We start from the raw sequence: 72,089 nt of genomic DNA on the forward strand, positions 1-72,089 counted from the left end.
GTCTTCAACATCAAGAGTTAGAATTTTTTGATGATAACAATATTTCCATTATAGTAACAGGTGATATATAAAAAAAATTAAGTCAATTCCTACTTAGGTCAACAAAAAAAATATTTTAGTTACTTTTTATTAAATAATGAAAATTAATATAAATATGTATATACATATGGCAGAATTACAATATTAAGTGGCAAAATAGAGCTTGGCGACATGGAGACGGATGTGGCGACTTTGGCGATCAAATAGAAATTACTGGACAAATTTAATTAATTAATTAATATTTGAAAAACAACTGTATTAACATCAAATGTTGTCCAAAACAAGATTAAAAAAATGTATTTGAGCTTGAGTGGATGAATAGTAAAAAGTATTTTATTAACGATTAGAAAATTTGAACAAGATATATATATATAGAGAGAGTGAGTTAATGGTTGGAATTGAAAAATGATTTAGGGAATGCTTGCCAATTCAGGTTTTCTCCTAAATATCTAACCAAAGTGAAAGTACCGAGAACCATTCCTAAATAAAACTCGTGTAACATTCAAAATTGGACTTTTAACTAACTTTAATGAATTTAATTCTTGGACTTTTCATAGTCTCTTGAAAAACGCAGCTGATGTGCCGTGTGCATTATGAAAATTGATGCATTTCCGTATTTTAAAAAAATAAAGATCATCACGTCACACAACATAAATTAAGGCGTAATTAAATTCTGCTATGGATATTGACTTTCACCAACACTTTTTGAATATTTGAGAATTCATTCTATTACACTATTTAATATGATGATAGCTTTTATTGAATTTTCTCATGTTTTCATGTTATTCCGATATTACGCAACTTTGAAATAAAAAATACAGTTTCAAACATTGTTTAGATTCAATAATTCTTGAATTTCAAGCCATGAATCCTATGGATCATTCATATGAATCTAGAATAATTGGTTTTATCGTCATCGCTGTTATTAAGAAAAATAAATGAATAAACAGCTTATGGTAGAAACGAGATTTTCCTTCAAAATTATTAATATAAGATTGATTCAAGTGAGTTTCATAAGAATACTTTATTTTCTCGTTTACCATGTTATACAAACATCAAATATTATAATTCTCAAAAAATTCTACTTCAATTCTTTGTTGAAAATCCATCTTTTATATCTTTCCAATATCTAAAAGTAAATTTTGGGGATTATTTTTTATACATAAATACGGTTGTATCTATGCGAGTTTTAAAAGAAATTTGTAGATTTTTTAAATTTTGGACTAAATCTAATAAAAAAATAATGTGTATTTCGTAATCTATCCCAGCAAAAGAGAACACGAAAACTATAAAACTTAACAAGATAGTTAAAATAAATGGTACATAGTTTTAGTATCTAAATTATAAATCCATATCAAAATTTGAAACTAATCCATCAAAAATATAGTCGCCTTAGGATGTGTACTTTCGGATGCACGTAAAAACCTATAATGAAAAAAAAAAAAAAAAAAAAAAAAACGAAACAACCTTGAAAATGAAATTTGGCGAATCATCTTAATAAAATTGTAGTTTAAATTCGTCGGGAAAGGCTGGTCAAATTGAATTCCCGATTTTCTTCATTAACACTATGAAGCACTGTGGGCTCATTTTCCGGATTGGCCACACTACGTGGATTCGGAATGGGAACGATACTCCACGTGTTGTCATTCCTCAGCTTTTCCCCTGCCTTCTATCCCTTTGAAATAAAAGCTTAGCATACATAATATTCTCAACATTATACAAGGTTTGCAATTTTCATATGATAGTAAGGGAATAACATTTTTATTAAAAGTACGCAAGAAAGTTTCTGGAAAACCACTCATGCTGGTTTGAATTTTGCAAAAAAAAATGAGTGATGTTTTTCCTGACGACAAGATGGGTTCAAATGCAGTGATCACAGATCGAAGACAACATTTAAACTTTTTTTCAAATCTAATTAAAAACATTTTTTGCAGGTTCAAATTGTACTGAACTTCAAATTGTAAATTGAACTAGTTAAAGCGTTAAAACAATATCGGATCTAATCTGATTTGTCGTATTGGTGTATATTTTACGAAATATTTTCATGCATAACTAAAAAAAAAAAAAAAAAAAAAAAAAAAAAAAAAAAAAATGTCGGATCTAGAAACAAGTATTTGATTTGAAATTCTCGACGGAATCCTCATTTTTTTTTTATTTACATTAAATATTATTGGCAAGTACTCTTGTACTTAAAACTGATTTATGGAGGTTAAGCATTAATATTAACAATTTCAATTAACAATTGTTTGTTTTGTATTCTATGAAATCGAAGAATTATAAATGATGAAGATCGTATTGCGAATGTGCATCAGTTTAAATCAACCACAGATTTAAGTGTGAATACTGTTTATTATTTCAATATCAAATGCATTTCGGTACTCTTGATTTGTTGAATTCCTTAGATATGGATCGTAAAATCCAAATAAGTATTTGATTGATTTATTTAGAAAAACAAATTTTCTAAAAAAAATGGATTACCTTAAAAAAGAATATAAATTCGCTTTTGATTTGGTCACATTTGTTATGCAGACCTATGCACCTGAATGGAAAACTTACAATTTATTACCCAAATCAAGAATGGAAAATACATGTCTTACTGTAAACATATCAAACGCCGTGAAGCGCATGCTGGATGGTCCGACAGCGTACACAGCAAGTTACGCTTTCGATTGCTGGTTCAAGAAACAACAGATCAACTTGAAGAATATCAAAGATTTGATGCAGAAAGTGACGATTGACTTTTGCATGGAAGGATATAATCCAATCAAGTTTCTGGAAATATGTTGCTTGATTTCGGAGTTATCTGCCCTGGCTTATATTTATGGTGTATCAGGTGCTCCTCAATATGCAATATTTTGCATTACTCATATTTTATCTTATTTCAAAAAGAAAGGAGAGTTTTCTGATTTTTCTTGGTTAGAACTGGATAAATATGCTAAAGATGTCGGACCAGATGATTGAGCTTCCATTAAAATATGTGGTATGTGATTTCTGTCTAATATCCTCTGACAAACTGAAAACTAGTTGCCATATTTTATCTAAATATCAAAGGCGGATTGTAGAGAAATGTCTATCAACAAGTATATATTATGTTTGTGGTTGATATACAGATAAATTTATTCAATATGAAAAACATTATGAAATGTGTACAGTATTATAGTTCGTGTAAGAAATATTGTTACAAATGAAATCGCAATTTCTTTTTTGTTCATGTATCATTCATAACTGATTGCAAAATTTGAATTTAGAAATACAGTAATTCTTCATATTAAATATTTATTACATATGTTTTTCAGAAAAAAAATATTTTAAGTGCTAATAACTTCATATTTTGATATCATATTTTCAGTTTGAAAATTAAAACTTCTGCTGAAAGTATTTTGAAAATATTGATAAAATGATTAAAATGCAGGTTTGTAAAAAAGTTATGTTATGCTTTCTAAACTAAAAATGTTTTAATAATATAAATTACATTCATGCTAAATAAATTTGTAAGTATGGTTATTCTTTAGAACAATTAAAGAATTGTTTCTGATATTTTATTATGGATTGTTAAAAAAATCTGCAAACTATTAAAATTTCAGAAAAATAAATTTTATAAAAATATCTTGAGTTGATCAATTTCTAGAATAATTTTGAAAATTATGCTATTGAAATGAAAAAAATATTTTATTCTTTAATTGTCGTATATTTTTATGTGGCATGTTTTGACATATTACTGTTTATTATAAATTCAATTTTTAAAATAATCTGTTCTGTTAGTAGAATTATTTTTCAGTATTCCTTACATTTTCTTCAGTAATACATTTTTGTACAAAACGTTTGAACTAAATTAAGAAGTAAATTTGTTTTATTGATTGAAAATAAATGTTTTACTAGTTGGTTACTGTTTTCTGAAATTTTTCTAATTTTTTGTAAACCGAAATAAAGCCAGTGAATCCATCTGCAATATTTGTTTAAAAACACTATAGGTATTTAAAGAAAATGTACCTTGATAATATTCATGCTGAATATATTAATAAGTTTCTGAACATAATTTCCTGATTTCGACGTATTTAAAAATTTTGTTATTAATAGTTTTGAGAATCAGTTCTTATCCACTATAGTTCTGTAATTTATGTGAACAAATGCAAATTAAATCTGCACCTTACACATGTAGCTTTCAGTTTGGTGTGATTTAAAAAAAATTTACAAAGTAGAATTCATCTTGTCCTGCTATCCAAAATCAACAAAGAGCACAATATTTAAAATGTTGTATGATATTGTGCAATAACATATAATATTGGATAATAATGTATAACAATTTAAAACGATATTGTGCAACATGTTTTTACTTCTTTTTCTTGCGTACAGCCGACCACCCCGCCACCACTGAACGTAGCAGTATCGACAGGATTTGCAAACATGTTTTTACTAGATTGCCAGAATGAGTAAAAACCAAAAGTACTAACCATAGCAGGTGAATATATACTCTCCTAATATGATGCACAATATGGCCCCTCTTTAGTTTTTCTACTACTTATGTAGCAAAAAAAATAGGGTATATTTCAAATTTCTCAGTTCGAGTCAAATTCAATACAGATTTACAATTTAGGTGTCCATATTCTTACCATCACTAACATTTAACTACAAAGACAGTCAGAGCTTGCCGAAAGTTTGCAGTTTCGGAGTAATTTAGCTTCTTCCGTTTCTGACAGACATATACAATTCAAAAATTGAAATATTTAGACTCAGTGAGATTTTTATCGGGTATATTCATTAAGATTTCAAGTTAAAATTTTTCTGTGACATGTACAATATGTTTTCTTTTTATACTTCGCTTACAGAAATTTAAAATTTATTCTCTGAAAATTTCACGGTTTATGGTAATTAATGTTTTTGAACATTTCTGTGTTTAGCCTGAAATTTAATTAGAAACTTGTAAAATTAGCAATCTACTAATTTAAATTTTACGTAGTGAAAAATGTGAGCATAAAAATCTCTACACTTGATTCGCATGGATGTCTGGAGCTTGTTTTCATATAAAGTAAAAGGAATTCGTTATTTCCTGCATTGCGGTTAATAATCGAAAAATCAAATGTGATATTTAACGAAAAATTTTATATCGAACAACATTAGTACTTAGTGTTGTGCCTCTTTGTTAACTCTTATTACAACTTTTATCCATATTTTAAAACAAATGAAAACCTCTTTCAGAGTACAAAATGATTTAATGTTTTCACAGATTTAATTAAATAAAATTTAAGATGCGATTTTTTTTTTTCTTAACGCGTCTACTGCCAGACACTTACTTATTACCAGATATTTTACTTAACACGTTATTCCTGATATTCTAATCATATATATAATTAAATTGACCCTTCATTGCGATGTCTTTATTTGAATAGGGTGTCATTTAATTAAATACTGTGTGTGTGGGCAATGGCCAGTCATATGATAGTGAACTTCTTAAACAGCAAATGCTATTAAATTTATAAAATTTTCTGGTTCAATTTTTTAGAAGGCTAGCAAGAATTGAATGTGGTATTATAAATATATATTCTAGTCTATAATGCCACATCAGATTAGATTGTTAGATACTTAATCATTTCCTGTTATTTAAAAGAGCCTAATGTTCAGTTACAGCATAGCATCTAATGAAAAACTATCCAAAGAGTTAAATGAAGATATATGGTCAAATTCGGTTATCGAGGCTAAATAATCAGAAAGGGTTACCACTTTAAATATCTTTAAAAATTATGATTGTAAGAAAAAGAAAAGAAAAAGAATTAAAGATCAAAATTATGGAGGTTCCTGTATCGTAAAATGTGCAAAGACAAATCACATATAGAGAATGGTATTTTACGTCTTCCCTTTGTCACTAAAGAATTAGGATGTGGTTATGGTATCACTTGTTCGTTTCATTAAATTTTGCTTTTAAAAAGACAATCTTATTTGCTCTTTCTCTATGAAAGTGCTTAAAATTGGTCTATATATCTGTGCCCCTCCCCTGTTTATCTTCCAATCATAACGTTTCTGAAAAGAAGGCATGTGGGATCTTATTTAACCCTTTAAATAGCCATTTTTCATCTAGTCATATAATGTTAAAATATTTTTAGGCTTGAAATTAGAATAAGAAAATGGATCCATTTAGCTTATTAGATAAATTTTATTTGATTAATTAATTAATTTGGTTAATTAATAATTAAGTAACAAATCAAGACACATCATTTTGTCTGAGATAAAGAACTGAAGTATCTAAATTTCTGACTTACTAAAAAAATTTATCAGAACTTATGCCAACCTGCCGGCGTCCTGGCACAGGGGTAGCGCGTCTTCCCCGTGATCTGGGCATCCCGGGTTCGAGTCCCGGTTTGGGCATGGTTGTTCTTCCGTTGTTCTATCTGTGAGATGTGTGAATGTGCCCTCCTGTAAAAAGGGGTTGTGCAATCGAATGAGTGATGCGTGAGTAGCCAAGTCGTTCTCTTGGCCCTAGTTGGCGCTACTATAAAAAAAACAAGAGACGCCCCCCCCCTCCGGCTTAAATCGCTGTCTTCGTAACTGCGGGCTTGTCCATGGCAAGTGCCATAAGAAACAACAACTTATGCCAACCTACATAATTTCATTCAAAGATTGATAAATTTGGTGAGAAGCATACTTCCCACGGCCCTAGAAAGGGTTAAAAGGCGAAATTAATGTAGCAATTCATATTAAACCAGTAACTTTCGTGGTTAAAAATTACTGGAAATAATTGAAACTTTCTAAAACGTTCCGGTTAGTTTTAATCGATATTTTTACTATCATGCTCTAAATAAATAATGTTTCACATTAAATAATCATATACGTTACATAATAATCATGCTCTCTTTTAAATAATTATATATGTTACACAGAAATTAATAATCATCCCTCCCTTATTTAATCACATAATAAATAATCATTCTCTGTCTTAAATAATCATATTCTCGCTTAAATAATCATATATGTTACATCACAATCATCAGTAGAATATGTGATCAATGTTTGATTATAAACTTTAATCTATTTCAGTAAGAATGCTTTGTTCGTTCAAAGTTCACACGTTCTTTATTAATCGCAGATGAACCTTTGCCATGGTACGTTGTTTTTATTTAATGCAACTAGATATGTTAAAGAATTTCGTTGTAAAATCAGCCAAGGAAATTTTGTAGAGACTGACCAGCTTAATAACACATTTCTACTATATGTTAGTAAAGAAGAATCTAAGATATCATCTGACCTCCCAAGCCAATAATCAGTCTGTAATGAGTTAGGTCATATGATGATTAAGCATAACGACACATTAAAAAATAAATCTTAAGAAGCGTTCACACGAGGCCAACTTTTTCCTGTAATAGACGCCCCGCCTACTTTAATTAGATCACGTGATTCCAATGGGGCAATGACAAATAGTTGTCCCGATGAGACAATCATTTGCCATTGTCCCATTGCATTCACGTGATATTCTGAGGTAGGCTTGGCTTCCCATTGCGTGCAATAATTGGCCACGTGTAAACGCTGCTTTATACTACTGTATTATTTATGTGTAGAAATCTTCAGAAGTTTCTCTATCAAAAACTTATATAAAGTTGCAACCAAGGTAGAATGAACAATTTCGGTTAAAAGGCCGTGGAATTACTGTAGCAATTATATTACATTCCTATTTTATATTCCGAAAAATTTCAAATGGAATCCCACTTATCAAATAATGATTATCCTACATTAGATTCTGATTCTACAACCGCACTGCAATATTCCGATCTGCCAAATCACCAAAGAAATAGAATTGCGACTGGATATTCTGCCGATGATGAATATTCCGAACTAAATGGAGATAAATCAACAAGTGTTTTCAAGACCAGATATGACCAGGATCGCAAAATAACAGCTGACTATCGCAACAGTTTCCGACAGACACAAAAACGTAATTTTTGGAATCCCCCAAGATCAGACAGTGAACAGAAAAAAGGATTAGCTTATCCTTGTGCATGCAATCCATATGAAACGATGCATGAGCTGAAACTTCTGAAGCTTGCAAAAACAACGTGTCAACAGAATCCCCAATTATCTGAGGCATCTACTTGTAGATTGAAAAGTAAATGCGCAAAATGGATAGAAAACAAATTCACGGATAAATACGGTCGTCACTTTTCTGAGGATTTAGTGTTTGCAGTGGATGTCGTAATGCTCATACGAAATTTAAATGGACTTTCGTTTCAATATATAATTTATCCTACCACCAATTCAGCACCAGAATCTCCTTGTAACAAAACAATAGATAGAGCCCTCACATTAATACGGAATAGATACGCAGATATACTTAATAGTCAGATTCTTGATGCAATGAATGGAGAAGGCAGTTATAAAAAATTTCAAACTTTTTTATTAAAAATGACAAGAGACTGGGAAGAACATTTCGAAGAAAGGGAATTTTTGTTTCATTGTGCTATGATAGGCCAATGGGCTGTTTGCGCTGAGAAGATGGGCGTTAAACAGGCTACTTACTTTGCTCCTCTTGTAATATGCCGTATGATACATCGTCTTAGAATTTGGACAACAATTTCTCCAAGATTTTGGAAAAATTTGGTGAATGCAGCAGAAATTGTTCGATGAATATATTCTTGAGAGTTCTTGATCATGTAAATAATTGACACATTGGTGTTTTCAAAACATGGTATGACATTTTATAAAAAATTTATTTCATTACTTGTAATCTTAATTTTTTTTTATGAACTCATAAACAAATGTTTGATTAAAATGTGTGTGTTTGAAAGTTCTTTTTACTCAAAATGAGATATTATTTTAAATGATGTATATTTTTATCCTTTTGAATTAGAAAAGTAATTCGATGCATGATTATTCATCTAATACAAACACGTGTTTATTGTATCAAAAAATAAATATATACGATTGTTTTAATTTGAATTCTTCCTTTTAATTAATTTGCATTTTCTTAATATTTTGCACGAATTTTTAATAACCACAAATAAATAAAATGTCAAAATGATGCAACGTCTTGAAAGGAGCAATGAGTCATCCGAGGGAAACGGGTTAATAATCTTTCATCGGGAGTTAAAATCGCTAAGATTCGGGAAAGGACTTTTTTTTTACTAAAATGTTGACTAGAATCAAACAATCGCAAATTGATATTAGAACAAAAAAAAATTTTCATTACAGGAAAAATCGTAAATATACTTGATAAATAATCTGCAGCGATACAAATATACTTTTATGTGCTCATTTATGTTTTATTCAGGTAATTCATATATCCAAAATATATTCATTAATGTTCATTGAATATCATAAAAATATGAAATTGTCTATTTGAAATTCCCCCCCCCCCAAAAAAAAAATCACGGAAGAGATATTTCATATAAGTAAAACTTCGCCTGGATTATTCATCCAAGATTGGATATTTTTAGAACACAGTAATCCATTTTTAAAGTTATTTAGATGCACTATTTGCCCATAAATGAATATTTTTTAAATCAATATTTTTATCCAACGCTAAAATAATAAAAAGTAAAAACCATAATTTGCGTAAATCGAGGGATGCATAGTTGAAGAATTAACCCTTATCACTTCTTTGTCAGTTTGAATGCCATTGTGCCGGATGCTTCGTTTTCGCATTCCTGTTAGATAATGAATAACATAAAAATCGCATAATAGCAAAATTTTTCAAAGTAATTTTTAGGAATTATAAAAAAAACCCTGCAAACTAGTTGAGATTTCTAAGCATTAAAATTAATCCTTAAACTCGCAACTGTATAATAATGCATTTCAATTAATTTTTGGGGTGATAATGTTTAAAATGAGCACAAAGGTTCAAACATTTTTTGAATGAAACCAATAAGTTCTTTTTATGCAACATTATAATTGTGAGAACTAACTTCTCTAACTACTGCTTTATTACTGTTTTAATGCAACATTTGCAAACAGTTTTTAACCCTTTCATGGGCCATTTGTTTTTCTTTTGAATGTCTCCCCCTTTTTTATGTTTTATTAACATTTAAACATTTCTTTAAACATAGCATTTAGGAAATATATTTTATTTTACCGAATTTTGTTATCATTAAACTTGCGGAGGTGGGAAATATACTTCCCAAGGAACCATTTATAGTCACAAAAAAATTTAATTTAATGGAGATTATTTGCCATGAAAAGATGAGAAACATGTTGCAATGCACAAAGGTACATCACATTCTGTATATATGTCGCGGGTCCTTTTTTTGCCCTTTATATTTCTCATAAGTGTAATTTGTACGATCATCTAGGTGCTAAGTAATCTCCCCAAGGCCCATGCAAAGGTTAAAACAAGTTGAGCTATTATTTGTATGTTACCTTATTACAATATAGTCAAATTAAAAGTAAATATTAACAATAATGTAATTTAATGTTAATAGTAATAATTAAATCATTATCTTACAATAATCATATATCCAGTAAAATTAGACTGGCTTTTAATCCAATTAATTGAGCTTGCTTGTGTTTTATGGCACAAAAGCCATTTTTGGCTACCTTATCCAATGAAACTACGCCATAAAGGAGCCAAGAGTTACTGTTTCAGTAAATATTTCATTTCTATCACTAATGGTGATATGTCATGTATATGACAAATTTATCTTTCATAATTTGTAAGGTATAACTCATTTTGAGTAAACTTTTAATACCTTTTATGCAGTTATCCTCTCTCCCTCCAGACTCATATTTCCTATTTTAATCAGAAATACACCCAAAGTCTTTTAAAAGTAAATGTAATTCATCAGGACTGCCAAGTTCATGACAATTTAAGTAATATTTTACTAATGAGAGGTATTTCAAATTAGTTGCATTGAAACTTTTCTGGTGCTAATTAAGATATTCCATAATTTTCGGTTAGCAAGAATTAAAGGACTGAATTTAGAATGTTTTAGAATTTCAATTGGAGGCCATGGGGAAAATATAGAAATGTCATATTAATTCTGAATTACTCAGAATTAAATCCATAATCTGCCATTCTGGAGGATTTGCTTTTAGAAACGTTTTGATTAAAATGTTTGAACTCCTGTGTGTTATGAGGAAAGGTCAACGATATTTCCTTTCATTTCAGTCTGATGCAACGCACTGAGGCAAAATATTGATGTAACCCTTATTTGAAGCTGTTCAAAAGTGCAGATATTCGAATGAGGATCATTGACTTTGGTATAATTTTATATTATTGAGAAGGTTAAAATTTCTTTCTCTTATACGAAACATAAAGCGAAAATATTGTAATTGCCAACATGTTAGAACTCCCGATTTAAACAATTCTCTACGTTTTAGACATTCCTGAACTTAAGAAACGCATTTGCGTATTTATAACTCCCTGTGTACTCGAAAATTCAAATATACTTTGAACTAGACAGTTTAAATTTGGTATTTGGTTTAATTCGTAGATTTGTCACATTTTGAAAGAAATTTATTCAAAGGAAGTCTGTCTGTCTAGTTGCCCGAATGCAGTACATTAGCTACAAAACGGATAGAATTAAACGACTGAAATTTGGTAAACCGATTTACTATCTAAACTACAGATATGTATCGAATTTTTACCAAATTTGCCAAGAAGTTTAAGGTCTCTTAGTTTGCTCTATTGCACCGCATAAGTTTAAAAACGTAAAAATTTAAGCAAATGAAATTTATTTCTCAGTTTTAGTATTTAAAGTATAGATGTTTATTAAATATTGAAGTATATATGTCAAAGTGTTAATTGTCTGTTAGTTTGTATTTTAATAAACATATAAAAGCGACAACTAAATAGATGCAATGACATAAATCAATGAAATTTGGTACGTGATCTGTGAACTTAATTGTCAAATTGTGTTTCAAATATTTTCTGTATAAAATTTTGTGTTTAATCACTAAAAAATCCATTGGGCGTGGTTTCCTCAAAACTTTCTCGCAAACGCCGTAATAAATTTGTCATGCCAGAGAATACCCTTTAAGGCATAGGCGTAAAAATGTCACAAAATATTAACTTTTATTTGAATTTAGTATTTATTTAATCTATCATGTCATCCTTGGACAGTTATTTTACTATTAATTCCTGACATGGGCTAATAGTATCTAAAAGTGAAATTTATGTTTATTAAGCATTTTTTCAACCTGTTGAAATAAAATTTGACACAAAACTGCACTTGTAGTTACAAAATCCCGTACCAAATTTAATATATTTCTGGAATTGCATTTTTCAATTAGAGAGTTTACATGATTCTGAATGTACAAACTAACAGACAGTCAATCTATTATTGGTTTAGTTAGTTTAGTTAGATATATTAACGGCCCGTTTGAAGCAACACTCAATCTAGTATTGGATTTGGTTGAAAATTTCACAGGAGTATGCACTATAGATATTATATCTGTGTCATGAATTTATTTATCTAGCTATCTTCGTTTTGTAATTATCATATTAGCTTATATTTGAACAGCCTTACAGACGGATTTATTTTGAACACATTTCTCAAAATTCAATAGAAACCTGCGAATTCTCTGTAAAGACCATATACAAAATTTTAGCCTTCTTGATCAAAGTGTTTTTGAGTTATTTTTGTCACAGACAGACAGACGGACATTTTCCAAAAATAAGCTTTTCGAACTCAGGGTGTCTGAAACGGGGATACTCATGTTCAAAATTTTTTAAGATTACTGTACGTTTTATATACTACGTATACGAGGAAGTAAAATGGTATACAAACTAAATCTTCGTATAGTAGCTGGTATTCTGATATTTGTGTAGTAACCTCATTTCAGCTATTAAATACTCCCAAAAACAGTCATTGATGACAAGCAGTTAGACTCTTCAGCCTGGATTGTTTGCCAATGGCATGTGGTTAATAAAACACTATTGCATTTATTGAAGACTACGTAAAATGTTTTCGGAAGACCACTTTCACTATTAAACAAATGAAATAGTGGAATGCATTTTATTTACCTCATTACGTAAAATACCAAATCATTTTCCACAAGTTCCTTTATTTCATACAACAAAAATGCCCTCTAATTCATTACAGGTTCTTTGGGCTGCATCCTGACCTAGGGGTAGCGCGCCTTCCCTCTGAATCGTGGAGTCCCGGGTTCGAATCTTGGGTTCTAGCATGGTTGTTATTTGCCTGCGTTCTATCTGTGCGGAGTATAAAAGTGCCCTCCTGTGAAAAGGGGTTATGCAAATGAGTGTCATCTTCGTATGGGCTAGAAGTCAGACTTCTGCCCGTGGGTGCTCAGGGGCCTTTACTCTCAGAAGCTACTGCACAAACTTCGTCAGCAGGTTTCTCTATGACCTCGTGCCATAAGCAACAAAAACAGATTCTTCCAACTTATTAAATCAAATTACCTAGGGTTAAATCAAATTACCTGACCTAGGGTTAGCGCGTTCGAATCCTGGGTTCTGGCATGATTGTTATTTACCTGTGTTCTATCTGTGAGAAGAGCCCTCCTGTGAAAAGGGGTTGTGCTAGCGAGTGTGTGAGTGTCATCTTCGTATGAGCTGGAAAACAGACTTCTGCCCGTGGGTGCTCAGAGACCTTTACTCTCAGAAGCTACTGTACAAACTCGGCTTAAATAGCTGACTTCGTCAGCAGGTTTGTCTGTGTCCTTGTGCCATAAGTAACGACAACAGCAGATTCTTCGAATTTATAAAATAAATTTAACTCATTCATTACAATTTTGTATGAACACTACATGGATTCTCTGAGCACAAAAATCGTACGAATTCTAAATTAAAAAGAAGCAGTTACCCATTCATAAAAAATGTACCAAGCAGTAGGTAAGCCATAATGACAGAATCGTCATAAAAGGTAATGCAGAAAAAATTGTCATCTTAGTAGAGAAAATAAATTAACGGTCAACAAATGACAGCTAATAATAATAAAGGAAACCTTATTGCATCGGACGAAGAGAAATAAGAATAAATTTTGCTTGTAACAAGTACAAGCTAAAATTAAAGAAACTTTCTTGAATTTGAGTCTGAAAATAATTTGGAGTATATTCTTTTCTTTATATTCTTTTCAAGTAGCCATTTAACTTATTTATTTCTACTGCTACCTGGAGTAAGAAATCTTGTCTCGAGATATTTTCGTCTATCGTTTGCTTGTAAAAAATCCAGGCATTTATGCCAGCTAAATCTGTGTTTAACTAACTGAATACAATACGTTGAATACGCATTACATTATAATTTCTGATCCGATAACTTTATAAAGCAATAAAATGCTCTCCCTCTGAAATGACCGGTTGTGGTAAATAATTATATATGACAAGTATGACTCAAAATAAACAAAATACAAATTAAAAAACAATAGAATATTAAATATAATTATATTTTAGAAAAAGTCATGAAGTCAAACATACTAAAGCGATAAGATGATATGCGCATTTTCGATGCAAAAGTTCATAGTCGGTCATTGATCGGTTATGGTAAGGGACAATGGTACAATCGGCAATGGGACAATGACAAATAGTTGTCCCGATGAGACAGTCATTTGCAATTGTCCCGTTGTTACCTTCCAATCCGTGCAATGATTGGTCTCGTATGGACGCTTCTTAAAACACATAAAATAAGCACCAAGTTACAGAGAAGAACATAATTTTACATAATTCCAGTGTTATCTTAAGATTTGATAGCATTAAATATCTCACTTCTTTTCATATTGAAACTGGGCTTGTTTCTTACCAATAAGAAATTTGCAATAATTCCACTTTCTGAAAATAAAATATTCAATTTCTTATTAGGTATCCTTATAGTATGTGATTGTATTGTACGAGTTATGAATGAAATATTTCGAACTTCACTATCATGATGTTTAACCGAGTACTTAGGCATATGGCACTCAGAAATTTAATCGGGCATCAAACCTGAATTCAAGACCGACAGTTATTCATTGGAATTTGCTAACGAACTTGAAAAATCTGTAACCAAACCGGAGATCATGGGTTTATTATTGAATAATACCTTTGCATCATTCAATCAAATACCACTTATTTCTCTCCTGAATATGCAGTTGTTCTTGAAAGGTGTTTTGTCATTGACAAATTTCTTTCATCGGAACGAATTTTTCATCATCATAAATAAACAGAGAGATAACTGTTGCTGATGATTAAATGTTCATTAATCTATCCAATATGATGCTTATTTAGTACATAAGTGGGAAGTGAATTCCTAAATCAAAAATTTTTTCTATTTCAACATTTAGATTTACACATACTTTCATACACAAATTTTCGTTCTATTTGTATTTACCCCATTTAATAAAACTCAAAAACATTTCAAACCCACATATTCCCTGTCATATAATTCTTAAAATCCGAAGAACTTTTCGAACATAAAATGGCAAAAAATTTAGTATTACATTTATTTCTAATATACTCTAAGAAAAGAAACAAAATCTATTTCCAACAAAAAGCATTGCTAGCAAAATCATTTTCCGGAAAAGAAAGATAAATAAAAGGCATTATCGTAAATTTCCTGAACCTGTAGAATGTTCCCGCAAAAGGTGTGCGTGGCCATTTACGCCAAAGAAATTCTTAACTCCCTCAGGGAGCTTAAAATGCCCCTCGGAAAGCAGTTACCGTTTTTCTTACTTGCGATAAAACTGAGACTTTGATTTTCTCCTCTGTTGTAGCCAGACCCTAGGGAGCTCTCAGCATCCCTTAAATTTATTCAATCGTTGATCCCGGAGTTTTTTAAAGTAGGGGATGAGCCTAGTCAACATTTCAAGTGGATGGCGGATTGGGTATAAAATTCCGACCATAGCTGAATTTAAATCTAGCTCGACCATCGTTATAAATCTGCTTTACTGCAAAGTGTGTGATTAAGTATAAACATTTCCAAAATCTTTCTTTCTCTTGTTTCTTCCTATTTAATGATTGAGATGATTCTAGACATATTAATCTCCATTAATGGCCTTAACACTAAGCATGACTTTTGAAACTGTTAATTGCAATTTTAAATAAGGTATTAAATAAATGAGGTCCCTTTTAGAAAAAAAAATGTGTTGTTGTTGTTACTTATGCATTTGTCATAGACAAGCAAGCTCACGAAGTCAGGGATTTAAACCAAGTGTAGTGCAGTAGCTTCTGAGAGTAAAGGTCTCTGAGCACCCTAGTTCAGAAGTCTGACTTCTAGCTTATATGAAGATGACACTTACACAATCGCTTGCACAACCTCTTTTTACAGGGCTGGGGTGGGGGTCTTTCACACACCTCACAGACAGAACACAGGGGGAAGAAAAGCCATGCCTGAACCGGATCTCAAACCCGGGGCCCCCAGATCAAGGGGAGGACGCGCTTACTCTATCCCAAGACCTCAGGAAAAATATAAAGACTGCTTTATAAATGGCATGAAGAGATAGGAGTAGCGGTAGATAACGATGGCGTGAAAATATATCTTGTCTGGCTGTGCCTTTTCCAAAACATGATGTTTGGACATGAATAAATTTAATGCGTACCAAATGGCTGAAATGGCGGATCCTTTGTCAAATCTGTGATCATCTGATCATTGAGTGGAGCTTCTTTCTCCGTGTAACTTCATGTAGATCTATAAAACTCATTAAGTTTGGTAAACAAGGATTTCTAATAGTATTGTAGTATATACTGTTTGCTTCAATATTCTCAGACGACCACTTTTCGACGATTCTATCTCATTAAGGGGAGAGACGCAAAATGATGAGCGCATTTCCGGAATTCTTCGACTTTTATTTTCGCTTTATTAGATCCTTTTTTTTAATCAATTTTTTTCACGTTATGTGAAAAATCGTGTCGTTTCTGACTGTATTATTTTAATTCAATCTGCTTGTAATCAGAGTTTATTTTATTGTTAAATGTAAACATCCCCTCCTTTTATTTTGACGAATTAAACTCATCCGAACGCATGCGCAAAAGCGTAGAGGGTTTTTGAATCCGTTGTCATACAATAAATTCCTTCTCTATCAGTTCCCTTCTTCAAAATATCATTAATACGTCTTCCAAATCTTCATTATTAGTAACAAAATGTTACTTTTGAATACCTTATATGTTATTCACTTTCTCCTCAAAATACTGATTTCTATATAAATAAGGGAATTGCACCTTTTTTTTTTTCAGTTTACTTGTACTATGTCTACTATTACTGCACTCAAGTGCTTTTTTAGGAATTTTGGGGATCCTTGCAGATTCAATGTACCCTATCTTTCAGGCATTTATTAAGTACATTTTTTTCTGACGTTTAATTAAATCGATTACCAATTGAATCTGCAACTAAATAATTTTTTTTTGGTTCTTCAGTAGCCTTATTTTTTCGTTTACAACAAGATACGTTACAGCTATTCAATTTTTTTTTCATTTTCTTTTTGCTTGCACTGTGTCTTCTTTTAATACAATTGTAGCGAGAAATATAATTCTACTTTTTATTAAACTTATCATAGTATGTCTTGAACACTGTTTTAAATAAATTTATTAATATGTATTTTAAAGGGAACATATCTGATGCTATTTCTCGAAAACTTAATAAATATTTTAAATCGATTAATTTTTTATCAAAATCATAGTCATGAAAAATATGTACAAGAATTTCTACTAAATGTTTGAATAAATTATGAAAAGTTATTCTTCTCAGATACCCAGTCGTAAATAAACTGATTACAAAACAAAAGATAGTAGTTTAATAAAGAACATATAAAAACGAAACAAAAGTAATTTTAAATAGTGTTTCGAAATGAAATAGTGTTTAAATAGTGTTTCGAAGTGAAAGATAATATACAATTCTGTTCTATTCATTGCTGATGTAATGGAATCAAACAATATCAGGCGTAACTGAAAAAGATATTGAAATGACTAGCATCTGAAATGCTGCACGACACTGAAGAAACAATAGATGAGCTATGACCTTTAAGAAAATAACAGTATCATCTAAGAAATTTATAAGATAGAAAAGTTATTTGACGGCATCAAAACTTAAAATATTTATTACTGTTTGAATATTATATTATTTCTTACTCTAAAACATTTATCAATATTTTTGATTTGAAGGCACTTTGCAGTCCTGTTACCAAGTCTTAAAATGTGTCGCCAACCGTTACGATAACTATCAATATCATTAACACTTCATAAAATAGGTTAAATTTAAAGCCAAATTTAGTTAATTATCGGAAAGTTGAAAATCGTACTTGTTTGTAAATCTCCTTTTTGAAGCTCTCTTTTAGAGCATCTACTTTAATAACCAGTTTATTTTATTTAGCTTATTGAATATTTAAATTCTGTTAAGTCATCTACCAGTTTCGAAAACTAAAACGAGTTTGAATCTGAATAATATAGATAAAAAGAAAATGCGAAAGCTAGCAAAATGAAACTAATCATTTTTAAACCAATAATTCCATTTCGCCTATGTTAATCTTGTATCATCGTTTCAATTATCTCAATAAAAAATGCATCCATAGGATTCATAAAAATCCCATAATCCATAATATAAAAGATAAAATAAGTACACGATACATTACAATTATGTGACAAATGTAACTGCACTCCCACTTTATTTCACGCTAGAGTACTATATATGAAATCAGGTCAGGTGATTTGGTACCACGTGACTTAGTAATTGCTTACTTTATATCTATTCTTTTATAGCGTATCTTTTTTCTGGCTTATAGATCAGCAATGGATTTAGAATCAAAATTGCATGAGATATTTAAAATATATGGGGTAAAATTTCCTAATCATGTGATATACAGCAAACCAGCTGGATTTATCTCCCCAAAACTTTCTCACATAATTTCTAATAAACTTGTCATACCAGAGAATAGAAATGGCATTGGCGTGCAATAGTTATGAAATATTAACTTTTGGCGAGAATTCAGCAATTTTAATGAATCTATAACATGATCCATGGCGAGTTATTTGGCGATTAATCCTTGCCATGCATTCATATTATCCAAATATCGAGTTTGGATTTTATATGCTTATTTCGTAACCAAATGAAACAAAAATTGATACAAAACTATACTTGTAATCATAAAATCCCATACAAAATTGAGATATTCAAGTCATTGCTTTTTGAGTTATCAGATTTAACATATTTCTGAAATTACAGACCCATAAACGATCAATCCTTTGTTGGATTTGATTCAAAATTTAACATGTGTCTATGCTGAAGATGTTAAATATCTGTATCGAATTTTATCTATCTAGCTCTCTTCGTTTTGTAATTATCATGTTAAATTATATTTGAGCAACTGAACAGACGGACTTCCTCTCATCAGATTTTATTCGAAATTGGACATAAATCTGCAAATTTGGTATTAAGGCCCTGTACTAAATTTCAAAAGTCTGGCTCAAATGGTTTTTGATTTTACTTTGTCTCTAGCAAACAGTCAAAAGGTCATTTTCTAAAAATGTGTTTTCCAACTTAAAAATGTCTAAAAGGTGGAAATTCGTCTAACTCGAATCCGAAGATTTTTAACGATTTCTATACCTGTATACTATTTATGTAAGAAAGTAAAAAGTTCAAACTTGATGTTCCCACATAATACAAACACCATATGGTAAATAGGAAATTGTTAAGATTCGAAAATCATACAAAAGTAATCCATATAATTCATTATAATAAGGAATGTGCATTCATTCATCAATTATAAGAATAAATCTCACTTTTTTTTCTTCCATATAAATAATGAATGTGGTTTAATATCAACAGGAAATGGGAAGCAAGGCAAAATATTACAATCTTTGTTTCATAATCAATCATTGATAGAGGCAGGATTCTCTGTCAATGATTGATCTTGTGATATGTCTTGAAATTGGAAGATGATAGCCAGAAAAAAAAGGGTGGTGTATCTAGGAATCATTAGTTTTCAAATGAAAAAAAAAATAACGATGTTGGTATCATAGTTGTGCTAAGGGGACTCTATCAGGATATTTTCACTTGATTATAATCTACAGTGAAAAAGTGTTTTTAGATTTATATCAAATATTAAAAAGGGCCGCGGTGGCTTGGTGGTAAGATCTCGGCTTGTGAGCCGTAGGGTTTCAGGTTCGAGACCCGATTCCACCGAAGAACCGTCGTGTAAGAGGGTCTGTTGCACTTTAAATCCGTCATGCCAAACGCCCTACCGCTGGTGTGGTGTGGTGTGGCGTGGAGAGGATGGTGCCAGCTCAGATATCGTCTCGTCATCTGACCGCGGTTAAAAATTACGAGGTCCGTCCCAAAATAGCCCTAGTGTTGCTTTACAACGGGACATTAATATAACTAAACTAAACTGAAATATTAAAAATGATCGGAAATAAACGATTATTGAAAACATAAGTTTAAATTTATAAGTCATAAAGGGAAATGCTTCGAAATTTGACCATTGATTAAGGCTAAGGTGTAAATTTTTTCGTTTCTGCTTATTATTTGAAACATTATTCTTTTTCATCTGTACTATTGTTTGCCAACGGATTCTAAAACTCTCCGCACTTTTACGTATGGTTTAGGATGGGTTTAGTTCGTCAAAATAGGGGTGAGAGAAAAGATGAAAGGGAGATATGTTTACATTTCGGAATAAACTAAATTCGAATTACTCGAAGATTAAATTAAAATAAAATAATAAGGTGAGAAACGACGCGATACTCTCATATACACGTGGAAAAAGGAACGAAAAAGTATTTAATAGGGCGGGAATCATGGCCAAAGAACGATGAAGAATTCTGGAAATGCGCTCATCTTTTTGTGTCTAACCCCTTAGTAAAATAGAATCGTCGAAAAGTGGTCGTCTCAGGATGTTGAAACGAACAATATATTGAGATAAAATTGCAGGTTCGAAAAAATTTCATACTGTTGGTGTATAATTGAAGTTTGAAGACGGAAATATAATGGTCTATCTCAACATTTAACTCCTTAAAATTTCTAGAACTGTCGCTAAATTTGTCATTTTGCTGCTTCAAACCGTAAACGTAATACAATGGGAAAGTAAATGCATTCTTCTATAACAGCAAAAGACAAAGTTTCTCAAGAGAAATATTCAATCTCCTTTTTGTAGAGGTTCCATATAAAAATTTTGCATACACACAGTTTGCGAGTTGTCGCTCGAAAACTTAAACCTTGTATTAGCAAAACTTAACTCTGTCTATTGTGATTAAATTATTATTATTGCAATTAAAAATGTTAAAGACTGTTTTAAGAAGTTATCAAAGTGCAATCTAAAGACTGATTACAGAATTAAGACGTCTGGGAATTCTTCTTGGAGATTTTATAAGCATAAGTAAGAACATAAATTGGAACAATGAAACAAATATTTTCCGAAATTTGGCAATGAAAATTTAAAATATATTTGTTATCAAAATTCCGATATGGATAGAAAATTTGTTTTGATACTATTATTTCGACTTTTAGATATCTTGTAAGCTGTGCATGTTTAGTTTGAACTTAAACTACGAAAAAATGCGATTTTCAAGAATAAGCAGAAAATCAGAAAAATATAAATTCACAGTAAATGATTATTGAAAATTTCAATTCATAGTGAAATCTTACATTAAACCGTTTAGAAGTAATAAAGTAAATACTAGTCAATAACTTCTCTTACCCCAAATCATTCTATAAAAATTTTGGCATTTTATTATAATATACTCAAAGTCTCTCTCTAGAACTCTTTTATGGAAAACATTATATATTGTTTTATTATTTTTACAGTAATCAAAGCACCGTACATTATACAATAACCCAAAATGTCATGAATTGATGAATTCGCCAAATGGTGATTAAAATGAGAATTAAATAGATACTATTTTATTATAATTTAGAGAGATATCAATAGATATTAATGCTTTCGCAAAAGTTTCGCATTTCAATAAATTGTTCGATAGCAAGTTAGAATTTTATTTGAAATATTGATGAACCACTTATCTATGTTTATAATCAATAAATAGAAGAAGATTTCAAGTTTGTATCTCCTTTTGTGAAGATATACAATTTTTGTGCAATTAATAATTAAAAAAAAAAAACAATTTTTAAAGCTATTTCACTAACTCAAAAATTATATTCAATTGAGATTATCTGATTGCACTTATTTCCTCTCATTTTAATAATTATTTGGATACATTATCTATCCCTGTCTTTTAATTTTTATGGTGAAATTAAAAATTAATTCATTATTTCATCGAATCAATGAACCGGACGATTTCGCCATTATTAAAATCTATTAGGATATAAAACTGTTTATTTTGGACATTAAATTAGGATTTTTCATTTCATTTTTTTTTATTTAGATATATGGAATTTGTAAATTTGTGCGCACAATAATCCGTAATAGAATAATTCTATTAAATGAATAATTTTCAGATTGACCAAATTACAAAGCAAATTTTTAAGCAAATGCATTCTACATTAATTTGACCAACAATATATACATATATTATATATTGTTCGTATATACCTTTATACACCTTTATTTATAGATAAAGGTGAAATAAGATTTTACCTTTATAGATGAAATTCGTGTCAGTTTCTAAAGTGCAAAGTATATAACGGCAGAAAAGTTTGTTATTTCGATTTTAAGAAAAAATATTAAGCTTTAAATATCTATATTTTATGCCCAATTTCTGCGTAAGAATGCTTTATCTAAAATCGTGAATTACAATAATTTCTTCTTTCTAACCTTTCACTTTTTTTTCTATTTAGATGAAAGTCTTATATAAATAACATAAAAGAAATATAATTGTTTCAAATTAATCCTATGATATATTTAGACTAGTCATATGCAATGTTATTCAGAATAACGGTTCACTCATTTGGAAGTGGCCGCAGCAGTGGAAAACAAAATGGGAGATGGCAAAACCGCCATCTTACGATGAATATGTAATTATATAAAAACTTAAAGCGTTACTCCACGAACACCGCTTTGATGGATTGTTCAAGTAGTATAGCCAATGGTGACCCGTGCGCTAATAACAGACTCCTTTTTAAATATTTAACAGATTTTGTTGTCAAATTGTGTTGCTTGTAGAACTCAGATAACACAGCGTGTTGCACAATATTATATAACACTATGAGATATTATCCGATATTCAACTATATAATATTGAGAATATTGTATAATATCATGCTGTATTGTGCAATATATATGTTCTTCGAGGGACATGGGCAGAGCACCCTATTTCCCTCAATGATAATCAAGAAGTTTATTTCAAGTGCTGCGTGCACAATATTGCCTTTCTTCTCGCGAAATTTTAGATACTCAGAAGTACAAATCTTGCAACCATTTCTTGAAAACACTGTATCTATGAACTAATTCCATATCGCCTGCATATACGGAATCAAGATATGAAAATCATCTTCTTGAATAACAATGCATTACATTTAGTGGTCTAATTTTTTATCTGCTATCCCATGCTTTTATATTACTATCTCTTGATTTTGCTTTACTCTCTCTCAAATCCTTTAAATCGAGTAGAACAGATATAGACTAATGCATGCTATAAAATGTGAAATACTTTGCTATAGATTTAAAAATGTTAAATATTCTATTTTAGCTTTTTAAAATAGCTGCAAGTTCCCTCAAATTCATTTGAAAGTACTTATTATCGAATGCTTATGCATATCTTCAAATCTGTTTGTCAACTTTGATGTATAATGTTTGGATGATTAAATTGTCACTTATAGATTAATTACTAGGTAACGAATTTGTAGACGTCAGCAAAAATACTTGCAATTATTTTAAGTAGAAATTTTATTTTAATCATTAAACTTACAAATATATATAAAAAAAATTGGAATTCTCAAAAATCCGTATATATGAATTAAAAACACTGCCACTAAACTTTTAAGACAAATGTAAAACATTATAAACCAAATATTATCATTTTTCAATTCCAGTTGTAATATCGAGAGCTGTCTCAGCTATCCTTTCCCAAAAATTCACTGGAAGTTTTCCAGAATCTCTCAGCTTTTGTATTGTACTGCAAATAACGAGCGGAACAAATTCAGGTTCATCCGTTACACCACTTAGCTCGGCGAAAACTGCCCAGTGAGCTAATGACATACAACGAAACAGGAAAGATCTTTCGTCATACACTTATTGTTCTTCTTCCTCTGCCATGTGCAAAACCAATTTCTGAAAAAAAGAATAATCAATACTTTTAAATTTGAACTGACCCTTAAATAATTCTGCAAGGACATCTTTAAAATCTGCCAACAATATTCCAAGAGCTTTCTCCAAAACATCGTCACAAGGGGATTTAGGTGGCTTTCCACCAGTGCCATATGTAATCCGTTTACAAGGAAGTTGGTTTAAGTGTCGCGCGAGGGTCATGACATCGACAGCAAACAAAAGCTCTTTACTGTACTCACTTGCGTATTTCTTCATGTATTCCCTTTTTAATGCTTTTGCAGGCGCATCTTCAGGAGAATCTTCCTCGCTTTCAGTTCCCCAATCTTTGCTAACAAGGCCTCCTTCAGCTCCTTGAGGCTCATACTTGTTTACATGTTCCTTCTTTGATGCTTCGGTAGATGAAAGTTGAAGTCCGTAAGATTCAGTTCCACTCGTAGAAGCTCTTTCAGAAACATGTCCATGTAGTTTTGGTTTAAAACTCGTTGTTGATGTAGAAGATTCTTTTGGTGAGAGATTCGAAACTGCATATTTGCGAATATTCGATTGCTTTGGTGAGCTTGGAGAGCTTTCTTTACTGGATGAAGAATTTGGCTCTTCATGTAAAGGTCTCTTTGGGCAACCTTTTTCCATTACAGGTAGTAACCTTCCACAAGCAGAAAACAATAAGAAACACAGATATTATAGGGATATACAGTTGCTGTTTTGCAATGAGGTAACTAAAGCGACGTTCGCCAGAGGCCAACTTTTGTGCGCAGTAGAAGACCACGCCTACCTCAGAAAAATAACGTGATCACAATTGGAAATATTGTCTCGTTGTGGTCATGCGATCTTATTGAGGCAGGCGTGGTCTACTACTCAGTGCAACAGTTGGCCTCTGGCAAACACTGCTGTAGCTATAGTACTGACGTTTTCGGGATTTCGTAACTATAGGATTCAGTTTTCCATTACCATCTTTTCTGAGCAAACAGTAATCTTCCTTTATTTGCGAATCTCTTGCTTTAAATTTTACTCTGGTTTTCTGAGTCATTTTATACGAAAACTCGGTTGAATTTCTCAGTTTAACATTTCGTAAATGTTTGAAACATAACATGAAATGGGATTTTCTTCTGACTGAACTGAATTATAATATTGAAAACAATTCTAAATTACGCATTTGAAGATTTACCTAATTTTATTTATTTCATTATTGGCACAATTTCATTATTGGCTTCACAATTTTCTAACGCTGATTACTTCATTCAGAGAGGTCTATTATTTAGCAAATTGCAATTAATTTAATTATTTGTAATAATCTCTATGCACTTACCAGTATTTTTCGATGATGAATCAGATATACATTACGTGGGATTGCTGCCGAGATCGCTTAACTACATTCAATTATTCAGATAAATCAAAAGCCTCTGAAGTGGGGAAAGATTATATTAAAAAGAGATTTAGATATAAACCCCTTATGTGACTGTCTTTGGGGACCTTTCAGAGACATTTTGTTAATCAGTTAACGCCTCTGACTGCCTCTGTTTTGCATTTAGTGTAAACCAAAATGTTAACATGATTACTATTTATAAACAAGCATACTATTTGTAATCGTATCTTACAACATGCATGATACTACATAACTGAACCGAACTCTTTCAAAATCTTTTAAAGTGAATTGGTTAATTGAAATATTATTTGAATAGGATTTTGGACAATAACGATCTTTATCCCTTAATATCAAAACAGTGCATTCAACAGATATTAAAAAACTTCAGAGATTGCAGAAGCATCCGAAGATACTGTTTATTAGAAACGGCTTTTTAAAAAAAAACACTTTGAATGAAGAACAAGAATGAAGATCGATATTAACTTTTGCAAAAAGGTTTCACCTATGAGTTGCATATTTGGGAAAAAAAACAAGATATGTTCAATATGGTTTTTAAGATTACAAACTTGGCAGTGAGGATAACTGTATAAACCAAATCTATTCAACAGAGCTTCAGTAACTATCATCCAAGTTCAAAGACGTGCATATATGAATCATTGGTATTTAGAGTTATAAAATATTTGCTTTAGATAGTATATCTATTTTATAAGTACTCCCATGTCTTAAAATTGAATGAATTGTGAGATATTCGCTTTAATATTCGTTAATAAACTAAGAACGAATGGAAGTGGAAAAAATTTCATAATAAGAAGCATTTTGTAATTCTAAATACAGGCAAATACACAGTTGTCAAGTAAAATTGGTGCACGAACTCGTAAGTAAGTCTACTGGAGATTTTCCTTCAGTAAATATATGCGGGAAGTATCTTACATACCAGAGGCCATAGTATTGAGTGGATTATGAACTCAACTAAATTCAAACTTACGGCTTAGCCTATATGGAAAATAGTAGGAGTTTTGGATTCATGATTGGCAATTATTGCCGAATTAATTTAGTTTTGATTTCTTTCGATACTGGTTTGTGAGAGGAGCTTTCTAAATTGAATTAAAGATGGCAAACACTTTCTGTATCCTCTCTCCCTCCAGACTAATATTCCCTATTTTAATCAGAATTACATCCAAAGTCTTTTAAAAGTAAATGTAAGTCATCAGGATTGCCATGTTCATGATAATTTAAGTAATATTTTACTAATGAGAGGTATTTCAAATAAGTTGTATTGAAACTTTTCTGGTGCTAATTAAGATATTCCATAATTTTCGGGTAGCAAGAATTGAAGGACTGAATTTAGAATGTATTAGAATTTCAATTGGAGCCCATGGGGAAAATATAGAAATGTCATATTAATTGTGAATAACTCAGAATTAAATCCATAATCTGCCATTCTGGAGGATTTGCTTTTAGAAACGTTTTGATTAAAATGTTTGAACTCCTGTCTGTTATGAGGAAAGGTCAGCGATATTTCCTTTCATTTCAGTCTGATGCAACGCACTACGACATAATATTGATGTAACCCTTATTTGAAGCTGTTCAAAAGTGCATATATTCGATTGAGGATCATTGACTTCGGTATAATTTTATACCATTGAGAAAGTTAAATTTACTTTCTCTTTTACGAAATATAAAGCGAAAATATTGTAATTGCCAAAATGTAAGAACTCTGAATTACAACAATTCTCTACATTTCAGGTATTCCTGAACTTAAGAAACGCATTTGCATATTTTTAACTCCCTGTGTACTCGAAAATTCAAATATACTTTGAACAAGACAGTTTAAATTTGTTATTTTGTTTAAATACAAAATTCGTAAATTTGTCACATTTTGAGAGAAATTTATTTAAATTAAGTCTGTCTGTCTGGTTGTCCGAATACAATACATTAGCTACAAAACGGATAGAATCAAGCGATTGAAATTTGATAAACCGATTTCACATCTAAACTACAGACATGTATAGAATTTTTACCAAATTTACCAAGAAGTTTAATGTCTCTTGGTTTGCTCTATTGCATGCATATAAATGCATAAATTTAAAAACGTAAAAATTTAAGCAAATGAAATTTGTTACTCAGTTTTAGTATTTAAAGTATAGATGTTTATAAAATTTTGAAGTATATCTGTCAAAACGTTGATTGTTTGTTGGTTTGTACTTTAATAAGCATATAAATGCGATAACTAAATAGATGCATTGACTTAAATCAATGAAATTTGGTACGTGTTAAGGTAGGTTCACACGAGGCCAACTATTGTGCACAATAGAAGGTCAAGCCTACTTCAAGAAAATCATTTGGCTGCAACGGGGCAATGGCAAATGTTTATCCCGTCGGGACAACCATTTGCCATTGTCCCCTCGACATTGTCTCAACTGTTCATACGGGGACAATACAGGGACAACAGCTGAGAGACAACAATTGCGCACAACTATTTGCCTCCGGTGAACCCACCTTTAGTAACATTAATTGTCAAATTTTGTATCAAATATTTTCTGTATAAAATTTTGTGTTCAATCACTTGGAAATCCAGCGGGAGTGGGTCTCTCAAAACTTTCTCACAAACACTGTAATAAATTTGCCATACCAGAGAATACCTTTCATGGCATTGGTATAAAAAAGTTACAAAATAACTTTTGTTTTGAATTTAGTATTTTTACTTAATCTATCATGACATCCTTAGTTAGTTATTTGGCTATTAATCCCTGGCATGGGTTAATAGTATCCAAAAGTCAAATCTATGTTTATTAAGCATTTTTCTCAACCTGCTGAAATAAAATTTGACACAAAACTGCACTTGTAGTTACAAAATCCCGTACCAAATTTGATATATTTTTAGCATTGCATTTTTGATTTATAGAGTTTACATGTTTCTGAATATACAAACTGACAGAGAGTCAATCCATTATTGGATTTGGCTGAAAATTTCACAGGTGTATTCACTATAGATATTATATCTGTGTCACGAATTTCATTTATCTAGTTATCTCCGTTTTTTAATTATCATATTAGCTTATATTTGAACAGCCGGACAGATGGATTTCTTTTGAACAGATTTCTCAAAATTCAGTAGAAATCTGCGAATTCGCTGTAAAGACCATATACAAAATTTCAACCTTCTAAATCAAAGTGTTTTTGAGTTATCTTTGTCACATACAGACAGACGGACATTTTCCAAAAATAAGCGTTTCGAACTCAGGGATGGCTGAAACGTAGATATTCATTAAAATCTCATGTTCGAAATTTTTAAAGATTACTGTACGTTTTATATACTACGTATACGAGGAAGTAAAATGGTATACAAAGTAAAACTTCGTATAGTAGCTGGTATTCTGATATTTGTGTAGTAACCTCATTTCAGCTATTAAATACTCCCAAAAACAGTCATTGATGACAAGCAGTTAGACTCTTCAGCCTGGATTGTTTGCCAATGGCATGTAGTTAATAAAACACTATTGCATTTATTAAAGAGTATGTAAAATGTTTTCGGAAGACCACTTTCGCTATTAAACAAATGAAATAGTGGAATGCATTTTATTTACCTCATTACGTAAAATATCAAATCATTTTCCGCAAGTTCCATTATTTCATACAACAAAAATGCCTTCTAATTCATTACAGGTTCTTTTGGCTGAATCCTGACCTAGGGGTAGCGCATTCGAATCCTGGGTTCTGGCATGATTGTTATTTACCTGTGTTCTATCTGTGAGAAGAGCCCTCCTGTGAAAAGGGGTTGTGCTAGCGATTGTGTGAGTGTCATCTTCGTATGAGCTGGAAATCAGACTTCTGCCCGTGGGTGCTCAGGGGCTTTTACTCTCAGAAGCTACTGTACAAACTCGGCTTAAATAGCTGACTTCGTCAGCAGGTTTATCTATGACCTTGTGCCATAAGCAACGACAACAGCAGATTCTTCGAATTTATAAAATAAATTTAACTCATTCATTACAATGCTGTGTGAACACTACATGGATTCTCTAGGCACAAAACTCGTACAAATTCTAAATTAAAAAGAAGCAGTTACCCATTCATAAAAAATGTACCAAGCAGTAGGTAAGCCATAATGACAGAATCTTCCTAAAAGGTAACGCTGAAATAATTATCATCTTAGTAGAGAAAATAATTAAACGGTCAACAAATGACATCTACTTATAATAAAGGAAACCTTATTGCATCGGAAGAAGAGAAATAAGAATAAATTTTGCTTGTAACAAGTGTAAGCTAAAATTAAAGAAATTTTCTTGAATCTGAGTCTGAAAAATAAAATAAGAAATAAATTGGAGTAGATTCTTTTCTTTATACTCTTTTCAAGTAGCCGTTTAACATTTTCTTCTACTGCTAACTGGAGTAAGAAATCTTGTCTCGAGATAATTTCGTCTATCGTTTGCTTCTAAAAATCCAGGCATTTCTGCCAGCTAAATCTATGTGCTACTAATTGAATACAAAACGTTGAATACGCATTACATCATATTTTTGATCCGGGAATTTTATAAAGCAATAAATTGTCCTCCCTGTCAAATGACCAGTTATGGTAAATAACTATTTATGACAAGTATGACTCAAAATAAACAAAATACAACTTTAAAAAAACAATAGAATATTAAATATAATCAATTCTTAGAAAAAGTCATGAAGTCAAATGTGCTAAAGCGATAAGATGATATGCGCATTTTCGATGCAGAAGTTCATAGTCGGTCATTTGATCGGTTATGGTGTGTTATGAAACAAAATCCTAGCCTGCATAAATGAAACAAAACAACTAATCATTCTCAGAGTAGATAATTTCACTAAGCAGGAAGACCTGTGCTGTAATAATGAAGAAAACACTATTAAAAATAAGACTATACAATTAATTGATTAACACCTTGGTAGTTGAACTAATAATTTATCCTATTCGATTCCACCAAGAATTTATTAATATATTTTAATACTGAGAAGTTTAACAGCAATAAATGGAGTTATGGAAAAGTAATATTTTCTCTTAAATAAAAGTAGTGTTATAGGAAATTTAGTTTTCAGATGAAATCATGATTAAATCGCTAAAACTTTTACAGATTTCAGTTTGCAAAATAACCCGAAGTTATAATTAACCCCTTAGCCTGTGAATCAATCTCTTGCCTATTTTGCATTTATGAACAAAAGCATTTGAAAATACAACATACATCGATACAAAAATTGCCCGAATTACAAGAATTATCTCAAGTGTTATGTATTCTCATTTAAACCCTGGCGATAAAGCATTTTCATAACAAAACAAGTTACTAAATAGAAGTCTAAAACCAACAGGAGGATTAAGTAACTCCATCAATGATTCCTCGATTATTGCAATAAAATACGTTTTTAAAATGTTTCAAAATGGGAAGATTGTCAGCTCACTCCTTTTTTTTTTGTAAGTATGTAAAAGTTACTAAATCCTTTATAAAAATGTCACTGTCTCCTTCTATGCCATGACTCACGCTAGTAGTCACTCCTACTAATTAAATTACTTCTTCAGTACTCTCTTAACTGTAGGTGACTAGAGATACCTAATTAGATGAATGGAGAGAATCACCGGTGTGAATTAAATGGCATCTATGGTAACCAGTTTGCTGAAAATCAGATGACACTATCAATTTAGAAAAGTAGATATATCGTATTAGAATATATATGTATATATATTATTAAAGATTATTACATACTGTAATTAAAGCTAAATAGATAAATGTCAAAACAGATGTACGATTAAGAAATGAAAGACAGAATAGAAGTACAAAAATCCACTTTAAATGTATAAATTTTTATATTCGTTGCAATTGCAATCTGACTTTATAACTTCGTTTTCTCCTTAATCATAGAGAATCGAAGAGATTTTATTAAACCATAAAGGAATCTTAATAGAAATTTAGATGAAATTCACGACTTGAAATAGCTGAAATGTTTTTTTCAATAATGTGGTTAAGTGCATGAACGCAGCTTGTTGAATGTTTCCAATAAAATTAAATACTGCATATAAAGAAATATTTCTCTACAAAAGCAAAATTGTAAAAAAAAAAAAAAAAAAAAATCATTTCATAATATTTTTTGAGATATTTTCAATACCAAACCGAAATAATGAAAAATTCTTCGGTAATTTTTGGTTCTCAGTTGTTTATAATGGATTCAGTTGAAAATGTAGAATTATATTAATCCCACATCATCCAACTTACAGCGTCTAACAGATATTTAAAGTAAGTTTACACTCAGCCAGTTATAAGATTCCTGTGAGTCACGCATGTGCAGAAGGAAGATTGCGCATGCGCTGAAAGAGCGGACAATAGCAAATTCTTGTCTCGATGGGACAAGTACTTGTTACTGTACAGTTTCTGTGCACTTAATTAATTTGATAATCTTATAATGTACTTAATGTTATATTGTATAATATGTACTTAATTAATTTGACAATCTTATTTTACGAATTTTGAACATTACATATTTAACAGTTGGTTACCTTGTGAAAGAAACTAAAAAGCTTCAGATTTCGATCAAGGAATGATCCGATCATGTTAACATCGGTATTTAAAGTAATATTATCGTTATATCAGATTTATTGCAAAACCTTTCAACAAAAGTCAAATTATAAAGTTCATATTGATGCTCTATCTTTCAGATAAGAGATAGTTTTCAAGATAGTATAGTGCGCATTAAAACTTTCAGAGCTTCTAGAATAGTATCTTGATATTTAAGAGCAAAAGATACGGTGCTACAAAACCATCTTGGGTCACTGAAATTTATAACATCTAAACTCAAAGTTTAGGTGGCAGCTAAGATAAATCTAATGAATGCTTAACTTAAGTAGGGTTCACACGAGGCCGACTATTGCGTCCGATAGAAGGTGGCGCTTACTTCAGAAAGATCATGTGACAGAAATGGAACAATGGCAAAAAGTTGTCCCGATGAGACAACCATTTACCATTGTGGAATTGCAATCCGTGCAATGGTTGGTCTCGTGTGAACGCTGCTTAAAACGCATAAAATAACCACCGAGTCACAGCGAAGAACGTACTTTTACATAATGCCAGCGTTATCTTAAGATTTGATAGCATTAAATATTTGACTTCTTTTCATATTGAAACGGGGCTTGTTTCTTATCAATAAGAAGTTTGCAATAATTCCACTTTCTGAAAGCAAAATATTCACTTTCTTAATAGGTTTCTTATAGTATGGTGATTGTATTGTACGAATTATGAATGAAAGATTTCGAAATTTGCTATCACGATGTTTAACCGCGTACTTAGGTTCTATGGCACTGAGAAATTCAATCGAGCATCACCCTTGATTTCAAGACCGGCAGTTATTCATTGGAATCTAACCAACTTGAAAAATCTGGTACCAAACATGAGATCATGGCTCTATGATTGAATACCTTTTCATAATTCAATCAAGTACCACTTATTTCTCTCATGAATATACAGTTGTTCGTGAAAGGTGTTTTGTCATAGTCAAATTTCTTTCATCGGAGCGAATCTTTCAGCATCATAAATAAACAGAGAGATAACTGTTGCTGATGATTAAATGTTCATTAATCTAACCAATATGATGCTTATTTAGTACATAAGTGGGAAGTGAATTCCTAAATCAAAAATTTTTTCTATTTCAACATTTAGATTTACATATACTTTTATACACAAATTTTCGTTCTATTTATATTTACCCCATTTATTAAAACTCAAAAGCATTTCAAACCCACATATTCCCTGTGATATAATTCTTAAAATCCAAAGAACTTTTCGCCCAAAAATGGTAAAAAATTTAGTATTACATTTATTTCTAATATATTCTAAGGAAAGAAACAAAATCTATTTCCAACAAAAAGCATTGCTAGCAAAATCATTTTCCGGAAAAGAAAGATAAATAAAAGGCATTATCGTAAATTTCCTGAACCTGTAGAATGTTCCCGCAAAAGGTGTGCGTGGCCATTTACGCCAAAGAAATTCTTAACTCCCTCTGGGCGCTTAAAATGCCCCTCGGAAAGCGGTTACCATTTTTCTCTCTTGCGATAAAGCTGAGACTTTGATTTTCTCCGCTGTTGCAGCCAGACCCTAGGGAGCTCTCAGCATTCTTTAAATTTATTCAATTGTTGATCCCGGAGTTTTTTAAAGCAGGGGACGAGCCTCGTCAACATTTCAAGTGGATGGCGGATTGGGTATAAAACTCCGACCACGGCTGAATATAAATCTGCTTTACTGCAAAGTGTGTGATTAAGTATAAACATTTCCAAAATCTTTCTTTCTCTTGTTTCTTCCTATTTAATGATTGAGATGATTCTAGACATATTAATCTCCATTAATGGCCTTAACACTAAGCATGACTTTTAAAACTGTTAATGGTAATTTTAAATAGGGTGTTAAATAAATGAGGTCCCTTTTAGAAAAAAAAATGTGTTGTTGTTACTTATGCACTTGTGATATACAAGCAAGCTTACGAATTCAGCGATTTAAATCAAGCGTAGTGCAGTAGCTTCTGAAGGTGAAGGTCCCTAAACACCCGAGGGCATAAGTCTGACTTCTAGTTCATATGAAGATGACGCTTACATAATCGCTTGCACAACCCCTTTTTACAGGGGGGCTCTTTCACACATCTCACAGATAGAACACAGAGCGAAAAAAAGCCATGCCCGAACCGGGACTTGAACCCAGGAAGCCCAGATCACGGGAAGATGCGCTTACTCTATCCCAGGACGCAAGGAAAAATATAGACTACTTTATAAATGGCATGAAGAGATAGGAAGTAGCAATAGATAACGATGACATGAAGAGATATCTTGTCTATCTGTGCCTTTTGCAAAACAGGATGTTTGAACATGAATAAATTTAATGCGTACCCAACAGCTGAAATGGCGGACCCTTTGCCGAATCTGTGATCCTCTGATCACTGAGTCGAGCTTCTTTCTCCATGAAACTTCATGTAGATCTATAAAACTCATTAAGTTTGGTAAACAAATATAAGCATTGTAGTATATACTGTTCGCTTCAATATTCTGAGACGACCACTTTTCGACGATTCTATCTCATTAAGGGGAGAGACGCGAAATGATGAGCGCATTTCCGGAATTCTTCGACTTTCAGTTTCGCCTTATTAGATCCTCTTTTTTTGCTTTTTTTTTTCACGTGTACGTGAATATCGTGTCGTTTCTGACCGTAATATTTTAATTCAGTCTGTTAGTAATCCGAGTTTATATTATTGTTAAATGTAAACATCCCCTCAGCCGGCATCCTGCATAGGCGTAGCGCATCTTCCCCATGATCTGGGCGTGTTCCCCGGGTTCGAATCCCGGTTGGGGCATGGTTGTTCTTCATCTGTGTTCTATCTGTGAGGTGTGTGCATGTTCCCCCCTGTAAAAAGGGGTTGTGCAAGCGAATGTGTGTGTGTCTTCTTCATATGAGCTAGAAGTCAGACTTCTGCCCTCGGGTGCTCAGGGGTCTTTACCCTCAGAAGCTACTGCACTCCCTTTCCATGATAACGCGGACACGACATCATCATCAAACATCCCCTCCTTTCATTTCCCTCTCACCCTTATTTTAACGGATTCTAAAACTCTCCGCACTTTTACGTATGGTTTAGGATGGGTTTAGTTCGTCAAAATAGGGGTGAGAGGAAAGATGAAAGGGGGATATACTTACATTTAACAATAAACTAAATTCTGATTACTCGCAGATTAAATTAAAATAAAATAATAAGGTGAGAAACGACGCGATACTCTCATATACACGTGAAAAAAGGAACAAAAAAGTATTTAACAGGCGGGAATCAAGGTCAAAGAACGATGAAGAATTCTGGAAATGCGCTCATCTTTTAATGTCTAACCCCTTAGTAAAATAGAATCTTCGAAAAGTGGTCGCCTCAGGATATCGAAACAAACAATATATTGAGATAAAATTGCAGGTTCGAAAAAATTTGCAAAGTGTATCGAAACATAGACTGTGCGATTTTGAAGGAATAGTGAATTCTTTCCCAAGACTTCTCTAGAATATTCTTGCTCTTTTTCGTTACACACAGACAGGAAAAAAATGTTGAACTACTCTACTACTAAAATTTCTTTACTGTGATATTCTACTTCTCACCAAATTAATAGTACTTCTCGTTATCATCTCATCTAAAATGTCTGTTTCGTTATTAATAAATGAGAAAAATGATAAATAATTTCAATCAAAAGAATAAAAATAACGTAAGATTTTATATTCTAAAGGCTTCAGCAAGAGAGAAAATAATTTTCATATTCTTCAGCAATATGGTGACTTTTTAAATTCCATCACTCACAGTCTTTAATTGAATTTAATATTACAGTGTAATCTCGTTGAAATGGTCATGAGGCATTTCTCAGCTGTGAAAAATTTCGAAAAAAAGTCCTAGATCAGAATGGTATGGAGATAAATCTAATGACTCCGAGTTGGTGCATAATTGAAGTTTGAAGACGGAAATATAATAGTCTATCTCAACATTTAACTCTTTAAAATTGTCCCAACGTAAAATTCGGCATTTTTCTGCTTCAAAACGTAAATGTAATACAATTGGAAAGTGGATGCATTTTTCTATAACAGCAAAAGACAAAGTTTCTCTAGAGAAACATTCAATCTCCTTTTTGTAGAGGTTCCATATAAAAAGTTTGCATAGACACAGTTTGCTAGTTGTAGCTCGAAAACTTAAACCTTGTATTAGCAAAACTTAACTCTGGCTATTATAATTAAATTATTATTATTGCAATTAAAAATGTTCAAGACTGTTTTAAGAAGTTATCCAAGTGCAATCTAAAGACTGATTACAAAATTAAGACATCTGCGAATTCTACTTGTTGGAGATTTTATAAGCATAATTAAGAACATAAATTGGAACAATGAAACAATTATTTTTAATTGGAGCTTTAATCAATGTGATGGCAACACTTTGAAAAAAGCTAATTGTTTCCCATGAATGCGAAACGTGCGAGAGCAGCTTAAATTTTATTTTTATTTTGTACGAAAAAAGTTGTTGAAAAATATAGTTAAAATATTTATTTAAAAATTCATTAAAAATAAAATTTAATTTTAAGATTAAAACATTGGTATCATTTAAAAGATAAATTTTTGATCTTTAACTTGATGTAAAAATCTTTTTTGTGCGGTAATATTTTCGGAAATTATAGCAGAAACACGACAAAATTTCGCTTAATTTTTAAATAAATAAAATTCTAATTAAAAATTCGAAAACATAACCCCCAGGTGCACATTCCCGGCCTCCAAGGTATACACGCCAATATGCCAAATTTCAACCTACAGCTACCAATATGCCAAATTTGGTAGCTGTAGGTTGAATGGTCTGGCCTGTAGAGCGCCAACACACACACACACACACACACACACACACACTGAGCTTTATTATAAGTAAATTAAAGATTATTGAACAATGAAGCACTAATAATTAAAAAGCAAGAAGAATTCCACTGTATTACTTTTACTATAATATGAATTCAATTTATACTTCAGTCTAAATAACACGTGGTCGGCTATGCTAATACCAAAAATTGAAAAAGTAAGAACAATTGAATTTCATTGTATTGCGTTTACTACGAAATAAATTTAACTTATACTTTAGCCTGAGCAACACGTGGTGGTTATGCCATTAAATTGTAGCTTATGTGAAACGTTGGTACTTTTAACACAGCACCATCTGTTAGAATACTTACTCAATCCAGTCAACAGATACCGCCATCTGTTAAAATCGCTTGGAGCAGACAGATAATTGTGACTGTCAAATAATGAACAAATAATTTTTTCCTTCTTAATACCTTCCTTCTTAGTATAAACCCTTTATTATGTATAATAAATCCTCAAACTTCAGTGATACAGATTCTGGCTTCCTCAGCTTAAAGGAAAGATTTAAAAAAAAAGTTCTATATTCCACACATGAAGTTGCCATGAGATTTATTCCATCATTGATACATTTGTCTGTTGCAATAATTCAAAATTCATTTACAAAATGAAATCAGTTTCAGAAACATTTATTAAATAATGATAAGCATTGTAGCTGAAGTGAAGGATAGCTGACATAACTTGATACGTACATGCAGTTTATTAGTAAAGAAATGAAAAACTGAAACAATTATTGTAACAATTTTTTATTATCATGTCTTCAATAATTTATATAAAAAAAGATTAAATTTCATTTAGCATACAAATGAGTTAATATTTTTTTATTATCCGATTAGTGGAACTTGGCTCGTTCACTTACCTTTTTTACGATATCCTTAACAAAAGAAATAAAATCATTTAATTGAAAATTCAATGAAGGTAACAAATGTTATTGCCGTACAACATTTTTCTTAGTAAACAGTCAGATAAAGAATCGGAATTCATTCAAAACGAAAAGTAATAATTATACGTGTACACCTCCAAATATTTTTCCAAACTTTATAATTAAAAAAAGCAGAATTTTAGTATGTTATATTAATCAGTGATCCGTTAAAACGTTTGTAATTAATCATTTTCAAATAAAATACCTTGCACACCCACCATGCACAGTAATACAAAATTCAAACATAAGATCGTGATACTTTATCCGTTGCAACGTATAAAATTTATTGTATGCATTAAAAAATAATTGTGGAAAAGGATATCTTATTCCTGAGAAACGTTTTCGGATAGGATCATAAATAAATCGAACATTCGGATTCGAAACGTAATGTAAATGCATGAGTTTTTCTACGCCAGTTGGGGTAACGCTATGCAGATTAGACATTTTTAATTTCCTTTATTCTGTTTTATTTTAATTCAAAAGGACTTAAGAATGAATCTGAAAGATCGATTAATTAACAATGTTTAATTTTAAATGCATAAAACATTAAAAAAAATAAATAGAATCGTTTCAAATAATCAGCCAAAAAATCTTAAGCCTAGCCTTATGACTGTTGGGAAAAAAAACTGAAGCCGTACTCATTTGGCGGTGGGGAAAATGAAGATTTTTTTTGGCGGGAAAGTTAGTTTTTAATTAATAATTAAAATTCTAATTAAAAATTCAAAAAAAGGGCTATAACATCTTTTAAGTTAGATCAGACTGCACACGGTGTGCCAATTTGATTAAAATCGGTTAAGTGGTTTAGGAGTCCATCGCGGACAAATAACGTGACACGTAATTTATATATATTAAGATATGGAATTTGTAAATTTGGACGCATAATAATTCGTAATAGATAAATTCCCTTAAATCAATAATTTTCAGATTGACCAAATTACAAAGAAAATTTTTAAGCACATGCATTCTACATTAATTTGACCAACCATATATATATTGTTACTATATACCTTTATACACCTTTATTTATATATAAATGTGAAATAAGATTTTACCTTTATAGATGAAATTCGTGTCAGTTTCTAAAGTGCAAACTATATAACGGCAGAAAAGTTTTAGTTATTTCGCTTTTAAGAAAAAATATTAAGCTTTAAACATATATATTTTATGCCCAATTTCTGCGTAAGAATGCTTTATCTAAAATCGTGAATTACAATAATTTCTTCTTTCTAATCTTCACTTTTTTTTCTTTCTATTTAGATGAAAGTCTTATATAAATAACATAAAAGAAATATAATTGTTTCAAATTAATCCTATGATATATTTAGACTAGTCATATGCAATGTTATTCAGAATAACGGTTCACTCATTTGCAAGTGGCTGCAGTAGTGGAAAACAAAATGGGAGATGGTACGACCGTCATCTTACGATGAATATGTAATTATATAAAAACTTAAAAGGCTACTCCTCGAACACCGTTTTGATGGATTGTTCAAGTAGTATAGCCATTGGTGACCCATGCGCTAATAATAGACACCTTTTTAAATATTTAACAGATTTTGTTGTCAAATTGTGTTGCTTATAGAACTCAGATAACACAGCATGTTGCACAATATTATATAACACTGAGAGATATTTTCCGATATCCAACTATATAATATTGCGAATATTGTTTAATATCATATTATATTGTACAATATATATGTTCTTCGAGGGACATGGGCAGAGCACCCAATTTCCCTCAATGATAATCAAGAAGTTTATTTCAAGTGCTGCGTGCATAATATTGCCTTACTTCTCGCGAATTTTTAGATTCTCAGAAGTACAAATCTTGAATCCATTTCTTGAAAATGCAATATCTATGAACTAATTCCATATCGCGTGCATAAACGGAATCAAGATATGAAAATCAGATTGTTGAATAAAAATTTATTACATTTTGTGGTCTAATTTTTTATCTGCTATCCCATTCTTTTATATTATTATCTCTTGATTTTGCTTTACACTCTCTCAAATCCTTTGAATCGAGTAGAACACATATAGATTCATGCGTGCTATAAAATATGAAATAATTTTTTATAGATTTAAAAATGTTAAAATATTTTATTTTAGCTTTTTAAATTAGCTGCAAGTTCCCTCAAATTCATTTGAAAATACTTATTATTGAATACACATGCATATCTTCAATTTGTCTCTCAACTTTGATGTATAATGTTTGGATAATTAAATTGTCATTTATAGATTAATAACTATGTAATGAATTTGTAGACATAAGCAAAAATACTAGCAATTATTTCAAGCAGAAATTTAATTTTAATCATTAAACTTACAAATATATATATATAAAAAAAATTGGAATTCACAAAAATCCGAATATATGAATTAAAAACAATACCTCTAAATTTTTAAGACAAATGTAAAACATTATAAACCAAATATTATCATTTTTCAGTTCCAGTTGTAATATCAAGAGCTGTCTCAGCTATCCTTTCCCAAAAATTCACTGGAAGTTTTCCAGAATCTTTCAGCTTTTGTATTGTACGGCAAATAACGAGCGGAACAAATTCAGGGGCATCCGTTACACCACTTAGCTCGGCGAAAACTGCCCAGTGAGCTAATGACATACAATAAAACAGGAAAGACCTTTCGTCATACAATTTTTGTTCGGCTTTCTGTGCCATGTGCAAAACCATTTTCTGAAAAAGAGCATAATCAATTCTTTTAAATTTTAATTGAAGCTTAAATATTTCTGCAAGGTCATCTTTAGTCTCTGCCCACAATATTCCAAGAGCTTCCTCCAAAACATCGTCACAAGGCGATTTGGGTGGTTTTCCACCAGTAACATATATAATCCATTTACAAGGAAGTTGGTTTAAGTGTCGCGCGAGGGTCATGACATCGACAGCAAACAAAAGCTCTTTACTGTACTCACTTGCGTATTTCTTCATATATTCCCTTTTTAATGCGTTTGCAGGCGCATCTTCAGGAGAATCTTCCTCGCTTTCAGTTCCCCAATCTTTGCTAACAGGACCTCCAACAGCACCTTGAGGCTCATACTTCATTATATGTTCCTTCTTTGATGCTTCGGTCGATAAAAGTTGAAGTCCGTAAGATTCATTTCCACTCGTAGAAGCTCTTTCAGAAACATTTCCATGTATTTCTGGTTTAAAACTCGTTGTTGATGTAGAAGACTCTTTTGGTGAGAGATTCAAAACTGCATATTTGCGAATATGCAATTGCTTTGTTGGGCTTGGTGTGCTTTCGTCACTGGATGAAGAATTTGCTTCTTCATGTAAAGATCTCTTTGGACAACCTTTTTCCATTACAGGTCGTAACCTTCCACAAGGAGAAAGCAGTAAGAAACACAGATATTTCAGGGATATACATTTGCTGTTTTGCAATGAGGCAACTAAAGCGGCGTTCGCCAGAGGCCAACTGTTGTGCGCAGTAAAAGACCACGCCTAACTCAGAAAGGTCACGTGACCACAATGGGAAATAATTGTCTCGTTGTGGTCATGTGATCTTATTGAGGCAGGCGTAGTCTTCTATTGCGCGCAACAGTTGGCATCTGGCGGACACTTCTGTAGCTATACTACTGACGATTTCGGGATTTCGTAACTATAAGATTCATTTTTCCATTACCATCTTTTCTGAGCAAACAGTAATTTCAATTTATTTGCGAATCTCTTGCTTTAAATTTTACTCTGGTTTTCTGAGTCATATTATGCGAAAATTCAAATGAATTTTTCATTTTAACATTTCGTAAATGTTTGACACATAACATGAAATGTCATTTTGCTTCTGATTGAACTGAGTTATAATATTGAAAACAATTCTAAATTACGCATTTGAAGATTTGCCTAATTTTATTTATTTCAATATTGGCACAAAAAAATGACTTCAAAATTTTCTAAAATTCATTATCTCATTCAGAGCGGTCAATTATTTAGGAAATTTCAATTAATATAATTTTTTGTAATAATCTCTATGCACTTACCAGTATTTTTTGATGATGAATCAGATATGCCTTAAGTGGGATTGGTGCCGAGATCGCTTAACTGCATTCAATTATTCAGATAAATCAAAAGTCTCTGTAGAGGGGAAAGATTATATTAAAAAAGAGATGGAGGTATAAACGCCTTATGTGACTGTCTTTGAGGACCTTTCAGAGACATTTTGTTAATCAGTTAACGCCTCTGACTGCCTCTGGTTTGCATTTAATGTAAATCAAAATGTTAAAATGATTACTATTTATAAACAAACATACTATTTGTAATCGTATCTTACAACATGCATGATACTGCACAACTGAAACCGAACTCTTTAAAAATCATTGAAAGGGAATTGGTTAATTGAAAATATGATTAGAATAGTATTTTGGGCAATAACTACCTTTGTCCCTTAATATCAAAACAGTGCATTCAACAGATATTAAAAAAACTTCAGAGATTGCAGAAAGAACCAAAGATACTGCTGATTAGAAACGGCTTTAAAAAAAAAAACACTTTGAATGAAGAACAAGAATGAAGATCGATATTAACATTTGCAAAATGGTTTCACCTATGAGTTGTATATTTGGGGAAAAAACAAGATATGTTCAATGTTGTTTATAAGATTACAAACTTGGCAGTGAGGATAACTGTATATACCCTATCTATTCAACGGAGCTGCAGTAACAATCATCCAGGTTCAAAGACGTGATTTTATGAATCATTGGGTTTTAGATTTAGAAAATATTTGCTTTAGATAATATATCTATTTTATAAGTAATCCCAATTTATAAAATTGAATGAATTGTTAGATATTGGCTTTACTATCCGTTAAGAAATTAAGAACGAATGGAAGTGGAAAAAATTCCCTAATAAGAAGCATCTTGTAATTCTAAATACAGGCAAATAACACAGTTGTCAAGTAAAATTGGTGCACGAACTCGTAAGTCAATGTATTGGAGATTTTCCTTCAGTAAATATGTGCAGGAAGTAACTTACATACCAGACGCCATAGTATTAAGTGGATTTTGAAAACTAAATGCAAACTTCCGGCTTAGCCTAAATCGCAAATTGTAGGAGTTTTGAAATCATCAATGGCAATTATTGCTGAATTAATTTAGTTTTGATTTCTTTTGATATTGGTTTATGAGAGGAGCTTTCTAAATTGAATTAAAGATAGAAATAATTTTCTGTACATTTTTGTGGTCGATTATTTATTGATTGAAGAAAATGATTATGTATTTTTGACGGAAATCTGTAAATATAATTTATTTTTTAAGGTTCATGTGATCGTAGTAGCATGAATATGACGTGTCAAACACGTGCATTTAAACTCTTGTACCTTGGAAAGTTATGATTTTTTTTAAATGTCATACTATTTATTGTTTATAGATTACTATCAATCGTTTTCTTAATTTTTTGTGAGAAATGGGAATGGATACACACACCGATCATCGTGTATTTGCCTTAGAACTTATTCACTGTGTCATGAAACGGTATTGCCTGCCGTTTTCCTCCATTGAACTTCACACAATGAACTGGAAAAATATCAACAGACGGTTTACGCCAAAAATCCGTGAAGCTGTCAGGACTTTAGTGCCAAAGTTCACCAATTTTAATCACAATACATTCAAAGAAAGTGGCGATACCGACGAACGACGATTCCAGAATTTGGTCAATATGTTATTTATACTCTTATTTCCAGATGGATACAATGAGAAAGACTTCTTAACATTTTGCATCCATGTCGCAAAAATGGCGTCTCGTGCTTTTCTGCATGGATTTCGTAAAGCTCCGGATTTTGCTGTAAACGCAATTGTTGATTCCATGGATTACTTTTACTCCAATCTGGATTTGAATGAAGATTCATGGGAAGAAATGGAAAGAATTGCTGAGGAAATCGTAAGTTGTCCTGAAATGTGATACATAATTTAAAGATGTCTATTATTAAATTCAACTACTTTACAATCTATTTAATGTGCATCTTTGACTTCAGCGAAGATAGCACGTAATTTATTTACTTTTGTACTATTGATTATAACAAATAAGACTTTTAAGATTGTTGATTGTTAATTTATGTTTTTGAAAATCCATTTTGTATTTTGTGATTATGCAATTGATTGATGAATATTAAACAATTTCATGTCAAATGAAGTTGACTTGTATTGTTTCTTATGGCTTGTATTTTTTACATTTGCTTTGTTGTATTTAGTGGTTGTCAAAAACATAAGAAATCTTGAGGTTTTGCATGTGTTAGCTAGATTTAAAATGTATATTTAACATTATGTATATATGCATTTTCAATATAATACAAGTTGTAAAAGAAATTCGATGTTTTTGTGTACGGAGTTTAATATTTCAAAAATTCCATTTGCTAAGAATTTATATAAATTATATTTTTGATATACATTTATTTTATTTATTCTAAAATTTCTATTCTTTTGTAAAAATTGTCTCAGTGAAAAACAATGTTCTAAATTCGTATAAAACAATACATCTCTTAAACTATATTAGCTGTCAAAAATACCGGATATCACTTTTGTAAACATAATTTGGCTTTTGGAAATGTTAGTGTCCAAATTTTGACTATAACAAATGAATATGTTACAACAAATGGTTTTGAATAAATGTCTTTGTAAGTTTCTTTCTGATATATTATTAAGATCATTTTTGGCACTTTTACTATAAAAATGAATAGCAATGTTTATAATTGCTAATTATGATTTGGTTAGTTGGAAAATCGTATATGGGATCTAGGTGATTTTTATATATGGATTGTGCATAAAGGAAATCCATCCTGAAATGTTTAATTGAGTAATTTTAATTTTGTATTGAAATATAATAAGTAATTAGGAAATTTGGCGACTATAGAATATAATTTGGCGAATATAGAATATAATAGTACATAGATAATGTATTCTATATTACGAAACGCAATTGTAGATTTTTATATTTCAGTGTATTAAAATATTTCACCTTATTGCCCTTTTCAAAGATATGTGAATTCATAAAGCTTAAAAATTTACGAGTAAATTATAAAATTATTCCCATATTACAGTAAAATTATTGAAATTCTCTACAATGCTAATTGAAATCTCAAATCCAAAGCATTGTAATATGATTAAGTTCTATGGTTTTGTTTCTTTTAGTTTGATTTCATCAGATGTTGCATTCTGTGTGTAACACATTTCAGAATTTGTATAAAACCCCTCATCCCCAAATTATTATGGTGATAAAAAACAGTAGAAATATACCTCCCAGGATAGATATAAGCAGTAGAAATTCTGCTCGAAGCCAGTATCTAAAAATTACAGTGCTTTATCGTAACATTAACCGTAAAATTAGTACTAATTTTCACTTTATAAAAATAAATAGTACTTTCCACAAATTGTGAGAAATAATTTTTCAAATATTTACTGCAATTAAAGTAAAATTTCATGAATATAAAAATGTGTTTAATTGAAATGTTAATTTTGTTCTGTTATAAATTTGTGTATGAACAATCGTTGCTCAATACTAAGAGTCAGAAGTTTTTCCCACCGTTTTTCCTTTTTAACTAATAGAAATTCGAATCGAATTTAAAAAGACTTTTTAATAACATCTGTATTTTAAAATGATGAAAACACGTGACAAATTAAGGCTTAAGTTAAATATTCAAAATTAATAACATACTTTCAATCTAAATATTTTTAAAAAAATCTAAAACAAAACTTAATTTTTTTAGACTAAAGTGCGGAATAAAAAAAATGTCTGTATTTTTCAGCTAGGCATAGAGTAATTCTGATAGAATTACTCTACTCTATTCTATATCAGAACTTCCCTGAATCTTGGTGATAACCCTACTGATCATAAAAATAATTCTGAGTTTTAATTATGAGCATTGTTTTAGCAGAACACCATCCACATTCAAGCACGGAGATAATTTTGGCCTGCTAACTGACGAGTACCAAACAATCTTTTATTGTATACTCTATGGCCATTGGAAATAATATCCTATATGAAGCTTTGTATAACGAATCCATACACATCTATTTTAACCGATTAGTTACTATTATATTTAAAATAAAAGACCACATGTTGGAGAACGATTTTCTTAAAAGTCGCCAATAAGGAAATTGACGAAACGAATCAGTAATATTGGCGAAATTTGAAAATAATGCCCGAGTTTGGCGCCTTTTTGCCCTCTTGGTTACTTGGATTTTACGATTCCTATAACCTATAAATACCTGGAAAATATACCCATAAGCATTCATTATTAGAAATGCCTTTAAAATTAAGTTTAAAAGTTTGACGAAAATATGAAAGCTCTTTACTCTTAAAACTTGTTTAATTTTATAATTTTAAATATAAAATATTTTCATTAAAAAAACTGTTTTTTTAATGCTTGATATATTGATACCCCTTTCTTTCAAGATTTGTAAAGATTGTTGAGCCTTTTTTATAATTTGATAAAATGTTTGATTCTTTGGAAAAATATATATATTAAAGCTATAGTAAATGTGATAAACGCGTGATTATAAATAATCATCAAATTAGTTTCATTTATCATAACATATATAGTAAAAATAGTCGAATTATCATATTATGGATTTAAATTTTCGGTTTTATGCAGTATAATTTATATATTTTAAGTACAAATCAAAAACAAATCAATTAACCAACCACTAAACTCCAACCGCTTGTCCAATTTTGCTAATCTCTGTTTCATTTAATCATCATTCATTAGTTCCATTACCAAACTGCTCATATATGCATTAATATATAAACGTGAAAAATCTTCAAGCTGTTATAAAAAAAAGGGGGAGTTCTTATTGAAAAAAAAAAATCCTGCACTATATGTGTTAAAAATTACCCCATCAACACTGTTTCCATAGATGAAAAATGTGACCCATTTTTTGACTACCTCATCATCTCTTACCCTACCAAAAATTCTGAAGTCAGGCAAATGTGAATGATAAATTTTGAAAATGTACATAATTTTTTTTCTCCATCATTTACAGTAATAATTCTTCTTCCTTCACCCAACAGAAATATATTTACAAGCTGATGAGAGGAAGCAGTTTTGCTCAGCCACAGTAAACGAGATTTCACGAAAAACGATTTTTTTTTTAATATTTGAAATATGTTTGAATTTATTCAACGACTATACATGAACAGAGTTTGATAAGTTTCAGTTTCATAATCTTTCCATTTTAGATGAAATTTTGATATTCATTTATATCAGATGTAAATTTAAAATAACTACAATAAAATATTTTTAAAAAGATTGCATAATGTGTGCTATCTCTAGTTAATATAATGCTACTTATTTTTATTTTTAAATACATGTAATGTGCAAAGAAAAAAATCCGTTCATCCCTAAACTATTCGAATCTTTATTTGTTTAAAAAAATGATAACTCAACACTAAAAACATGTTACAGAAATTTTGTATGTGGAGTTAGAAGTTCAAGGTGTAATCAGTATCCGGATAGTACTAGACAGAATAAATTGTAGTTCGAGTATCAAATCCTGGAAGGTTTAGAGTATACGCGGATATGGATGTCGGTAATTAGACATCCTTAAAATATTGTGACATGGAATGTCTGTATTGTCAAGTAAGATGTATTTATAGTGTCATTACTGTTTAAAACTTCAAAGAACATCACTAAATTACTCACGCAGCTTTAAATTAGGATCTGATCCCATGAGACAACAACTGTATATACAGATCTGGATCTCATGGAGCTTCAAAATAGGATTTGATTTCATGGCAGAACTAGTGTACATACGGACTATGATCTAACCAATTAATTGTCTTTCAAAAGAATGAAAGATACATTTGTAATGCCGAGTAAGATGCATTGTTTATAATCTCGTTATACCTTAAAGAAGTGAGATGCATCGCTAAATAGCCTCCGTTTTTTATACACTGGTTCTGTATATACACTAGTTCTTCCACCTCGTTTTGAACGAGGCGGAAGAACTAATGTATATATGGATCTAAAACCCGTGCAGCTTCGAAACCAGTTGATCTCTTGAAGAACTAGTGTTTATATGAATTTGGACCTCGTTCATTAAACGTACTCAAATTGGTGTAACATCACAGTCAATGGCAAATCAATTGAATTTTTCATTATCTCATTACTAATTAAAAATGCGAGGTGCATTGCTAAAGAACTCTCATAAAGCTTCAAAAGATGATTTGATCCCTCGGAAAAACTAACATATATACAATGATATTGAGCTTACCAATGAAGCATCTTCAAAATATTGTGAACTGTAAGTGTGCGTAGTACTTTCCTCATTATCTCACCAAGGCTCAAAACTGCGAAATTCACCATAAAATAATTCTCATGCAGCTTCCAAACAGGATTTATTTAGAAATGCAAATCTGGGCTCAAGTTATATTGGATTTACAGTTTCTTTTTAATTCATCCGATTGTCATCATCAAAGGAAACTTTTTGTGGCATATTATACAATTATTCGTTTTTTTAATTAAACAGTTAATTATTTGATATGCTTCCTACATACTTCGAACAGAACAATCTATATTTTTACTTTCTCGTATATGTAGTTACAGAGAAAGTATTGCAATCGTGATAAAATTTGACGAATCTCCACGTTTTAGACCTTCTACAATTTAAAAAAACATATTTTTGGAAGTATCTGTCTTTGACAAAGTTTACAAAAAAGGCTTTGAGCTATACGGATGAAATTTAGTATACGATCTTCACACTAATTTTGAGCAATATCTGTTCAAAAGAATTATGTCTGTCCTGCTGTTCGAATATAAGTTAAGGTAATTTATATACATTACATAATATAATTTGGCTACATTAATATAATTTGGCCCACAGATTTAACTTCTATAATGGACTTTGAGCTAAATATTTTCGCTGAAATTTGCCAAAAAAAATTTCAAGGATAACCTTGCAGATTCAGTGAAAATGCTAAACTGATGCCAAGGGTTAATATTTCGTAACTATTGTACGCCAATGTTATGCAAATGCGTTTTCCGGTATAACACTTATATTAGAGTATAAAGGAGAAAATTTTGGAAAGACCACTCCCGTTCATTTTTATATAGAGAGAGATTATGTGACCTTTAATGTAATAAAGCACAATCAATGGCGGTCCTCACATTTGCAATAAGAGTTTGCAGAGTTTTGAATAACCATTTCTTCAAATCTTGTTTTTGAAAGTATAATCTTCTTCGAATTCTTCCTCGTGATCTGGACGTCCTGGGTTCGAATCCCGTTTCGGGCATGGTTGTTCTTCATCTGCGTTCTATCTGTGAGGTGTGTGAATGTTCCCCCCTGTAAAAAGGGGTTGTGCAAGCGAATGTGTGTGAGTTTCATGAGCTAGAAGTCAGACTTCTGCCCTCGGGTGCTCAGGGGTCTTTACCCTCACAAGCTACTGCACTCCATTTCCGCGGTAACGCTGACAAGACATCACCATCATCATCATCTTCTTCGAATCTTGTCTTCTTGTGTTCGAATCCTACAATGTTGGATGTTTACCAAAAACATAAATTTCAGCCTTCTTTTAAAAAATTGATTTGTCACTAGATTTTTGGCTACTTGTTTTCACTTAATCTAAAAACTACTGATTAATTGTGCAGTTGTATTTCTTTGAATATAAAATTAAGGTGTGCATTATTTTTGGCTATATCTTGGTAAGAACAAGCTATACAAAAAACAAAGTAGTAAACCCATTGTGCTATAGCATACAGTCAATTTAACATTGTTAGTATAGACAGTAGCTAAATGTATCTGGCAATTGTTTAAATTGAAGATTATTGTACCGGAAATGACGACATAAAGGGAAGTCGTTGTGTGAACGCGTCCATCTGAGATGTCTTGAAACTTATGATTAGAAATCTTAGTAATGATAAGGTATTAAACACTTATTGTGAAGAATATAATACAAAAGAGAGTAGAATCCCATAGCGAATTCAAGAAGACTTTTATTCTGAAATACTTCATAATTCTATTCTTGACGTAATATGGATGTTAGCGAGGATACTTTTGCAAGCGATATCGTCTCACTTGTCATGGCGCATTATTTCCCAAATGAGAAATCTGACACTTCGAGTTCGTCTCTTCCGATAGAATTGCGAAAACGAATTTCATACATAGCAGAGAACTGCAAATTGGAGATATTCTTTCTTTTTACTAGAGAATTCGGTGAATCGTCATTGGATATAAAAAATGAAGAATATTCCCGCATTATGAGTGAATTACTGAATGACTTTTGTGTTGACTCGTTTGATGCTTATGGATTCTTGTGGCTTTGTATTTTATCTTCTTGCTATGCAGCGCTCGCTATCATGAGAAATTGCTCAAACAGTGTTGATGAAAGCACAAGGGTTATTAATGAATGTATGAAAGATTTAAAATTAAAGGATTGTTTTACTGATGAGAGTTGGAAAGACATTGAAGTGGCTGCTGGAAAGGTAATTGCAGGTATAACGAACTTCAAAAACGCTAATAACTTATATTAAATGATGTTTTAATAGGTTTTGTAACATGCATTTTATCAATTGTGGAACTGTGTGAAAAAAATTTTACGAAGGTTTCAGTATCAAACGTAATTCAGTATCAAATTTAATTGTAAATTTATCTAAAAATATAGATAAGTAAATAGTGTAGGAAATTGATGAAAAATAGTATTTGATCAAAAAAACCTTTGTTCTTAAATTAAGATTTCATTATAACTTGTAAGACATTTCTGTTTAAATAACGAATTTTTATAGTTTTTTTTAGACTTTTAAATATGACGAAAATAAAATTTTATTAGAATGCTTTGAATAAATAGTTTTGTTTCATCTTGATTGCATGGTAATGAAACGATGCCAGCGAGAGTGAGTTAAAATTTTCTTGTATACTCTTTAATAAAGATATTATCTCGGAGAGCGTTTTGTATGGCATTGGTTCACAATAATTACGAAATATGAATCTTAAGCATGAATTCAGCGTTTTTACTGAATATGTGTAATACTTGGCGAGTTATTTGGCGATTAATCCTTGGCATGCAAACATTTTATTGATTTCGAATGACTTAAATCTTTTAGCAATTCAGGCCTCCTTTAAACTGAAGTTGTACAGATGCTGCATCCAAAAAAATTCAAGAACAATGGACATTATAAATTTAAATTTGAATATTATATGAATAAAATTTCTTTCTATTAAAATAATTTCCACATAAAATTTCAGACGCATTTTTTAGCAATAATGTATATTGCAAAATGAACAATTAACCTTAATTTATATTACATTTGATATTAAAAAAAATAAATAGATCTACTTTCTACTAAAATCACAAAACTTGAAATTTTCAAAAATTTTCTTTTGTTTTCTGTCTATTAAAAATAATTAGATCTCATACATTTTCCAGCCATGGTTTTCCGTTTACTTTTACGCATAAAAAAATATTATGTTTTTGAAATATTTATTTTTTATGTAATACGTTTCGTAAATCATGTATGCTATGTGTATATGACATAAGAGTGCTAGAAGTATTAGCATTTTGAAAGTATTTAATTAGTCTTTTATCTAAACAATTATTATTATTATTTTTAATTTTAAATGTGAAGCATTTGAACTACTGATTTCTTAGCAAATTTATATTATTAATGAGCTGAAAAATGCAATTTCCAAACTTAAAAATTGTACAGTTACTCCAATAACAATTAGAATCGTCTATGGCTGTAATAATAAAATTCAAATGTATTTTTAAACAAAAATTGCATCATGTTTTGCAATCTATTCCATGCGTATTATTTCGCATCATTCGAAAAATTCACTTTAAATTTATACTTAATATGGGATATATGTACTTTGTTTCTGTGTATAATAATTCTCCGATTTCTATTTTTTATTGAAGTATTTAGTCATGTATTTAAATAAAATTAAAATTTTATTTTAATTAGGTCCACATTTAAATAAAATTAAGTAATTAAGTAATTTTATTTATGTGTTATGGCTAACAAAATTTCCATTAATAACTTTCCTTTTCACCTTTATTTGTTTAAATCTTTCCGAACATTTTTATAATGTTAATTAATTAACTAGTTCTAATTAAAATACAAATTCACTTCCTTTCCGCAACTACATATTAATGCAGAAATTTAAATATTCTTGCTAACCGCCATAATATTTAACAAAGTTAAACTAATTATTGGACGTTGTTGTTGCTGCCCCGTGGATTCATATGAGCTTAAGTCTGACTTAAGCTCATATGAGGAATACATTCACACACTCACTTGCATAACCCCTTTTTACGGGAGGGGACTGTTTCAGACACCTCAAAGACAGAACACAGGGAAAATAACGATCATGTCCGAGACAGCACTTTACCCCGGGACGCCCAGATCACGCGCTACTCGTAGGCCTCTTGGACGTTTATGAACAATATAAGCAAAAGTTTTAATATTTTTTAAACATAAAACTTACAATATTTTCTGAATGATGGGGATAGCATCCTAATCGGAAAATTTCAAACCACATTAGCATGAGGGGGTTCTAACTCTTGACGACCTGTCATACCAACTCCGCTGTGACTTGGATAGGATCGGATTTCCAAACAAGAATGCTATAGAACCAAAGGTAAGATTTTATCACCAGATCATCCCTCGCCCTATGTTTAAGGAAAAATGAAATTCTATTTAAATAAGTGTTACGAAATTTCAATAAGTGAGTAGGCAATAGAAAAGATTTCACTGACTCGTCAACTGTGCCACCAGCAAGGAAATTAGGATTCCGTTTGCATTTCAATTTTGAACTTATTAATAGTGATGCAATCTCAAATACTTGTGGCGAATTGGTATGAGCGAGGATAGAACCTGGGACCTTGTGATTCGCAGCCCAGTAACATGACTACAATATAAAAGCAATTGCTCGGGTAGCGTAGCTGTTAACTGGCTTAAAGCTTTTCACCACAGTCTCTCCCTCCAGTGAGTCGGCGGTGAGACGAACGATATGGCTGTTGAGTAGTGATGTATTAGCTGTTGACTCGAATGCGCCTGTACCCATTTGAGTAGCGCCAAGCATTATGGCGAGCGTGTGTGGGTGAGTGGTTGATGTTGCTGCGCTAAGTGAGTCAGACGACTTTGGTTTGCTGTGGGTAGAGGGAGCCTCAACAGCTGTACGAAGGTTGAAGTGTCATCGTCCGAGGTCTATAATGTAGCTGATTGGGATGTGCAAGGATAGAATCTGGGACCTTGTGGTTCGCAGCCCAGTAACATGACCACAATACAAAAGCAGTTGCTCGCTCTTGAGGGGTTTATAAGCTTTTCACCACATACTCATCTAAAAACCCAGATTATAACCGTTCATTATTACATAAATAAGAGTTATTGTGCTCTTTTACTTTCTCGTGTATGATGAATAGAGATAGTAATTGTCAAAAAATTTGAACTCGAAATTTTGACGCATCGTCATGTCACATGTCATCGAAAAACACATATATAGAAAATACCCAACTGTTTTTCTGTGACAAAAATAACTAAAAAACGCTGTAAGCTAATTCCGTTCAGAGGAATCAAAATCTGTTCAGAAGAAGTCTGTCTATCCGGCTGTTTGCGATAAAATTCCGGCTGTTAGATAGATAAAATTCAGTACACAGATTTAGCATCTATAGTATAGACGCCTACAAAAGTTGGAGCGAAATCCAATAATCAGTTGACTGTCTGTCGGTCTGTACTTTCAGAAACATGTAAACACGCTAACTGAAAAAAATACAATGACTTAAATATAGCAAATCTGCTATGTGATTTTTTATGGACTTTTATTTTTATTTCAAATAAATTTATGTTTCAATCGGTTTGAAAAGAAGGCATCTAAAACCCAAATTCGATTTTAAAATACTTTTGACCACATGACAGATATTATTCGCCAAAGCATTCGTCAAGGATCACACGATAGATTCAGTAAAAGTGCTAAATTCAGGCCAAAAGTTAATATTTCGTAACTATTGTACGTCAATGCCATGGGAGAGGATCAATGGAACAGCATCTTTATTAAAAAGTGTGAGTTGGAATTTAGTGCTTAAAAGTTTTAGAGAGACTATTCCTTCTGCTGTTATTTTTGATTTTACTTACCTACCTCATGCAGTGGTAAAGTATTAAATATTGTTATATATTCGTAATGAAGATGAACTGAAATATTTTTTACCCGGCAAAGATAACATTGGATCAGTCAGACCAAAAGATATATGGAGAATAAATACTATCTTTCAAGTTCGTGTTACCACATGAATCAGATTTAAATCCTACTACAAGAGTTTAAGAAAAAGAAAAAAGACATGTCACGGCATATGATCAGAATGTAACCGAAACAGAAAATACCACCGCTGTCGATAACGGACAATCATCGTGACAGTTTCACTTTAAGATACGAATATATTGAAGGAGTTAAAAGAAAGTTCTTTTTTGAAGCTCAAAACAAAAGACAAATTTCTGAGCATTGATAATAGTAACTGCTGAATAGTTGCCCTTTTACATCAAGATAAGATTCTTTGCTGCTTAATGCATTCGAAAGTTAAGGGTAAAAAGGAAGAAAACCAAGAACACTTGCACCCAGCTGTTAGAAAAGTTTTTCCTAAAAGTTCAAATAAGTTAGAGATGATGCGCTGAATAATAATTAATGGAAGAGTCTTTTGTTTATTAGAAGCAAAAATGTTGCTATGGCGACGCAGATGGAAAGATCAATTCAAATTTATTAATATCATTCTTTTTATTCAAAGTTATTTTTTATATTTTCCAGTAAACAGTTTGCATTAGACTTGAAAAGATGAATCGTCCTCATTTTGGGAAACATATGAGAAAAGAAATGAAAGGACAGTGTATTTCTCTTTAAATATGTATATATTTTTTTAATTCTTTATCTGAATCATCTTTTAATACTCTGTTTTCAGAATCACCTGTTATATTCGTTTATATTTCAGGAAATTTCAGTTTCAACCTGAATATGATTTTAGGTTTGTTTTTTTCCTTCTACATTATGATATACATGATTCAAAAATCTTTCAAAGCGATTAATAAAACAAGCTATTGTAACTAAAGTAACAAAAATTTATTACGTAGTTAATTCATGGGTAGAAAATGCTTATTATGAAAGATTCTTTTAAAATTGTTATTCAGATTTCAAAATTTCACTGGAATACTTATTTCCAATTTCACTCCTCCTACTCTGGGCATATTATAGTATAAAAACAATTCTTACACCACTTCAAAATTTAATAAATTAATTTTTTATTAATAAAATTTTTATTTACACATAATTCTTTCTTCAACTAAGCATACTTAAAACGTTAAAAATATTTGTAAATATATTTCAAAGCAAAAATTTTTGTTGTTTCATCTGTTGCAATTTTACATGTCCATTTCCTTGTAGATAAAAATGCATTAAATGCTACTGCTTATTTAAAAATAAATTGTAAAAATAATACCAACATAGAGGAAATAAACTTTATAAACCTTAATGTTGATGCGATACTCCGCTGCATGAGGTTCAAAATAGCTTTAAAATTTTGTTTATTTTGATAGTCATCGTTTTGTTCAGTCATCTAAATGTAGCATAAGTTTTGATTCATTTACTAATTGCAGCATCATTACTAAAAATAAAGAAGCCTCTGCGCGAGTTTGCTTTGTATAAAACAAACAAACCATTTAACATCGATGTACTTTGAACGTTGAAAATATTCAACTCGGAAAGCGTTTTCTTTAGATAATAATAAGATATTTAATTTATTAAAATTTTTTGTAAAAGCTTGGAGGCTTTTTTATGCCTTCTTAGAATTTAGGAAATGTCTTTTTATCTGCACCAATTTTAATATCGTATAAATTTTTTCCTAAATTACAGCAATTTTTTAAAGATAATAATTTGAGGCGACTGGTTCTTAATAATATTACAATATGCACAAACGTATAATGCATATAAGCGCCAGAAGAAAATTTTCAAATCATACTGAGAGAAATTTGATCTTCAGGAATAACTAGAAAAAATATTTTGTGATCCTGCTTTCATCAAGATGACGTCGCAGTTTAAGCTGTATGCTTGTGCAAGCGGAATAATCATTCGAGGCACTAGTAACTGCAACTGTAATTTTCTCTCTTTTTTTTTCCCGGGATTTCGACATTCTAGGGTCACCAATGATGAGAGCAGAGCATTTATAAATAAATGTCATGAATTTTCAGGGATATTAAAAAAGAAAACTTAGTAAAACCATGCTATCCAACTGGAAAAAAATAATAACTGAAAATTTAAACTAAATATAGTTATAAATATTCAATATTAGCCTCTCTAAAAACAACATGTTTATTGAAGCGGTACGATAAATCATTTTATACTTTTTTTCTATACGTCCGATGTTTTGCCTTGAAAGGCTACATATATTTCAACTAATTCCAATTTTTTTTCTGAAGTAAATGCATATTCTACTACTAGCAAATGACGCTGACGAGCTTAAGATATGCAATGTTGCTGCATTTCAAAATGTTATATCAGATATGCAGAAAAAAGAGTAAGGTGAATTATTGTATCATCTTGATATCAAGTTCATATTCTTGCAATAATTCACATTTCACTCTTTTAAATATGTTCAATTTCAAATGTTATTTTTTATTACCAAAGAACAAGGTTGTAAGGTTGTTTTTGTTTAATTTTAATACTCCAGCAAATTTATGATATTCCTTTAGAATATCCTGTATAAATTAAAACAAATGATTGAAAGCCCGATTATTGATTATGCAAGAGATCAATTTCTTAATTTCAGCTCAAGAACTAATAAAAGCTTAAAAATTCTAATCGTAGAATCAAATGGCTATTCCAATAAAAATTTCAGTTTTATTTCATCAAAAATAAACAACAATCATTAATAAAAAAAAATGAATATTCCAATAAAAATTTCAGTTTTATTTCATCAAAAATAAACAACAATCATTAATAAAAAAAAATGAATATTCCAATAAAAATTTCAGTTTTATTTCATCAAAAATAAACAACAATCATTAATAAAAAAATGAATATTCCAATAAAAATTTCAGTTTTATTTCATCAAAAATAAACAACAATCATTAATCATAAATCAAAAAGCATTAAAAATATATAAATTTGTCTTTATATTTTACACTCTCAAGTATTCAAAAAGTTTATTAGAATATTCTTTAACAACAATTTCAAACAATATTGGCCCAAAATCCTGGAATTTTAAGAATTTGATTCTATTACACATTTGGCGGATAACATACATCGGGGCATTCTTGAGTCCACGGATTCTTGCAATAACTTCAACTTGACACATTATTACACAATAATTGAGGAATTCACCAAAATCATATTTTCTATATAGAGACCACTCGGTGATGTCAGCCATCAGTCTCAGAATTAACTAATTATGAAAATGTCTTAAATCAATACGATTAATAACACCGTCTTTCTTTTGGTTCCAGATATATTCAGCCACCCTTTTAATATTTTCATCGAAATGGGAAATGGTCGCTTGCCAAGTACTGTCGTTTAGTAACTCAATGTAAGCCATAATATTCCTAGCGAAATCATAATTTTCTGGTCGTGTTTCAAACTATAATTGTCTGTATTCTAAAGAAATATCGTTAAGTGTCAAATAATCTGCAACAGCTGAATTTTCTGCATCTCGACTACTTCCATTACTTACTGCCCATAACTAATAAGTAATAGCTTCCAAATGTTTATATGATAGATCTCCACTTGCAGAATGTACATCGGCGTGTCTTACATTGTTTATATAATCACTTTCTGCATAATTCACATATCCAGCATATGTTCGTGAAGATGATTGAAAATCTACAATGGAATGAGAGTGAATTTTCGATTCAAATTTTGGAAAGCGGTGTTCGGAACCTGAAGCTTTTGTGGATTTTTCAATGGTTTCCAATTGTGTATCTGATAGATCTCCACTTACAGAATGTACATCAGCGTGTTTTCCATTGGTTATATAATCACTTTCTGCATAATGCACATAACCAGCCTATGCTCCTGTAGGTGATTGACTCTGAATGCAATCTTTGAATGAAGATTTTCAATCTTCGATTCAAATTTTGGAAATCTATGATCGGAACTTGAACCTTTTGTTGATTTTTCTTGAGGAAAATTCCTCCATACACTGAATTCAGGGTGATTCACTGAGAGAAGAACTATCTTCTGAAAAGTTTTGTTTATCACTCATTGCAAAACAATTAAGTCAAAGACAATTTTTGGGAAACAAAACACTTCGTCGTTGAGTGAATTTAAATAAACGCAATTTTTCACCTTTATTTTGAATTTTTCAATTTACTTTAACAGCTATCTCTGTCGAGTTGGACACGTCGATAGACTGCCATTTCTTCAAATTATATAAAATATAATTATAAACAGAAAGAAAAACCATTAAATTCACTTCGGTATTGTATAAATACAGTTTTTTATAGTGAATTGCTAATATATTCTTGTATAAATAGCGGCTGTTGAATGGCAATTTTCAGTTCTTGGATTAACAGATCACTGGTTAGAAAATTATTTTATGAGTGAACTGCTTTGTAAATGAGCCAATATGTTGCAGTGAATCTAATGTCATCTCACTAAGACTGAAGTCTAAAAAGAACCATACTAAACCCCTACATGTAGCTTCAAATCGAAATAAATATATATTTTTAACACTTTCAATTCGAAGCAGATTTAACCTTACTTTCGTTTCCGATGCAATCACTTAATGATCATTGGTATACATAAATAGATTATTATAAATGCATTATATGTATTTACTTTGATTCCTATAGACCATATTCGAAACAGGTCTGTGCAAAATCTGGATTTCGGAATCGGAGGACTGAAAGTTCGAAGTCCTATTCCATCGAAGAACCACCTTGTATGCGGCTGTAGTGTACGTTTAATACCGTTAGAGCGAAATATCCTCCTTCTGATATGATCGCAAGTTTGGATAGCGGGTACCAGCTCGTGTATCATCCAATCCGTCGGGGCGATGTATCTTCCTTCTGATATGGTAAGAAGTTTGGACAGCAGGTGCTGGCCCACGTGTCATTGTAATTTTATCCGTGGCTCAAAATGATCCTAGCATTGCTTTAAAGCAAAATGTTAATACAACTAAGTTAAACTCAACCTTGATAAACCTTTATAAAGCGGCGTTCATACGAGGTCAACAATTGAGTGCAATGGGAAATCACTCTTACCTCAAGAACATCACTTGATCCTACTGCAACAATGGCAAACGGTTCTCCGAACAATTGCGATCACACAATCTTCTTGAGATAGGCATGGCCTTCTATTGCACTCGTGTGAATTCCGCTTAAAGTGGCCAAACGGGCAATTAAATTTCAATCTCTGGAGGCTGGAAGTTCTCAAGAACTGACAATGCGAGCCTTGATACGATTTCTATAGGTGAAGAATGTCTCCCTATCGGACATTCACAGATAAATCGTTGGTGTGTACGGGGGCGAAGCAATAAGTAGACAACAGGTGGCGAAATGGTGTCGTTCTTTTGAAGCGAGCAGATAGATTGCTGGAAACGTTTAGGTAGGAAGTCTGGAGCCACCCCCCATACAGCCCCGATTTGGCTCCCAGTGACTATTTCCTTTTCCCAGCACTAAAGAAACACTTATCCGAAACAAAATTCATATCAGAGGGTAATGTTCAAAAAGGTGCCGAGAACTGGCTCAATTGGCGGGGACCTGATTATTATCAAGACGGTTTAAACAAATTGGTCCATCGGGATAATAAATGCCTCAACAGGTTTGGTGATTATGTAGAGAAGTGACAGCAACATATGTCTCTTAATTGCCATTTGTATCCTGAGACTTTTGTTAACAAAGCATTTTTTCTTTGCCTTGTAAACTTTTTTGGATCACCTCTCGTACTTAGATGCTCTGTTATTTTTTTAAATAATTAGGATTTGACGTTGTATGCATGTAGTATATGGGATTATAGAGACAAAGTGAGAAAGACGAAGCTGGAAGCCTTTTTCAAACGTAGCTGACGCAAGCAGAACAATTCAATTTTTTCCCCACATTCCTTAAAATGTGCAAATTATTATTCAGAATAAGCCAGGGATTGGCAGGACGCACTTTACCAGTTTGTAAATGCAAATGGCAAACAGAAAAAGTGTAACATAATGTCATTCCTGCAGTTGGTGTGTTAGAATTGTATAGAAGAAAAGACGGAAAACTGACTGAATTGGGACGTAATTCTCTTTGACTAATGATACTAATTTGCTGATTTAAGAAAGCAATTATTTTTGAAAGCTAAATTGAAGAAGAGAATCAGGAATTCAGCGAAATCACGTACACCACAGTTTTATATTTGAAGTTAGGGCTTTAGAAATTTTCACGGGTTCCCTCAATTTCCTATAAACCCAAAGTTAAAATATCGCTTACGCAATTCTGTAATTATTTTTCTTAACTAGAATTCAAAAGGAAAAAGTAAGAAGGTGCTTGTTTTTTTAGTTATTCTCATTAATTAACAAATTGCGGTCATACATTGAGTTCTCAGCCATTAAACGTTAAGTTTCTTTTTTAATAATCTTTAACTGAACGATAATGCATTCAGTAAACATTTCTGACTTGTAAAAAATATCTCATGCATTAGAATTAAAATGCATCTGTTACTCTGAATTTTTATTACACACTTGTTGTATTCAATGCACTACATAATACTTTGAATGCATCTAATACATATTCAAAAATTGTTGTTATAGTCAAATACCTCAGCAACAAGAGTTGAATATAAAATTTGTGCAATGAAATTTCACGATTTTATCGAAATTTTTCTGTATTGGATTCAGTGTTTTTTTTAATTATTACTTAACAATTTATTGAGCTCTTATGGATAGATAATCATTTTATGTATTGTTATTTTTTTATTAAAATTACTTGCTGTTTAGTTAATAACTACAGATAAACTTTTAAGCTATCAAATATTAAAAAAAAACATTGAGAGATATTTTTTATCTCTTAATTTCTAGATAATATTTTCCTTTTAAATTACAATTTATTTTCTAGAAATCGAATGTTTTTGTAGTCCTGTCAGATTTGAATAGCCAAATTTCATTGTAATTCCTAAATCCCTTTTTAAAAAAATTTCCTAAATTTTATAATTTTTCCTATGAGTTCCTCACAGATTTCTTTTGTGTGTGTGTGTGTGTGTGTGAGAGAGAGAGAGAGAGAGAGTGTTTGTGTATGTATGAGTTTCACTTTTTAAAACTTTCCATTATTATATGATAAGGCAATAATGTTTCAAACTTGACAGCCAAATCTGACTTAAAGTAACTTGATTTTTTTCACTCGCATATAAATCACAGATCACAGGTATTCGGGCCAAGTCTTTATTCTTGCTATCTATACAATGCCTAGAATCTAGGCGGATTAAGCATACAACGTATCAATCCTTAATATAGTATTACCATTAATCCTCACATTTCTGAGATCAGTGAATTACCTCGGAATATTTTAATGCGAATATTCAAAAACCGAAATAAAGGGAAACTTTTAACGCTAGAACTACCAGGATTTCGATTACCCTTAAACGCTCGTCGGTTCGTTTCGACACCGCGATATAAAATATATAAAATAATTGTAATAACTAAATAATTACATGATTTCTGTTCTGTTTTAATATTTCTTAATATTATTTCATGTAATTATCATATATTATGACTCTTTATATTTTATATCATATATTATGACCATAAAAAAAACCAATTGGATTCAAAAGTAGAACAAGACAGCTCACCTTTATCTGATTCATTCCCAGAAAGCTCTCACAACAAACTAGCAATTTCACCAGGGCTTAGACATTTTCTATGAGCCATCGTTTCAGGGTGTCTGTTCTGCATAAGGTTCGAAAATCTAATGATTATTTTATGAGCACATAAGAAAATGTTGTGTAACGAAACACTTAGACATAACAATTTTAGAATAAGTTTTTCGCTTCCGCTGTGAACCCAATAACGCTGCATTCAAGGCTAAACAAATGTTAGATAGTACTTTGGAAAGTTTGTTTTACTTAGTGAACTATCGTTTGTTGATCGATAAACGATATAATGATAGATTGCCTTGGCGTCGAAACGACACCGGCGGACTTTCTAGGTATGTTTAGTTGTAAAATCTCTCCCAATTAATCTGGAACCATAAAACTTTTTCTGTATAATCACCATGGAAAATGAGTAAAATTCACGAAAAAGTTTCACATTCCCTGCTAAATTGCGGAAAGGAGAACAAATGAAACAGGTTCCGGTGTCCAATCGACACCAACGGACGTTCTAATATTAAATCTTTCAAAAATGAGAAAAATTCCCTACCCCTCAAATATACATAGGCATCCCTGACTTTTCCTCCTTGTCCTTGGCTATATATGTTCAACATCCTTTGAATGTTTCTATAGTGTTGCTATCCCTGTTCCACAAACCGATCTTAGTGAACATCTCTAAAAAAGCGCCGTCCGAATACATACAATTAATCACGCTTAACGAAAGAAGGAAGAAATTTCGCAGTGATATCCCGATGTCTTGGGCACATGCCGTAGTTTCGTTGAATGGGCGTTTGGGACCTCTCGGTATTGATAGAGTTAACAAAAGAAAAAAATATTAATTTAACCAGATAAGTTTAAAATAATTTAATATTTTTCACATTGGAATCAGGAAATAAAAATTTTCGTAAAAATATTCATCACATTAACTTTGAGGTGTCCATAACTAAACAAATGTTTTGTTTAATTTATTATCTTCGTAGACAGATAAATAACTTCATGTAGGTTTGTCGGTGATAGTGAGAGCAAAACATGCAAATAATGCGTAGAACATTATTACATAAAAATTATGCTACATAGAGATTATTATAATTCAAGAGGTTATAATTTTAATAATTTGAACCTCATGGAATTTCAACATTCTGCCTTTCATAGGCAGAACTATTGAAATATGCTTGGATATCACGCTTCTGCTAGCTTTCGAGGTAAATAAGATAAATTATACATCTTCAGCAGTATAAACATAGAAACAATGTAATGTTATCTAATTAATATAAAAAGCCAAGAAATAATAGTGATAAGAGTATTCGAGAATTTTTTTATTATAAGTTCACAACCGGTCATTTTGGTTTCTTATGTTATATATGATGTAAAAAAGAATATTATTCAATAAATTTATGAATCTATAGCATTCATACGCTATATTTTCATTCATTTCTTTATAATACCGAATAATGCTATGATGTGAAGTGTGATGTTTGTAATATTTATTTACTAGTAAAATAAAATAAATATTTATATTCTACACATTTAGCAATACTTTCTAATATCAAAAAGCTACACTAAGTAATTGACGGATGCAATAGTTATTAAATATATAACTTCCAATTTCTGACATCATTTGCAGTAATATTTATGTGACCACCGATAAAATCGATCATTGGAATAACAATCTCCCCGCATGACGTTAAATATACTGTGTTTTTCATCACTTTAAATTAATTATAAGGAAATTTGCACTTGAATGAACATTAAATCTTGCTTTTAAGTATGATGTAGCCAGAATGCTCTAATGAATTTTAAAAAGACATTTTAAAAATTAAGCAAGCATGTATCCTTTGTAGGATATTCCTCCTGACAAACAAAGGATTTCTTTCTTTAAAAACAAATGATGAATAGATAGACTGAAATTTGCTTTACGCCTATATTCTTTCCTTCCATCGTTGAAATATTTCAGGTTTCATGACGATATCCTAATGCGAAAACACATTATTTTAATGACCACATGTCTTCCACATCAAAACATTTCAAACCTTCGCTGACGTTAAAACACCTTACTCTTTTATACTGATGGGAAAACTCCATTGTTTTATGTCCCTAACGTATTAAGGTGCGTTTCACAGTCTATGGTATTATATCTATGACCTGTCCTATTCTCTTTTACATTATAATATGTCGTACAGACTAAGATGACAGATCACCACTGACTACAATGTCAGTGTCCAACGATCTAAAATTGTATAATGTTACGTACTGAATATAGCAATATTATAATTAACCTTTTTACCGTTCTCTCCTGTCAGCGAAAATTTCAGTTTTTTTGCCGCATTAGAACAAACAAAAATAAAAACTCAAACAGCGTTTTAAACGTTTAAAGGTTTTAAAATGTGTAAGAATAATTGAGGCGCGTTATGGCCGCCCTGCAAAAATTTCACTTGAAAGCGCTAGATGCGTTACTGACGATGAAGAGGTTAACATGCGAATTTATTGGAGTGATATTTTTACAAATACTATAAAATATTTATACTTTTAATTTTTGTATAATATATAAATACTTGAGGCTTTTAGTGCATATTTTTGTTTCATAGGTTTTCTTAAAAAAAAAACACTTTCTCCGCTAAAAAGCAATTTGGGGTCCGACTACGTTAAAAACACTGGTTTTCGATTACATTGGCGAATTCTTCTTTTATTATTATTTCTTGTAGTTCAGGTTTTCCTCTTTCCAAAATAGTATTTTCTAGAAAAAGGAATGCCTGATCTATCATCCAGGATAATTTTAAAATATTTCTTTAACTTCAATTTTCTTAAACTTTAATTTTTATAAAAATTTTCCACCGTTAACATGATATCTCAAAAACTAATAGAGGTATTTGCATAAAAATTTCAGCTTGTGTTTTAAATACTGTGGGCAATGAAATAAACCAAAAGTTTTATTGTTGGTGAAATATTTTTTTATTTATAGGTATTTTTAGAAAAATTAAGTTGTAAATTTATGGAAAAAAGGTATATATGCGTATATTTTTACCCATAATTTCTTTGCATCTCAAAATGTTTCTTAGATTTTGGTTCATTTCATTCATCATTATATTCTATAACTTGTGTACAAAGAAAAATAGGATAGCTGCATTACAATTTTGTATAGAGTGTTAGCCGTTTAGGTTAAATTTCATTAAAATTTACTACAAATTTTCCTATTTCTCAAAATATATTATATTTCCAAATAATTTTTTTTGTATATATAGTGTTTATAATTGACAATACATCTAAAAACCCTAAGTAGTTTTTCAAAAATCCACTTTTTCAAAAATATCGCTTCGAACGTAGTCGGCTACCTTAAAGCAAAAAATCTCCAGTTTAGTATTTTATGAAAAAATTCTTTCAAATTCTTGAAGTTGATTAAAAAAATTCATTACCCATTTCTTGAATTAGGAAATAGAAAATATATATTATTTAATCCCTCAATATTGGGTTTCCACTCATTTTTTTTTATTTTTGCATTTCAAAACATAAAAACTACTAATAGTTTTTAATAATCAAGTTACTATTTCTATCAATAAGAAAATGTAAATTATATGGTTAAATTATTATACCTAATTTAAACAAAAAATATTTCTAAGAAATGCATCTTAAAGCTTGATATTGAAATTTTAATAGTCTTTTTAGAGAAATATAGGGGTTTCCGTACCTCATAACTTTCGAATAAAAAATATTACGCAAAAACTGATTACGTATTCGTAAATTACACCTCAAAGAATTTTATTAATGATATTAAAGTGTAAAGCTTCCACAATTTGAACTTTGTAGGAATTCAGCTGAAGGCGATTATGTATTCGTAAATTCGCTGAACAAATTTTGACTCGAATTGAGGATGATGAAAATTACCTTCGGAAATGGTTCTTCAGTGACGAATCCACTTTTCATGTGTCAGAAAAAGTGAATAAACATAACTGTAGAATATGGGGCTCGAAGAACCCGAACGATTATCAAAAGACAAAATTTGTTCAGCGAATTTACGAATACATAATCGCCTTCAGCTGAATGCCTACAAAGTTCAAATTGTGCAAGCTTTACACTTTAATATCATTAATAAAATTCTTTGAGTTGTAATTTACGAATACGTAATCGGTTTTTGCGTAATATTTTTTATTCGAAAGTTATGAGGTACGGAAACCCCGACAATAATTAATGAACAGCCTATATTATATTGATATAGAAACTTACAAATATTGATAAACAATATAATTACTATTATTCACATGTTTAAGAAGATGACAAATAGTATCAAAAATTTCCATGCTTTCATATAACGAATAATTTAAAATATCTTGGATTGTTACAATACGTTCCAACTATATTTTAAATTGTTTCAAAACCCCTTTACAAATGTATTTTGGTCTTCACTATTTGATATGAAATTCATTAAAGAGTTAAAAAAAATTATTAATAAGTCATTAATGTCGGATTGAATAGATTCGTTTTTTTGCTGAGTTTTCTTTTGGATTTAAGACTGTATTTTTTGGATTTATTAAAACTGAGAGTGCAATGAAATGTAATTTTAAAACAAGTTTATATTAAACTTAATAAATATAAATACAAAATATATGCATAATGTGCTTTTATTCATTATTTAATCATTAACTTTCTGCTAATAATTCAAACATTTAAAACCCACTGAGTAGAACAGTGCTTACTTTCAAAATGCTAGAAAATAAATATATCGGCTACTTGCTATGTAGACTGTCTTTCCTATATCATTTTCACATCAGTACTTTGCACTTAATACTGATAATAAACCTTACATTTTCTGCACATTGTTAAATGTATTATCTCATAAGTAATTAGATGTGGTTATCAATAAAGTTATCACCTTAATGTTTCAAGAATATTGATAAACTTCAATTACATTCTACTAATCTCATGTCATTGAATTTCTTTCAGCCAGATTTTAGTTTTACCAAAATTTAAATCGAGCCTTTATGTTCCGAAAGTATTTATAAGTGGAATTGAATATGAAAATTATTTCTTACGGAAGAACATGGTTCCGATTGCAAGTGATGGATTTAAACATTGAAATTCTGAATTAGTTTCATTAATTTAAATAATTAAGTACCATAAATAAGCAAGTACCATTAAGAACTATTCAGTACCATAAATAAAAGATGATAGAGTCAAATTTAAAATATTCGATGACAAACGAATAATTTAAAATAACTTTAATAATGCAAAAACATGATAGTAAAACATTTCTCAACACTGTATAAAAATATTCTTATTTTTCTAATATAAAAACCAAATCATCATATACAAAAATTCGTTGCTGCAGTAAATAACTAATAAAATGACGATTGCATTTAAAAAGCATTTACTAGAATGGATTGATTATAAGATTGTATAAAGCTAAATGGTGTACAAATTTACAGTGCTGAATATATTATCCATCTAGCCATTTTTTATTAAAATTTAGAAGACCTTCTATAGCCATCTATATGCAAAAGAGATAGTAAACAACCACGATACGAGCAAGTTATCTAAATTAATAACTTCCTAATTTTCTCTTGAAAAGTTAATAAAAATGATACTTATTATTTTTCCTCCTCATTTTCACTATCCCATATCGTTTTTTCTTTGATGCGTTCAGAAGTATTTATTAAAGAACGTTTGATACCTTCAATTATGTCTTCTTTGATTTCTTCGTCTTTTTCGAAATATAGTATAGTGTCATAAATAATTCTTGCTGCCACTTTAAGACTCGAAGGAATATCCATTTTGACGATTATTGCATAGTAAGATATAACTATACATAAATACGAAAATGCTTGGGGATCATAATCATCTACCTTAAAATCGTTTATAATCGATTCTAACAGTTCTTTGAATGCTATCTCGTTCATATCCTTGCCAAAATGTACAAGTTCCTCTCTGTATAGAAAATACATTTCCATCTTGTGGCGATCCAGAAAAATTTTGAGAGGATTTATGAGCGCCATTGAAATTTCGGTCTGTTCAGGAAGTTTCTCCACTCCAGGAAATAAAACAAAATTGACAATGTTAACAAAAGTCCTTGCAAATTCCAGAACAAAGAACTTGTGTTTGGTTTCATCCATGGTTTTGAAAAGGAATGTTCTCAATACTCCGTACAGACCAAACACCGAAATTATGTTTCACAGAGACAATCTAAGAAACGATAATAATAAACTTTCCACTGAAAAGAAATTATTCACATTGAAAATTTGAGACACGTGGTAACCAAATCTACTACTTTATTTGCATATCATTGTTAATTATATTTGCTTGCTCTGATAAGGTTCCTTTCAGAGCAAAGCTGGCCGCGGTTTGGTTGGTTTGGTTTGGTTACTTAGGGTTTTTGGCACAAAAGCCAAATCTGGCTATGCTGCGCCACTCGAATGGCCGCGGAGACAAGGTGATAAGGTCTCGGCTTCGGTACCGGAGTGCTTCAGGTTCGAGATCCGATTCCATCGAAGAACTTTTCTATAAGCGGGTCTGATGCATGTTAAATTCTCCAGGGCCTTACTTCCTCCCTCTGGTGTGGGAGGAGGAGAGGGTGTGCCAGCACAGGTGTCGTCCACGTCATTTGATCGCGGTTCAAAATTATACGAGGTCCATCACAAAAAATAGCCCTAGTGTTGCTTTAAAAAATGGGACATTAATATAACTAAACTAAACTTCAGTGTCCAGTATTGGGAATAGAATTAAAATAAACGCATTATCCAGCATTGGAATTTAAATACAAATGCCAAGTTGCATGGTTTCATTTAAATTATTGACATATCATTCTGAAGTGTTTAAAAGTCTTTTGGCATCCTACTACATTCACTACTATCGCTCGGTTTAATTTACTTTTAAAGGATTAACTTTTTTATTTTTCGAGCTAATTTGGAACTTACCTGAGAATTTTGAACCACAGTCTTTAGTTACAATTAAATTAGAATCTTTCTCTCGAATGGTAGGAAAATGTTTGACCGTAAAAAGATAAAATATACTCTAGACCTATATAAGCGATGAATCTTCTGAAAATTCTAAACGACAATCTAGAATTATAACTAAATTAGAATACCTTACTCGATTAGTAGGAGATCGTTTGACCCTAAACAAATAAAATATACTCTAGACACATAGAAGATGATCATATGTAAAGTTTAAGAACTTCCAAATTACAAAGTATTTCTTGATTTATCAGCAGAAAAAATATTAAATAATTAATATTATTTTCGCTGCAACATTATTATTAAACAACTCATCATCTAATTTATTAAAAAAAAAATTGTTTGTTTGTATTTTATGCCCTACCGTACCATTTATCCGGTTACGATAAAACTTTGCTAACTTATAGTTTGGACTTGCTCGAAGGTTATAGGTATAGTACAATTATTATATCTAATATATAAAAATGAATTTGTGTTTGTTCGTATTTTATGCGCCGCCGTAGTGTTCATCCGTTGGCGATAAAATTTTACCAACTTACTGCTATGAACATAGAAAATCTCTGTTTTTCACATGGCCAGTTTTATGTTGGATGATCACGAGTCAAGCAGCCACGAAATTCATTTTTTTTAAGACGAAAAAACAAAATTATCCTAAAATAAATTTGAATAATAAAGTCAAAAAACTAAAATACTATTTATACTTCACCTTTATATATAATTCAATTTCATTGAATAATTCATATCATGCATTCATAGTCGACAAGAAATAAATATCATTCTTTCGGTCATTCCTAATTAAACAAGATAGCTATTTGAAATTTCAAACGATATTTTCAAAATTATTTCTTCTGCAGCAGCAACGCGTCGGGTACCAGCTGGTGTTTAATAAAATTACACTGTTTTAGTATTTTCATTCTAATATTAAAAAAAATATATTCTTCAATTATAAGTTAATATGATGCGTTAATATACATGATGAATTCGATATGATGATGAATTCAAATTAATATGATGATGAATTCGATGAAATCAGAACAAAATAATAAATCTTTCGAAATTAATTGTTCTTTGCTTTACAAGATAATGAGCTAAACTGTAGAAATAGAATGCATAATCGCTTAAACATTTCACATAAATAGGACACTCAAGAAATCTAAAAATACGAAATACAACACTTCTTCTCCTATTGTTTATAATTGTTATTCAGATATACATATATCAGATTATATTACACTTTTGCAATATCTTATATATAGTGGTGACGAAATAATTTAATTAAATAGTTGGTGCGAATTAGACAGCGGTATGGTAGCAATTGCTGTTGTGGGTTTTCTGGCGCAAAAGGCAATAATTGATAAGCTGTGTCGATCGTATGGTAGACAGTTGGCAAGAGCGAATAACAGACGAGTCATGCGATAGAAAATGTCTTAATAATCTAGTTAATAAACTGGCATTTTTAAGACTATTTAAGGCATTTAAGTTTATTTATTTATTTTGGAAAACAACGCATGCAATGATCTAAAAGCTTTTTAATACACTGCTTAAAACAATTAAAGGATATTGAGGTTGCTGGTTGATTTTGCACCTGGAGTAAAATGGCATAAAAGATAAAAATGGCATTTGTTTGGCAGAAAAAAATGCATTTTATTGAACATTTGGGTACAAAAGGAATAAAAACGCAATTTGTGCACATGAGAAAAATAAAAAAAAGGTGTTTTCTTTAAAAAAAATCGTTTTTATTAGGGAATATGTTTTTCCCGGACTGCCAGCAACGTTGAACACCTTTGAGACATCGAGTCAATGAGGATACTAATGGAGGGCTGGGGTTATTCTGTTCTACTCCTCCAGAAGAGCTCTTTCCAGTTCTTGGAGAGATTCTGGGAGCGTTAGCGTCCAGCAATTCGTCTGCCTATGATGTCCAAAACATGCTCGATAAGGTTCATGTCCGGAGAACACGCTGGCCAATCCATTCGTATGATTCCTTCCTCCAAAAGGAAATCATTCACCAAGTTAGCATGATGGGGCCTGCAATCATCGTCCATTAACATGAAGTCAATCTCCAATTCCTGCAGCATAAAGGATTACAATAGGTCTCAGTATATCATCCCTATATCGGCAACCGATCAGAGCTCCATTTCGAATGATATGGAGATAGGTGCGCCCATCAATGGAGATGCCAGCATAGACCTTCACTCCCCAAACGCCAAATCTTATACTTTCGTGCACGAGCGGAGGATTGTTTCTAGTACCACGTTCTCTCAAGATGAAAACACACCTATTATCAGGATGAACAGAACAACGGGACTCGTCAGAGAAAAAAATATTGCGCCATTCATTTCTCCTCCAATTCACATGCTCTGTTGCACACTCCATGTGTGCATGGCGGTGCCACGCTGTTAAGGTGACACACATCATTGGTCGGCGAGCATTCAGATCTACAGTGTGAAGGCGGTTTCGGACAGTTTGTGTCGAAACTGTGATGGCAGTAGCCGAGAGGTGTTGTTGAAGAAGAGCTGCATTCATATTTCTGTTTTTCGAGCCATTATCTTTAAATAACGGTCTTCATTAGGCGTTCTTGCAAGTCTATTTCCTTGCCCTGATCCTCGGCCTGCATTTCCGGTCTCCAAAAAATGGTTCCATGTCCTGGAAATCACGCTTTGTTAAACTCCAATGGCTTCTACTACTTTGGTTTGTGTTTGCCCCCCCCCTCTAACTGGCCAACAACTCTCCAAGCTTCTAATTTCAGTTAAATGGCTTCGTTGAGATATCGAACTCTTTGAAACAACGCTGAAATGTCGATCATTCTTTTCTGCTTTGCTTTACGTTAAGGTGAACGCCAAATCAAATTCGTTGCCTCTAAAGCGTCGTATTCGACGCGAAATTCAAAATTTGCAAACTGAGAAATTTGGAAATAGGAATACTTTGCATTTGTGACCCTCCTCTTCCATTTTATGAAAAACAAATTTTCTTATACCGTTAATCTATACAAGACTTGCAATTTCCTTTAATTGTTTTGAGCAGTGTAATTTCCTTCTATATAAAGCGCAAAAATAACGAGAAAAATATTTCATTTCATTAACACTAGAGCTACCAAGACCGTCATTTTGACGGCTTTCAAATTTCATGCTTAAAAATTTTGGTGTAATTTAAAGATTTTATGTTTCATTAAAATTTCTAGAACAAACAATTACATATTCCTATTCAATTTCCCTTCATCAGTTTTAACTTCCATAATCAGTATGACTATACCTATTTATACCAATACCCGCCAAAATGATGGCTTTGGCAGTTTCGAATTTTATAATATTTTAAGGACCATCTATGCACTGTTGAACATCAATACGTATTTATATTCATTTATACATTGCTTTCGGACATTTCCTGGAAAAAAATGAATTATAGTTTTCATATGAAATTATAATGATTGATCAAAAGCGTTCGGCAGCCCTTATTATGAGACCTATTTTATTATGATTATGATTTATTTTAGAACTGAGCACTAATTGGATATTATATAAATGCAAGTACAAACCGTTTCCCTTGATTTATTTTTATTAATAATTAACAAATTATATTAAAAGTTTTTTTTTTGTTAAATTATATTCTTTTATTGA

General features: G+C 31.1%; 1 protein-coding gene across 1 annotated transcript; it reads right to left on the reverse strand.

Annotated features, from left to right (window-relative positions):
* Positions 1–23,780: 23,780 nt before the first annotated feature.
* On the reverse strand, positions 23,781–24,825 carry LOC129972639 (uncharacterized). Its single transcript, XM_056086849.1, has 2 exons — positions 24,338–24,825; positions 23,781–24,101 (listed from the first exon to the last, which is right to left on the reverse strand). The coding sequence occupies exons 1-2, from the start codon at positions 24,726–24,728 to the stop codon at positions 24,055–24,057; spliced, it is 438 nt and encodes a 145-aa protein (XP_055942824.1). The 5' UTR covers positions 24,729–24,825; the 3' UTR covers positions 23,781–24,054.
* Between the last annotated feature and the right edge of the window lie 47,264 nt (positions 24,826–72,089).

This window comes from Argiope bruennichi, chromosome 6 (genome assembly GCF_947563725.1).
Source record: "Argiope bruennichi chromosome 6, qqArgBrue1.1, whole genome shotgun sequence".
NCBI lineage: Eukaryota > Metazoa > Arthropoda > Arachnida > Araneae > Araneidae > Argiope > Argiope bruennichi.

What these genes read in the sequence shown, in the direction of transcription:
- LOC129972639 (XM_056086849.1), bottom strand. Translation starts at nt 24,728, where the DNA reads ATGGAAAAAGGTTGCCCAAAGAGACCTTTACATGAAGAGCCAAATTCT. An exon ending in ATACATGAAGAAATACGCAA is followed by an intron (nt 24,102 to 24,337) that starts GTGAGTACAGTA and finishes TCTTTTTTTCAG; the next exon opens with AAATTGGTTTTGCACATGGC.